A 72,089-nucleotide genomic window follows, 5' to 3' on the forward strand; every position below is an offset into this window, starting at 1 on the left:
TTGTTGTTGTGTATGGTATTAGATTTGTGCCAAAATGTTTAAACAACACTTTTTCAAATTCAAACCAAAAAAAATGTATGTAATTGCAAAAGAAATCTGTCTTTAAGTTTTTGAATAACTGTTTTTTTGTTTGTTTGCTGCTGGTTTTGCTTTTGTGATTCTGTCTTTGTGTTTGCGATGCCAGCCTTTTTGCTTGCGGTTGTAGCACAAATTTCACGTGTGGGCGGGTTTCTCTGGGTGCATTCCTATTGGCTAATGTGTTTTGACTGACAGCTGAGCTGCCACTGCCACTGCTCTCTGCTTGTTTCAAAACGGACTGGGGAACTCATAAAAGTGTAAGTATTGGCCGTGTTTATTGTCTTGACCTTTTGCGATTCTTTTTGGAGTAATACCTCCGGGAGGTAGGCTGCTCATTCACAAAATGCTACAAAGAGTAAGATAAAATAAGTTCATAATGGCCTGTTGGAATGTTATGTTCAACATTGACATATATATTACAGGGCTGTAAGTTAACTTAACTAACAAATCTAACTCCATAGTTGTGAGTATATGCGAATAATAGAGGTAACTAAACTATCAAGGTTAAATTATGCAAAACCGTTATGCCAAATTGCAATAAATAAATGTCTTAATGTTATTGCCTTTTGCATTATGGTGTAAATAAACCAACCCAGTCACCAGAACAAATACAGACATTTTACGTTTCTGAAAAACAAAATGTGAGGTTTGTGCAGTCGCTTTTTTTTACGAGTCATATTTATATTTGTAGTTAGCTGAGCCTTTTACTGGCTGTAGTAATTATAAAGGACGCCAGGGCATAACCGACGTTGTGAATGCCACGGGAGAAGTGAAGAAAAACATGAGGAAGTCTTTTCAGGACCTGAATGCCAGTCTTCCCTGGTATTTGTTTGATCCATCAGACCACCTCTAAATTAAAAAAACTGAACTAAATGCTGCTGAACACATATCATACCAGCATATCTGTAGTTTGCAGTTTTTTACAATACCAAAATTTATTTTCTGGTAACTGAGCTGTGTCTGCCACCGTGAGTTTTATATACCACCACAAGAGGGGGCCAAAGTCAGAAATGTACTAATTCCACAGATTGTTAATAAAAACATGCATACGACATTTATTTTTGTATATATTTAATGGAGCCATTTTGCCCAATATATAATAATATATTGGGCAAAAAATATAAATAAATAAAATAATAAAAATAAAAAAAATAAAAATATAATATATTGTAAAAAATCAACATGCTTGTGCTGTTTTACAGTAGCAGTGGCTGATTATAGGTTTTAATGGCCATGCAAACATCAGACAGACTATGCTATGTGCCTCCACAGCAAGCTTTCATTAAACCTCTGTTTTATCTGAGTCTCCATGACACAATCGTTTTAAACAAACTTTCTCCAGAGCCAGGATGTTGAATGAACCTCTAAACTCCACCGGTTATCAGCCCCATGTCAGGATTCGAGCCACTGGGCCCCTACAGTAGCCAGCAGTGATAGTGATCCTGCTTTGTGTTTGCATTTATGTTAGTGCGATATCCATCTCAGGGGGGTTCCTATGGGATCAGTGGAGGGGGTGCTGTTCTGGTGGCTTTTAGCACAGGACAGTTTACTGGGCAAGGTTATAATAGTTTTGTTTTTTTCATTGTTTTAGTTTTAATTTCGTTGTCAATTTTTGTTTTCAAATTTCAAGTTTTAATGACTTTTTAGAGTGAGTTTGCTAGTTTTAATTAGTTTTAATTCAATAAAGTCACAATAAATGTTGCCTTTATTTCCTTTGTCTGATCCATCTCAGCCCCAATAAGTTTATTAAGTCATAAAACCAGATAGATAAAATAGATTTCATATCAACCAAAAAGGTTTACGTATGAAAAAAGTTGACAAAGATGAAAACGAGGGACAGTTTCACTATAATTTTAGTTAGTTTTAATTAGTTTTGTAACCAAAAATATACAGTTTCAGTTCGTTATTGGTTTTTTTAAAAACTCTAATTTTTATTTTTATTTCAGTTAACTAAAATGTTTTTTCAATTCTAGTTTTTGTTATTTTGTTATTTCTAGTTAACTATAATAACCTTGTTACTCGGTTATCTGATGTAAAGTCTGAGAAACATACATGGAGCAGGAGCACCTATCACAAAGCAGCTAGGACTGGAAAACTGCCTTTTAACTTCTTGTGATTTTGACCTACTTACTCATTTAAAAAAAACAAAAGGTTATTTCCATTTATAACAGAAGAAGTTCAAGGTCTAATCAGCTGACGGTAAATGCATTTGAACGGCCCTGATTTAGCTGACAGTGATGGATTTGGTAAAGGTAGAAGAAAGATGAAGAAAATAAGAAAATAAGTTAAAAAGTGTATTAAGAAAATGCATAGCCTATGAAAATCAGCGCTAAAGTGCCCTCTAGAGTGGTGAAAACAATGTGCAAAAAATGTGGGTGCACTCTAGGGTGCCCCTTCATATAATACATTATGATGATGTGCCCTCTAGTGCAAAAAAATTGATAATGTGCCTTAATGAGTGCCCTTCTGGTGCCATGGTGTCTCTCCTTGGTAGCCGCCGACTAACGGGACTGTGTAAGAGGTGTTTCTTTCATGCATCGTATGATGAACAGCTACATCGAGTGGCACTAAAATGCGCCACAAAGCAAAAAGCGGATTAATAGTATGCCTGTACCCGTGGTAGAAAAGCTATAATAACATATTAATAATAATATATAATAATACAGTATTACCGAACTGTGAAAAATGTTATGTGAGGTTTTTGCTCTCATTTAGCTCTCAAAGTGCGCAAGATTGATGCATTTTACTTAAAAATGTACAAATTTTTGTCCCGGGGGCAGAATGCCCCGGACCTCCCTACATGGTTTGGTTCGATGGTTTTTATTGTCAGCACCATATCAATGATTACTTTGTTCTGCATCTCCTTTTATCTTAATGCTAATTGTAATCAAGGATGAGGACTATTTCATCATAGATCATACATGATGCATCATAGCTTTTTGCATGCTGGTGGGGCTCCATGTTGTACAGAATGTGCCCTCTTTATTTTTTCGCCCCTGCCCTTCAAACAGTCTGAGTCTGCCACTCACCATGGACATTCTTGGCTTCCATAGCATTGGCGTGATGAGATGGTTTGTGATTCAAAGAACCATACCTCTCGACCACAATAAAATAGCTTCAGGCTTTTTGACTGTCAGCCTCCTCCAGATGGGGTCTTTGTGGTCAATGGGGAAAGGTATACCTGCCAGCACTGTGCAAACTCAAATGCAAGCTAAATGCACATGACATTGTGTTTATGAAAAGGTTTTTAGGTAGCCCTGATAAAATGTTGCAAATAATTGAATGTGATTTCTTTGGAAAAGACTATTACACAGAAGGAGAAGTGAAAAATGCCATGCATCAAGGACCACCCGTGACCATCTTTGAGAGATTGCATGTAATTTAGGCAACTAATGCTTGTGAAACTGTGCTGCAACACACAAAGGAGTCCTTTTCTGATGCTTATTGGCTTTAAATGGATCCAGATTATTGTCTTGCCAAGATGACAGTCACCCTGTTGTCACTGAATGGACCTTGAGTGAATAGTCGACTGCAGATATTGCCAGTGACAACATACAATCTCCTACATGGTGGCGTGCAGAGTGGAAAGTCACTTAAAACCACAAACTGAGTCTTTAAAGAGGTTTTGTGTCAGCGCTGTTCATGTGTCTTTGAATATGACTACTTTGATGACAAAAGTTTCCCCAGTTTTTTATTTTTTATTTGAATGTTTGTGTGCTGTTTTACTGTGTTGCTCAAAGTGAAAGGGCAATGAAATTGTGTTTGAAGGGCAGCTCTTACCCTGGGTGTAAAGTCAAGATTTGAACACTGAGGCCATTCCAGGGCAACACCATGGTTGCTTCATCTGAAAACAAGCATTTCTGTGGTATGACCATGAAATCTAGGTTGCTTTAGTTCACTACATGTTTTGCTTTCACTTCCCCCTAATATTCCTACACATCACTCAGAGTGCAAACTTGGCAAGAGTATCAACTTATTCTCCTGGGCTGTAGGACTAATCTGGAATTTCATTTTCATACACTGCAGATGTATTGCTCACTAAATAAGTCTGTGTGTGTGTGTGTGTGTGTGTGTGTGTGTGTGTATACTTGTACGTCCTACATAATGAGGACCGGGAACAGTTTTTAACCAACAGAGCAGGACATGTTTGGAAAGTGGGGACATTATTGCTGTCCTCACATCTTTTGGGCCTGTTTGAGGGTTAGGACTTGGTGTCAAAGTATTACTGGAAGAAAACAGAAAGTCTCCTTAATTTTATATTCAGTTTTCGAATGTGATTTTAACACAGTCGAGATCAAGCACTTTTTAAAGACTTTTCCAGGTGCATTTTCAAGATTTTTTCCAGGTGCATTTTCAAGACCTTTCCAGGTGCATTTTCAAGAATTTACCAGGTGCATCTTTGAGACTTTTCCAGGTGCATCTTTGAGACTTTTCCAGGTGCATTTTCAAGACTTTTCCAGGTGCATCTTTGAGACTTTTCCAGGTGCATTTTCAAGACTTTTCCAGGTGCATCTTTGAGACTTTTCCAGGTGCATTTTCAAGACCTTTCCAGGTGCATTTTCAAGACTTTTCCAGGTGCATCTTTGAGACTTTTCCAGGTGCATTTTCAAGACTTTTCTAGGTGCTTTTTCAAGACATTTCCAGGTGCTTTTACAAGACTTTTCCAGGTGCATTTTGAAGACTTTCCAGATGCATTTTAAAGATTTTTCCAGGTGCATTCTGAAGACTTTTCCAGGTGCATTTTCAAGACCTTTCCAGGTGCATTTTCAAGACTTTCCTGGTACATTTTGAAGACTTTTCCAGGTCCATTTTCAAGATCTTTCCAGGTTCATCTTCAAGACTTTTACAGGTGCAATTTAAAGACCTTTCCAGGTACATTTTGAAGACTTTTCCAGGGGCATTTTGACGCCTTTTCCAGTTAAGGTTATAATAAGGTTTAGGTTAGGGTTGTTGTGATGGTTAATGTTACGGTAAGGGGCTAGGAAATGCATTACATCAATGAAGGGTCCTCACAAAGAGAGAAGAACAAGAATGTGTGTGTGTGTGTGTGTGTGTGTGTGTGTGTGTAAGAGAGGCGTGAACATGCTGTTTATGAGGAACAATTTTGGTTCTGCTTAGTTGAAATTTACCAGTCCACCGGTCCTCGAGGGACGGAGCCTCGTCCAGCCCCCCAAGCTCCCCACCGGGCATCGATCCCTGCCCACGGGCACCCAGCCAGAGCCAGACAGCGCCAAGAACTGTGGGGAAACTCACCTCAGAGAATATGTGTCACGTCCTTCTTAGTCATTCCTGCTGTGCTCCAGGACCAAGTCTCAGCCTCAGTGGAGGGTAACACAAACAGGCGGACAGCAGGAGCCGACGGTGGCCAAGTCAAACAAAAGAGGGAGCATGTATGCACAGTGATGCACATGTACACGAATGAGGAAATATAGTGATTTAAATACCAAATTAAGTTTCCCAAAAAAAATGTAAATAAAACAGAATGTGATAATGTGCTAATCCTTTTTGACATGGATTTTTGTAAATATATGCTTATTGTGAATCTGATGCCATACATCTATCTATAAAAGCAAGAAGTGCTAAAGCATTACTATGTAATTCAAGGATGACATTCATGTTGCTTAGCGTAATGCACATAATCATTTGATATGAGATACTTACATGCAATATAGTATATCAGCTAATTGGGTTCATGTTGATGTACTTTTAGTGCAGCATACTGCCTAATGTGCTATACTCGCATTATTCACATCCATCTGTTTGTGCTGCATGTAAATTTCTTCCCTCCTATATCTGTGTCTGTATATATGTCTAACCACGTTGAATGATTACGTTTCTTTTTCTTAAAATAACTATTTATGTGTCTCTTTATATCTCAATGTACATCCATGGATTACCCAATATACACTTTGTGTACATCCCACTTTGACACACTGATTTGGCCATTATTGAAAAATCTACTTAATCTCCCACTATACGAATACATACTTCCTAAGGGCACTGCACTAGCTTTTAAAAAATAAAAAATAAATAAAAACAAAGACCATAAAGTTGTGGAACGCTCAAAGACAACTGTTTGGAACTATCCACAGGTAAAATAAGTTAATTGGTAACAGGTGAGAGTATCATGATTGGTACTGAAAGGGGAATCCTCGACAGGCTCAATTCTTTTCAAGTAGAATGGGGGGAGGTTCAACACTTTGTGGGCAAAAAATCCAATATAATATGAACGTTTGTCAATGCATAGTTGCAAGGACTTTAAGGATTTTACCATCTGCAGTTTATAACATCATTAAAAGATTAAGAAAGTCTGGAAAAGTCTCTTCATAGAAGGGGGAATTCAGGAAACCAACAGTGGACGCCTGTGACCTTTGACCTCTCAGACGGCTCTGTATTAAAAACAAACATGATTGTATAAAGGGCATTACTACATTGGCTCAGAAATACTTCAGAAAGCTGTTGTCAGTCAACACAGTTTGTTGCTGCTTCTATGAATACAAGTTAAGACTCTACCATGCAAAGAGAAAGCCTTTTATCAACAACATCCAGAAACAACGCCAACTTCTCTGGGCTCATCTGAGATGGACTGACACAAAGTGGAAAAGTGTGCTGTGGTTTGAAGAGTATTTCAAACTGTTTCTGTATGTCTTGTCCACCGGGCTAAAGAGGAAAAGGATCATCCACACCAGCACAAAGTTCAAAAGCTGTTAATGTTAATGCATCATGGGTAATTTGCACATCTATGAAGGCCCCGTTCATGCTGAAAGGTACATTCAGGTTTTGAGCTTGTTGCAGGTATCAAATTGATGGGTGTATATCTATAACAAACAATTGAAATTATCAGTTGGAAGCAAGGTTATAATGGTTTTGGATTTTTCATTAATTTTAGTTTTAATTTCAATGTCAATTTTTGTTTTCAAATTCAGTTAGTTTTAATTCATTTTTAGAGTGTGTTTGCTAGTTTTAATTTGTTTTTATTTTTTGGAAAATGCTTAGTTTTAGTTTTTATTAGTTTTAGTGTTTGTTTTAGTTTTTTTGTAATGGGGTATTTGTTGGGTGCAAGATTCAATAAGGTCACAATAAATGTTGCCTTTATTTCCTTTGTCTGATCCATCTCAGCCCCAATAAGTTTATTTAGTCATAAAACCAAATAGATGAAATAGATTTTATATCAACCAAAAAGGTTTACGTATGAAAAAAGTTGACAAAGACGAAAACGAAGGAAAATTTCACTATAATTTTAGTTAGTTTTGTAACCACAAAATACTGTTTCAGTTAGTTATCGTTTTTTAAAAACTCTCGTTTTTATTTTTATTTCAGTAAACGAAAATGTTTTTCAGTCCTAGTTTTTGTTATTTCGTTAGCTTTCGTTAACTATAATAACCTTGGTTTGAAGTTTACACAACGATATTTCATAGTCACAGAGCAAATGTGGGTGAGAGCAAAAAAACTGTATGAAGTATGCACATTACAACTGGTAATGTCAGTATGAGGGTGCTTTGAATGAAGCCATAAGCAGGAACATGAATCATTAAAATGCACACATAAAACCCTCATCTGCATCATTGCCAGCGTCAGTGCAGCTGTTCGTTTCATGGAAGGAAAAGGGAGTCTTCATAGCATAGCGTCATGTAAACGGCTGTTGAAATGTCAGTGACTGAGTGTGTTGCTCTGCTGTGCCCCACTGGCCTGCTTCAGCACAACACAGACACAGCTTTGTCGGCTTGGCAGAGGAGACCGGGCTCTGCTCAGAATCCATATTTGTATGTGATGATGGAGCAACTCAGGCTTAAATACAAACTGCAACCAGAGCTCTTTCATATTGCTGTTTTTGTTGTTTATTCTTAGTCAAATACCTGAATAATTCAGATCTCTCTGGTTTGGTTGCAGTTGTAACCTGTCACTTATAACAAGTAAAATAAGAAATTTAGATGGAGGATGTATTTGCATTATAACTAGAATTATGGTACATTAAAGAGCCAATTTGTAATTACTGGCCGCATGCTCACAAAAAATGGGGAGCAGCATTTCTCTTTGTGCAAGTAATGCATGATTTACTTTTATTTTCTTATGGGTCCTTCTGCATTTTTCCTCTCTGGTATCACCATGATGGTTGCTAATCTGCTGTTTTATGTCACTCAGCTGGTTGACCAGATTCAGTATTGGCGAGAAAGATGCTGTACAGCAGGTTTATGCAAGCTAGCTGGTTAGCATGCTAATTTCCGTAGATATCTCGGCAACAATGCATAGCTGCATACCTGTCAAGTTTTGGATTTGAAAATAAGGGAGCAGTCCCACCACCCCAACCAAGCTCCAGTACCCCTTACATTTTAAGACAGGTGTAGAAGAACGCTAAAATCACCACTTGTCAACCACTTAAAAAATACATTTGGCTTTATGCACAGCTGCACTTCTTCCTGAACTTCAGCCAGCTCCTTTGTTTCCTGTCTGCCATTATTGGACAAACTGATTCATCCAGGTGTGCCTAACCTCAGTTGTCACGACAACAATAATCAGACACACCTGGGTTAATCAGTTAGTCAGAACCCTATGGGTGACGTCACGGTGACTACGTCCATTATTTATTTAAAATATATTTTTTGGGCATTTTATAGCTTTATTGATAAAGAGATATTTAGAGTGAAAGTACCTGGGCCGTCTGCTCACAAGGACTGAGCCTCTATTTATATACACTCTACCAGGTGTGCCGCACCATGTTCATTATTTATACTGTCTATGGTTGTCACTCATATGACGTCACACACTAACCTCGCAACAACTGCCACCTACAGTACCTGTAGTAGCTGCTGCTGGTGGCAGTTATCGCGAGGCTAGTGACAGAGCTCAGATTGGGAATGTTTTTTGTTTTTTTTACTCAGCCTGGGCCCGGTTAAAATACGGGAGATTTCCGGAAAATCCTAATATGGGAGGACATCGGGAAAGAAGGGTAAAATACGGGACTTTCCCAGCCAAAACAGGATACTTGACAGGTATGCATAGCTGTCTTTGACATAACCTCAACATTTTAATCTCTTTACATTCTGTTGATAATGTTCTTTGTCTTACATCATGCACCTTTAACTGACCCAAAGAATGTTACAAATAAAAAAAATCCTAACATTTTTAAACCTGGTCCAACTTGGTTGGCATGCACACCTTTATGCAAGCATGTGTGTTACAAGTCATCTTACCCTGTGCACAGGCACAAGCACACACATACATGCTGATAAGAGTGAAGACTGTACTAACCCTCCATCATATGGTCTGGAGCACAGTTTTCACCTGCTGGCTCTGAACTCATTACAAAGAGCTCTTTGTATGCGGGTGGATTCCACTGTTAGTCCTGGGTGAGATTATGGGGCTTTGGCACACACACACACATATATGCATGCATTCTCCTCTAACATGCTTTCACACCAACATCCACACTGATGAGCATACAGAGTCACAGTTGCATGAAGCAAGTCATGTGGAGGGACTCACATACATACTGTTGTCCAGGGAATCTCAGTGAAGCTGCCACATGGGCACGTTGAGCAGGACTCTCTTACACCTTCAACATGCAAACACACACAGCAGCAGAGAGAGGGATGGTGGTGTGTAAACCAATGTTAATTACACTAGTATTCAATACTAATTGTGTCTTTGATGAGGGTTTGGTTAATAATACAAAACAGCAACAAAACCTAGATGCTTTACTGTAAAGGAGTTCAGATACACAACAGAACTTTGCTCAGTAAGAGAGCCACAGGCTGATATTCTCATAGTTTCACTAAAAATCATAGACCAATACCACCATCTGCTGGAGAAAGATCACACCTCTCTTATTAGTAGCTCTGGTGGTTTCTAAACATTAAAATATACAGACATTCGTTTGTCTTATTTTAGTTTTTTGTCTTTGTTGACTTCTGTTTAATTTGTCTGCACATTTGTCTGTAAATTATTTAATTTAATTTCCTGCAAATATTTAATTTCACAGTAATGTCCAATTTCTCTGCAAATGTTTACATATAAATTCAGATTTATCATAGGTTAATTATTTATCCTCCTCTACCTCCTCCAGCCTCTCCTCCTGTATCTCTTTCTGCATCTCTACTATCTGTCACCTGACAAAAATATATTGATCCATGGCATGAACAGTGTGACAATTTGCGGTGTAAAACTCATCAATTTTGATGATACGGTTATAGACAAAAAAAACTTAGTCTCACAAATATCATGAGTATGGATGTATAAAATCACATTTGTAATCTGAGCTTTTATTGTATTTTTCCCAGTTGCTGCCTTTCAACACACACACAATTAAAAGTGTATCTCATTGGCATTACATATAAGCTTTTTTTTTTTTTTTTGAATCTCTGCATTGTTGAGGTTCTACAGTTATAATAATAATAATAATAATAATACATTTTATTTATCAGCACTTTAAAACTCAAAGACACTTTACAAGATTATTGAGAGCTTTATAATTGATGAGGAGGATCTCGAAGTGGATGCTGCTTTATTGGGAGCCAGTGAAGGTGTTGCAGGATGGCTGTAACTTACACTTTGACTGTTAAATAAGTCTCTAATGTCCACTTTCCTTCTTTAGGATATCTTGGCTGCACCTTATTACCAAACAAACACACATACACACACAGGCACACACGCACATATCACATGGACACCGATTCAAACGTTAATGTAAATAGTAATAGAGTCTTTATTGTCATTGCACGGTAGTATAAAACTAGAAAATTTCCTCTGGGGAAATTCTGAAAGGGCCACGGGGGCTACTGCCGGTGTGTGTTTATTATTATTTTTAGAATCGGATGTGTTAATGTGGAGGAGTCTGTGGAGGGAAATGTGTGGTTTTCCTTCGGTAGCAACTTGTCAGCAGGGGTCGCTATATTACAGGGAAAACTTAAAGGCAACATTATCAATCACTTTTCAGATACTAATGGTAGATGGATAATGCTTCTTGTAGATATTGACCATTCTCATTTTGTTATTATGAATATACATTCCTCCAATAATAAACAAAATAATGCAGCATTATCTTCAACAATAGAAAACAAAGTTAACCAGGTCTTACTAACATTCCCTATGGCCAAAGTATTATGGGGAGGAGACTTGAATACAGTTCTGGATGAAAGCCTGGACAGATATAATCAGGACAGAATAATCAATGAATTAGGGAATAGTTGTGTCAGGATGGGCCTTATTTACATCTGGAGGCACAGAAACCCAAACCAAGAATTATATACATGGAGTAATAAGGACAGACCTCAACAATCGTGCATGGATTTCTGGTTGATCTCTTCAAATATAGAAGATAAAGTGGAGTCCATACTAATTGAACCTACAGTTTTGACGGATCATCAGGCTGTCACAATTAAGGTCAATATGGCAGCAACTAGATACACTTCTAACAGAGAGTACTGGAAACTTAATGGAACATTATTACAAAACAAGCAATTTATAAATGACACCGGAAAAATAATTACAAAATATTGGAGACGTGCACATTCACTAAATAGTTTGGGGAAATGTTGGGAACTTATGAAATATGACATTAGAAAGATAGCTACGGCATCTGAGGAAAAAATCGCCAAAATGAGTAGAGAAAGAGAACACCACATAATTATAAAAATTATAAGACTATCAGAGATATTTAGCCCGTCTGGAGAAGAACTGAGTGAATTGTCAGATTTACAACTTGAATTGGACAAAATGTATGAGGAAAAGGCCAGAGGAGCCTTTGTCAGGTCTCAAAGGAAATGGCTGGAACAGGGGGAAAGTGCACCAAATACTTTTTTAATCTGGAAAAAAAGGAGCTTCGAGCTGGCATCTTTATGTAAACTCAATATTAATAACCAGGTATCAAAATCAAATCAAAATGACTTTATTTTTCCCCAAGGATAATTCAGTTAGTCTGGTAGAATCTCTGTTAGAATGAGACAGCCTGGTGGCTGTAGGAGAGAAGGATCTTTTGAATCTCTCCGTCCTGCAACAGAGAGAGAGGAGCCGTCCACTGCTGTTTTTTTGGTCCATAAAGGTTTTGTGTATTGGATGAAACGAGGTATGTGAAGATGAAAAATATATCTCCCACTATGTAGCTGATTTCTACCAAAAATTATATGCTGCTGATATGGAAAATGAAGGCAACATTGACTTATTTCTTCAAGATAATAAAAAGGACATTAAAGGTATTGATGACAGCTTTAAAACGGTGTGTGACATGAGGGTTAACTTGACAGGGGTACAGAAATGTGTTGACTCTCTAAAGCATAGGTGTCAAACTCTGGCCCGCGGGCCAAATATGGTTTGCAGTGTAATTATATTTGGCCTGCGAGACAATACCAAATGACTACTAGAGCTGGCCCGCCGGTATTATACAGCGCATAACCGATAATACTACATATTCCAGAATGCCCTGCTCGTGTTTTAGCGCGTCAATCAGTACAGGACCCATAAACACGCTCTGTTGACAGTAGTCATAGCGACCTCTTGCTGCTACTGGCACCGTGCTACCCATCCCATAACCATATCTCTTTACATATGTAAAAGACAGACCTGTTTGTCTTGTATGTGGAGCCAACGTGGCTTAAAACAAGATAAATTAAAGCTGAAAGCAGCGATGAACTGGCCCGAGCAGAGTGCATTGCAAATTATTTGTTTCTTACCAAGATAAAAAAAAAACTTAAGATTTAGAAGTGTTAGATAATTTATCTTGTCTTAAGAGTTAATTTCTTATTTTAAGCGTCCAACATGCTTATTTCTAGATTTAATAATCTTAATTTAAGAAATCTTGTCAAGTGAAATTTTTTGTCCATGCAGCAAGATAATGTCCCTCAGATTTAGTGTTTCATCTTGTTTTTAAACACACCTTTTTTGCAGTGCACTAAAGAATTGTGATCAATTTGAAGTGAATGGTATCCCTGTGAAGAATACGGTCACATAGTTAGGTGTTGTCATTGATAAAAATGAAAAACTGCGCAGTAACTTAAATTTTGACCCTATAGAAGAACAAATAACAAAAAAATGCAATATGTGGTTGATGAGAGACTTGTCATTGAATGGTAGAGTTTTACTCTCTAAAGCGTAGAGAGAGGGGATATCTTGAGCTGTATACGTGTCCTTATCACTGGATAAGGACAGATAAAACTTTATTCAACTTCATGTGGAGGAACCGATCCCATTATTTAAGGAAATATATATTATGTAACATAAGAAGGGATGGTGGTCTTGAGGTATTAACTTTTGAAACATTAAATAATACTTTCAAAATAAAATGGTTCACTCATTTGATCACTGTAAATTAAGGAGTTGTATGAGTTGTATTAAAATCATTGTTTAAAATCACCTCATGGCTGATAACACTGACGGGCTCTAAACAAGCAGTCCGAGATAGATGTGATTGTCATCCTCACTGAAATTTAAAATTGTAAATATTGAAAAACTTGATATAAAAAACAAGTCATTGAAAGAAGCAAACAAAAACTTCATCATCTCTTCCTGTTCAAACATTAATGAGACAGTCACATATAGTGACCTCTCTGATGTTGTTCATTGGCTGAGATAAGCAAACATTTACCAGAAAAAAAAGTTAGAGGAGAGATAAAAAACACTTCCTCTTGTTGCTTCCTCAATAAATCCATCACGGTAATAAAGTCAGACTTCTGAAGAACAACAACACAAAGTTACAAAAACATTCACTAGCAGGCAGCAGCAAACTGACATGAACACATTGGTACCAAAGTCATAATATGACAAAATGTAGAGCTTCTCCACTGAAAACAGATCAGCTCAACTGATCAACTTGATCACATTATAATTAGTCACTGTGTGGAGAAGAAGTACAGTTAATACTTATTAGTGGGTTTAATTATTCCTAACCCATAAAATACTTTTGTTGAATGTAATAGTCTTTTATTGTGAAATTTGATTTGTCAATATTTTTTCATTTTTAAACATTTTTTCCACGTGATGAAGAAAAGTCCACAGGTAATACTGCAGTGATATTTTAATAATTTTATTCAAATTAGCAGAACATAAAAAAATCAGTACATTACATAAGTACAAACATGTCATAATCTTTATCATTAAGCTTTCATACACAGAGTAAATACATTTAATTTGCTGCTACTGATACAGTTCTCCTGTATGTCTAGATTTTTATTCTGACAAATAAAACCAGATTTTCCCTCTCACATTAACAGCACAAGACCATTCAAGTTTCTACAAAGTAGAAACAGTCAGACAGTAAAGTGACGTGGTTTAGTTGGATGCTTGGTCCAACGAGTGAGTAAGTCGTTTCTGGTGATTTTGTTTAGTGTTTCTTTAAGTAAAATGATTTTTAAATATTTACACAATTTTGTCATGAGTTTCATGCACATAATGTTAAAAAAACATTTATCACAAGTATTCCCACACTGTATTTCACTTTGAATTTTGATGTGAATTCAGACAGAGACACAGATTAAAAATCCACAAATCTTTCCGTATTCAAACATTTTGTTGTCGTGCAGCATTGTCAATCAACTTTCATATGAAGAAAAACATTTTTATCAATAGTAGTGACACTCTGCTGCAGTGTGCACGGCTGTCATATAACTGAAGAAAAAGAAGTCCTGCTTCCCTTTCACATGGTGAAAAGCAGATGGCCACTGAAGGTGCTGTGATGATTTCCATTGTCATGCACTATTGAGTTCATCCACAGACGCAAATACACAACATCTCCGACCTCGAGTAGCAGCGTGGCACCATTAGAAGATTTCACAAAACCAGACGTCTGATGCTCATATGCAATGGAAATATGCTGTCCATTCTTGACCAACACAGCACCTGAAGAATGAGAAGCATGTCCATGTGCAGCTATGTAGAACTCAAAGTGGTAGGCTCCTCTCACTGGGGCAATGAAAAAACCTGTGGGACAGTTTTTGTCAGCCAACGTTATCAGATAATCATCTAAAGCAGGTTCAAGTCTACATAGATCAATCAAAATTCAATGTTAGTATTTCAATTTGAGAATTCCAGTACCAGTATATGGGTTGTAGGCATTTCCAATGTTTGTGATGATGTGTCTGAAGACCAGAAGTGTGTGTGCGTTAATTGGTCCAAAAGTTTCTGGGTCTGAAGCCACCAGAGAGGCTGAGAAAGCCACCTGTTTGACTGAGAGAGAGAGAGAGAGAGAGAGAGAGAGAGAGAGAGAGAGAGAGAGAGAGAGAGCAATGTCATTATTCTAAACATAGTGTGGGTACAACAATGGGAACAAAACTTCCTTCATTTTTCTGCTATCAATCTTTATTTTTTAAAGTGCTGTAATATTAAATGGTGCTGACCCTCACCTTCTCCATCTCTCTTTAGAGACTCCATCTGGTTTTCTGTCACATTTGACCTGGCCTTCACAGTGACCAGCTCTGCTGCTAGTACTGGAAAAATAAAAACATTATCACATATCCGAGTGTGATGAAAACAATGTTGCATGTGTTTCACCATCAACGTCTTTATCGTTCCCATTGTCCTTGGGCCAAATTTGACCGCAATCATGTTCTGTTTACAATACCTTGAAGTTGTTGCCTTTGCATTTCCAGCTGAGATTTCTGTGCCTCCAGTTCTCTCAGCTTAGCTGCATGTGCTGAAATAGATAGTCTGTTAAATGTCTGTTAGATTTTCTTTTACTGCACGGTTAGTTTCTTTGGAAATTATCTTTGACTCATGTTATTGGAGCTGAGGAACATTATCACTATTTGCAAGTAATATGGTAAATACTTCAGTGTGACAACATTTTACAGAAACCTCCCTTAACAAAGCATTGGTTCCTATTGCTATCACTTCCTATCCACCACTATACCTTCATTCTCTCTCTGTAAGTGCCTCATCTCCACCCTCTGCTCAGCCAACGAGGCGCTCATCTCTCTCAGCACAGCATGGATGTCTTGTGTGCAGGTCTGTCGATGGTCAGAGCCATTCGTTGGTTCACTTCTCTGGAGGTCACTTTGATTTTCTGGAATAATTTCGTTTCGAGCCGTGGAGAGAGAGCAGATCAGCAGCAGCAGAGGAAAACACATCGTCATCTCCATTCTCGCAGTGGCAGTCTATCCAGTTCTCCTTTGCTGTTTCTGTCTTAATCCCAGCTTTATATAGTGTCTGCTGCTGATCAATCATTACCAGAAAGAGATTCCCTTGATAACAATTATAACTTCAAGCATGCCACATGGAAACAACACTGCTTCCTCAATAAATCCAGCACGGTAATAAAGTCAGACTTCTGAAGAACAACAACACAAAGTTACAAAAACATTCACTAGCAGGCAGCAGCCGTGTGCACTGTACGTGATCATAGCCACAGCCATACTTTTCCAAACTGACATGAACACATTGGTACCAAACCAAATACAAGTGCTCAGTCATAAAGTCATAATATGACAAAGTGTAGAGCTTCTCCACTGAAAACAGATCAGTGACTGTGTTCACTGAGCTTGTCGTCTCATCAACACCTGTGACAACAGCAATTTAAAATGTGAATGAAGAGACAGAAAGAAATATTAAAGGAACGTTATAGTTAAAAAAGCAGAGATGAAAATACAAGTACTGTACTGTATGTACTGAATAATGTTCACTATTATCTCACTGATGAGCACAACTTAATCACATTGTAATTACTCACTGTGTGGAGAAGAACTACAAATAATTGTTTAATTAGTTGATTTAATTATTGCTAAACCATTAAATACATTTTTGAAAGTAATAGTTTGTTATTGTCGAATAGATATGAAGCAGGCTGAGCAGCAGCTGGACAGTCATCATATCCAGTGGAAGGAGGAGAAGTTTTCCCTCCTTCAGACCACAGAGGAACTAGAGCAGACGCTGCAGGAAAAGGAGCAGGAGTGGCAGCAGAACAAGAGCTTGATGAGAACCCAGCTTGAAGATCTAGTCTTTCAGACACAAACCTGCAGCCACATGGCCCATGAAAGTCACTACCATTATGCTACAAACGATCTCCAACAAGCCAATAAATTGTTTATTAACCTAATCTACAAGAGTTTGCAAGAGTACTAAAGGGCATGACTAGGGCTGTAAGACGGACTAATGAGAGAGTTACCGTCTATGTCCTTCATGATGACATTTAATGTCCCAGACAACCACTCTAGTCTCATTTAGTCTCCTTTTGTAAGGAGACGTCAAAACTTCAAAATTCACAATCTTGTGTTAACTACAGACCTTATTTCAGGCATCTAACCAAAAACCCATTCAAAATCCTCATTGGATTTGAGAGGAAAGACCCCAGGGTGCTAAAATACTAACTTACTTCCTGGTTTAAGATGTCATTCCTGTGGCGCCCAATAAAGGATCATAGCATTGTACTCTGGTTGCCTGATTTCAAACACCATTAAAATTTTGTTGCATTGACCACTCACACATACAAATACCACTTCCAACATGAAAGATCAGATGTGAGGAGCCTCCATGGACAATGAAAAGATGAAGCAGCATGTCCAAAGAGCACTAGAGTTACCACCAACTTTCTCTTCAGGCTAAAGCCGTTCCACTAACGCAGCTCAGCCGAGTCTAGTTAACACTAACTCAACTCAGGCTAGACAAGCCGGCATTGTGCGCGAGCACTGAGTATATAATTAGCCAGTATAAATCGCGTGGAACAGCCGGGAGCAGCCAATAAGATGGTGCAAAAAGTGGTGAAAATCAGCGCTGAAGGAGCTTTATGAATAATATCAAGTGACGGTTACAAAAAGAGATTTGAACTCGGATTGCTGGATTCAGAGTCCAACCAACAAAGTTGATTCTCTGACAATAGACTCATCCTATGCAAAAAACGAAACAAAACATATGCCCCGTGTGAGGCTCGAACTCGCGACCTTCAGATTATGAGACGCATTAAATGAGTTTTTGTTTTGTCTTTACAGTCCTAACACACTTAAATTATACATCTTTAGCTTTCAAATAAAGGGTTCACTCCAAAACAAAAGTTGCATGAATTCAACAACAGATTGACTGAAATAGATATATAAATTCATGCCTCGTCAAATTGTGAGAAAAAAGGTCTAAACCAGACTGTAACACTAGCGAGGCTTATCATAATAAACCAGGCTTTTCCTTAATACACGTTGATGGAACACGCCTCTGTACACCAGTTATTCAACTTGCTAACATTGTTGGCACTAACCCTAATCCTCTTAAACGAGATGACGGTGGTACGGTTAACGCCTCAAACCTACATAAGTTTCAGGTCCCACCGATATTTGAACTCAGATCGCTGGATTCAGTATAGCCAACAAAGACTCATCCTATATGAAAAACGAAACAAAACACATGCCCCGTGTGAGGCTCGAACTCACGACCTTCAGATTATGAGACTGACGCGCTGCCTACTGCGCCAACGAGGCCCGAAATTCCTATATTCAGTAAAGTAAACGTGCAGTCACGTGATCCTCATGCACCAATCCATATCTTCCATTCAATCCAACTCCACCTGTTTTCTTCAATAATCAACCTTTGATTTACATTATACATGATGCAAAAATCCCACCATAAGGGCCCGAAATTAGAATGTTGATTTTAAAAATGTACATTGGGTCAAGTAACCCTGCCCTATATTCATTATTCTGTTACATCTCAACAGGAGAAAATCTGAACAGCCAAAAAGGACTTGAACAGTTACTCTTTGACACGTTTTCTTTTTCAGGATGTTGGCGCGATCTGCAAGCGCTTATGGGAACTGAAAACCAAAAACTCGATATGGAGACAAAAAGCTAAAAATTGAATAATTAAATTGGGGATAACGTAACTAGATAATGATGTAAGTATACGTTTTACCACAGCAGAAGGTCCTGGTTTAGAATGCAAATAAAGGACTAGGCCTACTAAAAACTTTTACACACTTTTCTTAAATTATACATCTTTAGCTTTCAAATAAAGGGTTCACTCCAAAACAAAAGTTGCATGAATTAAACAACAGATTGAATGAAATGGATATATAAATTCAGACCTCGTCAAATTGTCAGAGAAAAGGTCTAAACCAGACTGTAACATTAGCGAGGCTTATCATAATAAACCAGGCTTTTCCTTAATTCACCTTGATGGAACACCCCTCTGTACACCAGTTATTCAACTTGCTAACATTGTTGGCACCAACCCTAATCCTTTTAAACGAGATGAAGGTGGTGGTTAGCGCCTCAAACCTACATAAGTTTCAGGTCCGACCGAGATTTGAACTCTGATCGCTGGATTCGGAGTCCAGCAAACAAAGTTGATTCTCTACCACAGAGGCATTGTCCTCGTTAGGGCGGCCGGGTTCGAATCCGACTCGGATCCCTTTCCCGCATGTCTTCCCCTCTGTCTCCCCCTTCACTCTGCACTATCAATAAAGCCCAAAAATCGCCAAAAAAAAAACCTAAAAAAACAAAAACAAAACATATGCCCCGTGTGAGGCTCGAACTCACGACCTTCAGATTATGAGACTGACGCGCTGCCTACTGCGCCAACGAGGCCTGAAACTCGTAATTCCTACATTCAGTGAAGTAAACGTGCAGTCACGTGCTCTTCATGTACCAATCCATATCTTCCGTTCAATCCACCTGTTTTCTTCAATTATCAACCTTTCATTTACATTATACATGACACAAAAGTCCCACCATAAGAGCCCGAAATCAGAATGTTGATTTTAAATATGTACATTTTGCAATTTAGTGGTCGGGTTGTCAGGATGCTTTGACCCCGAGGTTCTGGCCGGGGCCGTGACCTCCTTCATTAGCTCCATGCGTCTCCATGCAAGACGCAGCAGCGTCTGCTCTCTGGACATTTAAGGTTGGAGGACATGTTAAATTGATCTGTTATTCTGTCTCTGTTGTCTGTCTCCGTGGATGGGAGTCACTATCTGTTGAAGTAGGTCACTATCTATGCGTGCGCAACTCACAATCGGTATATGCAACCTCTCTGTGCATTGATAGATTAGCTGTGTTGCTATAATGCTTATGTACTAATATTGTTGTTAAACTATGATTAAACTAAATAATCTATTTAGAATAAGATTGTATTATCACAAAAATATATATTTTATGTGGATGTTTGTTGCAAAATCTGTCATTATCATTGCAGGTCATATCAAGGCAGGAGTTTGTGATTTGAAAGTTCGTTGCAGGTCAGATCACAGACGTAATGTTCTGAGCAGAAAGATAACTGTCTTCTCTGCTTGGTGACATGACGTGTACATATATTGATTAAACTGACCGAGAGACTCTATAATTGCACATATATTGACGTATTGTAATAAAATTAAGTTAAACTGAGAACTCGGACGTCTCCTGCTCATCCTATCCCCATCAAACGATCGGCGCAGAGAACATGTCAACTGGTCTTTCCTGCCGTCTGGTGAATGTTGTCAGTGTATTGAGATAAAACAAACAAGGTGAGTGACACATACAACTGGGATAAAAACGTGTTTTAAGAGTGAGTTGCAGTTCTAATGAAAATAAAGTTATGTCAGAAGTGGGATTCGAACCCACGCCTCCAGGGGAGACTGCGACCTGAACGCAGCGCCTTAGACCGCTCGGCCATCCTGACTGTGAGGCATTCAAGAGTCCAAGAGGCTACTTAACCTTCACAAAGGACCTTGAACAGCGCAATATGATTGAATTTTCTCTCACGCCTCTTTAGAACATACAGCGATGTTTCTGTAGTGGTATGCAGCCGTTTCTGTGCATTTGCTGCAAAAGAATCCTTGTCCACTGGTCTTTGCTGCCCTCTGGTGGCTGAACCAACATTCACAATGGGTACATCCCATTTACCTTATTTCGCATCCCTGCTTCCTCTCTTGCGTCTTAGTCCCGCCCACCGGGGATGCATGGAGAGACGCAAGTGAGGGAAGCGAGGAGAGGGGAAACGATTTAAGAGAAATGGGACGTCCTTCCCTACGAAGCGTCACGTGAAGCGACGTAAATTAATGATAATAATAATAATAATAATCAGCTGTCCGTCGTCTTTAACAGCTGTAGACATGCACTAATAATAATAATAATCAGCTGTCCGTCGGCTTTAACAGCTGTAGACATGCACTAATAATAATAAGTGTTTTCTCTGTTTAACAAACACCTGCACATGAATAACAACCTGCATTGTGTATTTATACTGTGAACTGTGTCCAGCTCAGGGGCACATTTATTTATTTTTTCATACATGGCCCTAATACGCCGTCGTAGTAGACGATCCTGGTGATAAATTAATTATTTGATATCGAAGAACATGATTGTGTCCGCTGAACACCGGCCAATATTTTATTAGGTTGGATGATTAAGGTAAAATGTAAATTATGTCACTCAGATCAAAGCTACACTCAGCAATGATCAGCCTCACGTGGGACTGACGAAAATGACAAACAATGTAAAAGTGTTTCTTGCTGATGGACAGACTCTAATACTCTCTACTGTTTTAAAAAAAAACTTTAATAATATCCATACTAAATCTGTATGGTGGAAAAAACAGATCACGAAAAGGAAAAAAGCTTCCTCAGCGATCTTTCTCTTAATTTATTATAAATGTAGAAATATGTTTGTGGTGTTTTGGTTGTTCAGAGTCACAATAAAACAGATTTTAACTACATGGTGAATCATATAAATAAAACATAAAACTTGTGGTGACACACTTTAGTTTAATCTGTAATCTGTCTTCACTCCGGTTTGAAACTACAGCGATGTTGCGATCTGTCTATCCCGTGAAAGAACTTCCAGTTCAAGCGAGGATAGAGGATCGAGGAGGCGAAAATTAAGGAACATGGAACGCACCCAATGTTCACAATGTTGGACCCATGAGAGCCAATCAGATTCGAGGGTCCAACATTCAACGACCAATCGTTTCGCCGGATTCTTCCAGGTCCAACATTTGACGAATCACAGAGCGGAAATGTTGGAAGAGGACTCTGGTCCGCCTCCGGTCATTAAGGTCGACAGGGGGCGTTCACAGTGAGTAGTGAATACGGCGACGAGACGTTTTATTCAAAACGAATGACAAGATTTATTCAATCGAGATATACATATAACAACAATATCAGCACATGATACAGTCTATGGTTGCGATGTATAACATCAGTCCGATCAGCATTCATATCGTTTGAATGACTTGTCTATGTTGTGCCGTTGTGCTTTTTACAGTAGCTCACATGGACCCATGAGAGCCAATCAGATTCGAGGGTCCAACATTCAACGACCAATCGTTTCGCCAGATTCTTCCAACATTTGATAAATCACAGAGCGGAAATGTTGGAAGAGGACTCACAGTGAGCAGTGAATACGGCGACGAGACGTTTTATTCAAAACGAATGACAAAATTTATTCAATCGATATTATATAGATATATAATCGAGTATTTACATATTTAATACAGTTAGGTTCAGGTTATAAGACGTTATTTTAAGCCTAGAAGTGATTTGTGTTCAAGAGTGTGTGAGAAATTAGTGTGTTTCATATCGTTTGAATGTATTTAGTTTACCAATAGTTTAACAACAATATCAGCACATGATACAGTCTATGGTGGCGATGTATAACATCATTCCGATCAGCATTCATATCGTTTGAATGACTTGTCTACGTTGTGCCGTTGTGCTTTTTACAGTAGCTCACATCGATAACGTGATATAGGCTACGCTCGTTTTTACTGAGTGTTGAGAAATGCATTGAGGAAACCTTTAACATTTTCTCTCCACACCGATCGTTTGATGGGTAATGATGAGCAGGAGACGTCCAAGTTCTCAGTTTAACTTCATTTTTTTACAAAACGTCAAGAAATGTGCAGTTACAGAGTCTCTGGGTTCAATCTACCGGCCCTGACATCACATTGGGCTGGTCAATTCATGAGGTCTGAACCAAGTCCACTTTCCCTTGAACCTTTTTTATAACCTAACAGAGGTTTAATAAAAAAAATGTAGGTTGATCTCTCCAGAAGTCGCCTCCTTGATCCGCTGATTTGTCAGTTTATTCAATACGTGGACACGTCATGTCACCAAGCAGAGAACACAGTTATCTTTCTGCTCAGCACATCATGTCCGTGACCTGACCTGTTAACAAAACTTTCAAAACACAAACTCATGCCTTGGTAGGACATGCAGAGATATAATTGGAGACACAGATATGGCATCAAAACAATCAAATATCAAATATGTATTTTTCTGATGATAGAATCTTAGTCTAAGTAGGGCAGAGAAAGTTTAAGCAGATGGAGTAAATGTATTTAGTTTACCAATAGTTTAACAACAATATCAGCACATGAGTATTATAGCAAAGCTTCTTGCATGATGAATCTATAAATGCACAGAGAGGGCACACACACACACACACACACACACGTGAATTAAGCATGCGTAGATAGTGCTTTAGATAGGTGTAGTCAAACAGGTCAGACTGGCCACAGCTTATGTGGTCAGACTGTCATAGCTGAATGGAGTGGTCAGTGTGTTGTCAGCATATCAATATCTTACTCAAATGTACAGTAGAGACACAAAGTCTGGTCCTCAAAATACACACATACCATAAGTATCAGGTGTGCTGAGTTTACTAACGCATGCTGTGGAGAATTATTAAGAAAACCATGCTAACAGTTTTCATGGCTGTTAGAGATATGTATTAATTCATTCATTCATTCATTCATTCATTCATTCATTCATGCATGCATGTATTCATGAAGGGAGGGAGGGAGGGAGCTGGCCTGGACCTGATGGCAGCTAGCTTGATGAAGAGGTACCAGCAGGCTTTAGTGCAGGGATGGGCAACTGGAGGCCCGGGGGCCACATATGGCCCGCACCCTCACTTGAAGTGGCCCTCAGTACAACTAGCCTACATGCATTTGAGCATGAAATCTTATAAAGTGCAGTGTAAAAATGCACAAAATTTAAATTGTAAAATAGTAAAAATTTTTACTTCTTGCAATTAATGTTGGTCTGCTGTTCTTGCACTGAAAAAAAACAAATCATAGTAAGTGGTTATTTTTAATTTGCTTCAAACCTTTTGTATTCCTATTTATACTGTATATAACTGTACTGTATATATCATAAATATGTTAAGTTACTGCACTGTAAACATATTTAAAATTGCAGTTTCATCATATCTGGTTAAGTGCACGGCCCTGCATGTGGCCCTGTGGTAGTGTCCATGAAAAATTGTGGCCCCCTCCAGCATTTAATTTGCCCATCCCTGCTCTAGTGGATCCTCCGTAGTTCCGGACTGCTGACTCTGTCTGATCCTCTTCCTAAAGAGCAGTGGCTGGAGCAAATGAGGAAAAAGTTTAATATATAATTATGTATGTATTGTAAATAGTAAATAGGTGTAAATAGTAGTTGTATATAGTGTAGTTGTATTGTATATAGTTAATCATTCTAATTAATGGTTGTTTTGTAAATAGTTGAAGATATTGTCTGTCTAAATATTGATATATGTAGTGTGTTTCTACTGTTAGAAAAATTGCATGAGGAAACCTTGAAAATTGATAATCTGTCACCAACAGAAAAACCCTCACCATTTTTCTGTGCAGATCTTTGATGGGGAAATGAAGAGCTGGAGACGTCCAAGTTTCTCAGTTTAACATAGTTTTATTACAATACGTCAAAAAATGTGCACTTTACAGAGAATCTCCGGGTTCAAAAACTCATGTCCCTGAATACAAACAGACGTGTTCGTTCAGTTCGTGAAGTCTGAACCATGACCCTGAACCCATTAAAATACTAACATTTGTTTACAAAACATGCTGGTCGAATTCCTCCAGGAAGTTCCGCCTTCTTGATCGCTGATTCGCCAGTTTTAATTAATACACGTCATGCCACCTGGTTGCTTGCTGCCCCGGACAAGGCCATCCTGCCCTGGCCTCTTCTCCAGAACATTCAACAAAAACCTCCTGCCTTGTTGTGTATAACAAAGATATCATGTCTTACAGAGCCAAAGGATTTTCACTGTCTCACATAGATTCTAAAAGTCTAAAAAATATGAAACAGACAATGAAATATATGTAGTCCAAGTTTCTAAACCAAAATGAACACACAAACATAATCATTGTATCAAAATCATATTGTCTGACTTAATATAAATGCATAGAGATATTTACCAAGGCTGACCTGATAGTCATGCACAGAGACAGACACAGAGTCAGACAACAGAGACAGACACAGGGACAGACACCAGGGAGTCAAACAACAGAGAAGCAGAACTCAAGCATAAAATCATTTACCAATATAGAAAATAATCAATTATTTTAACACTACTTTTCTTCTACTTACTCATCTTTTTTCATTTTTTTTCTTAACTTAATTTCTTTGTTTCCTTTTTCTCTGAATAAACAAAACTGGTGTACAGCAAAGTGTCATAATATCAATAATAACAATAATGATACTAAGAATAATGACAAAAATAACAGCAACATAGTATTTTATTAACAACAGAGGGTTCAGATGCTAGTCCCACCTATGGTGAGTCCAAAGTGTCAAAAATTTGCTCTTTGCTTTCAGGCAGCAGGAAATGCATTCAACAAATACATATGGACACAAAAGTCCTCATTTTTCCTCTTTTTCTCCCTTTTTCCCTCCCCTCTTCTTCCCCTCCTTTAGGGACGAGTGTTCATGAAAGAGCTTGAACAGCGCCAGATGTCCTCTCTGTCTCCTCCCACCTCTTCCCAACATACAGCTGTACTTTTGTGCTGGAATGCAGCTGTTTCTGTGCGATGGTGGTATAGTGGTGAGCATAGCTGCCTTCCAAGCAGTTGACCCGGGTTCGATTCCCGGCCATCGCAAACTGGATCTTTTTTGGTTTCTACTTGTCCACTTTAGCTTATTTTAGTCTAATATGTGCTTATTACCAACAATGTAGTAGTAGTTTATTAGAGGAGTGTACCTCTACGACATCAGTGTCGTACGTAAAACGTTATTGATCAATAGACAATATGAGTCAATAGATAACACAGTATGTGTGTTTCCACAGGGATGGATATATCCCCTAACTTTATTGGCTTGTTTAAAGATTTAAAGAATTTGCGATGGCCGGGAATCGAACCCGGGTCAACTGCTTGGAAGGCAGCTATGCTCACCACTATACCACCATCGCAGTGGTGTGAGGACATCTTGCTCCACTAGTTTCGCTAAAGTTGTATAATGTGTATATGAAACTTTTGCAAAAACTTCAGAAAACTGAGTGTACTTCAAGAGCCCCGTTTCTTTTCCTCTATTTTTAGAGCTCCATTTTTTCCAAACTTACTGTTAACTTACACATGATGCTTTAAAAAAAATGGAGAGTAGGTTTGATCATTGGCATTTCATTTTGGTTTCACTGTTGAATGACTAGATGACCTTGGCCTGGGCCCTACTGGAAGCCTTCATGTGCCCCAAAGCAGACTTAAAGGATTTGTTTTACAATGGGTTTAAGTAGATTTGACCTTAGATTTAACTGGAATATAAAAATACCTGTGTATACTTTAGTGTGAACTGTCCCAATGCACTATTGTGTATAATATATTGTGTATATTATGTCCAAGCCATTCTATCTTAAAGCTATTGAGAATATAAAAAAATAACTCAATAAAAGTCACTGAATTTACCATTGTTCACACTACTAAGAGATTTATTTTATGTTGATGAATACCCAACTGATGTTAATGCTTTTCTGTGACAATACTTCTATTGACCAAAAGAGGGCAGCAAGCTCACATTTTCTGTCTGTTTCAATGAAACTAAACAGCTCAGCATAATTTATTTCTATTTATGGAACATTTCATACAAAGACACACACATACACTATCATATACATATAAACTTAAAAAAAGAAATCAATTTTTAAAAAATGCAAAGTGTAAGCAACTCTCTGACATGAGACTACTCATACTATTATCTAAAAGTCTGTGCTGTGATTAATTATTGTTTAGGCTATTTATTAATTTAAAAGGCTAAAAAACAAGTGCTAAGTTAATTTATTATATATAACAGATTAGGATTGTTAATCAGCAGTCCTTCTTACCAAGATAAAAAAAAAAACACCTTTTAGATTTAGAAATATTAGATAATTAATCTTGTTTTAAGCGTTTATTTCTCATTTTAAGTGTTCAAAATGCTTATTCTAAATTCAATAATCTTAATTCAAGAAATCTTTTCAAGTGAAATTATCAGTCCATGCAGCAAGATCATTTTCCTCAGATTTAGTGATTTCATCTTGTTTTTAGACACACCTTTTTTGCAGTGTAGATTGTACTGATATTAATCATAAGTGTGGATGAGTTGTTGAGACACAGAAAAGCAACCAATACAGCTTCTGATCAAACTCACCATCAATATTTTATGTCAACACATCCATGTGGACTGCTGTGTAAAATCTAAGTGCAGAACTAATTGTGCTTCAGTGCAAAGCTCCACAACAACAAAGCTCCAGCTCCATGTTGAGCATCTCGCTCTTCAAAGCAGTGACTCATCTTCTGATGCACTCAAAGCATTGGAACGCAGCCAGGGGTCACGGAAAATCCTGTCATCTGTCTTCTGAAGGCTCTATGACTTGAATCATCGTTTGTTTTGCAAACCCTATTATGTATATGGATTCATTTATCCTGTTATTTGATGTACAGCATGATGGATTTTCATTCTTTTTACTGAGGTCGGTCACGAAAAAGTGGATTTTATGACTTATGATATTGTTGCTCCACAGACAGGAAGTAGTGCTTGATTCTTTTTATGGGCATAGTACAAATATGCATAACTGTTCTCTCCCTTAACCCTTTGATGCACTACATGGTCTAAAGTGACCCGATTAAGTTATTATATTCTATATCTTTGCAATAAATTAATTACATCATTCAGTATTGCAGGTTTTCCTCAAATAACTTGTTTTTGATCATTATGCATACTAGTTTTTTGTTTTAATTTCTTACTTTTTGAATAAAAACCTTTTTTATCACTACGCTTCTAATGCACAAGATCATTTTTGACCCATGTTGTGCATTAGAAGGTGTTTATATGTTTTGCATCAAAGGGTCATCAATTCACCAATGACCAATTTAAAACCTGACAAAGAAGACACAAATATTAACTATCCTATTTTGTTACATTGGTACATACATCCAATGGAAATTATCATTTGGTGGCTCTAATAAGTCTCAAATGTTAAAATATGCTATTTTCCAATGTAATCTGGTGGTTCTAACAACTCTTTTAATTTTAAAAATAAGACAAACATTTGATCAAATTGTTAATTCAGTGTATGACTTTTTTTTTTATCATTACGCATCTAATGCACAAGGTCATTTTGACCCATGTGTGTAAACTTGATGTAATAATGCAAAAACTATTTTTCTTCATAAAGTATGAAAGGAAAAATGGATGTAATGATCTGTTGTAATTAAAAAAACATATTCAAACACACAACCAGCATGAAATAACATGGGAAATGAATGTGGCTCATTTTTGACCCATGTTGTGCATTGGAAGGTGTTTATATGTTGTGCATCAAAGGGTTAAAAGAACCATTCTGTTGCCTCACCTCAAGGACCCACCTGTTGTAGTTCCTTATTTTTCCCTGTTATTATCTAATACATGAATAAATGTCCAAACTTTCCCATTGCATCCACTAATGTATAATATTCATGTAACAAAATCAGAGACAAAATGTTTCATGCAAAGACTTTTATTTATGAATAGTCTGCAGTACTGTACAATAGCACACACTTGTCTCTATTTCTGATCATCACTCTCATGATCATTTCAAATATAGACAAATATTGTGCCTTCAAAAACAGTTCCCTTTTCACAATAATCTAAAAATACCTTGTTCTGTTTTTAAATATGTAGCATAACTTTTTGAAAATAAAATATACATTATATGAAATATAACTGTTGTTTATTGGATAGACTATATAGTACCAAATGCAATTATATGCAAATACACCTTCTCTCTGTGACGCATTTCATGCACAAAAAAAAGAGGGGAAAAAAAGATGCCGCGCATACAAAAGAAGCTGTACATACTTCTGTATGAAAATAGAAAATATCAAAGCAAGATGTGCACCAATAGTCTATATCATGTTACAAAGAACTTGCAGTACAAAAAGACCTACGAGAATGACCAGATAACACATTACCTGGAACACAGAGGTACGGGTACTGGGTTGGTAACAGGACAAAGACAAAACCTCACACTGATGAACTCCAGTCAAAGCCACTTCTAAGCAAGTCTACAACCAGATCCAACAGGTTCAACATCAAATACTGGATCAAAAAGTGACAGGGTCAAACAAGCAAACCAGAAGTTGCAGTTTTAGCTTTGAATTTTGGTATTAAACCCAGTAAATGTAAGATGTCCAATGCATAGCATAAAGTTCGGTTTGGTATGTTTTTAAATTTCTTGTATTGCTACCCCGTAAGTGAAGTGAGTGTAAACCAATTGCCAGTTATGCCCACAACACACAACAACACTGATATGTCAACATTAAATTCTTCAACATGTTCAGATACTGTGATTAGTATTCCAACAGCAAAGTTCTGTACAGCATCAATATTAAGCTTATTCAGCTAAATATTATTATTATTATTGCCATAACAACTCCAAATGTTTTCATTAAAGTAAAATTAATTAGTGAAGTGCATTTTATAAAACAGCCCTGATTCCAGAAAAGTTGGGACGCTGATCAAAAACGTAAATAAAAGTTAAAGAGCGTGATCATTTGCAAATCCTTTTTGATATATATTCAATCGAAAGTGTATAAACACAATATATTTAATGTTCACACTGATAATCTTTGTTTATTGTAAATATACACTTGTTCTGAATTTGATGACTGCAACACATTCCCCCAAAATGTTGGCACAGGGGCATGTCTACCACTGTTACATCACCTTTTCTTTTAACAACACGTAACAATTGCTGCCTGAGGGGTCAAAGGTCACAGACATCCAGCGTTTGATTTCAGCCTTGCCTCTCACGTGTAAAGATGTTCTGAATCTTTAAATGGTGTTATGGATTGTAGATGGTGAAATCCCTAAATTCCTTGCAATAGTGCATTAAGAAACAGTGTTGTATGAGCCTTTTGATGAGGTTATGAGCTGAAATATGTGCCACCAGAAACTGAATTTGAATTATTTATGTTTGAATTTGAATTGCTTAACTTGAATAATTGCATCAAAAAAATGAATTTGAATCACATAATTAGAATTTTCTATTGTTCAACATGAATCATTGCATTGAAAAACTGAATGTGAACTATAATTTGAAATTGAATTTATTAGTTTGGAACTGAACATTCAGTTCTCACAATTCAAATTCAGTTCGAAAATCTGCGACGAACATCCGGGTAGTTGAGGCAGAGCAATCGAGCGCAGATACACAGAGCGCCTCTTCGGCCAATCAGCACATCAGTTTTCTTTTGTAACATTTGTTGCCACCCGGTTGCCATAGCACCTCTTCAGCCAATCAATGGTCAAGCCAGTCTAACTTCTTCTCTGTTTCATGGCAAGTGGCAACCGGGTGGCAACAAATGTTACAAAAAAAACTGAAGGTGCTGATTGGCCGAAGTGGCGCTCTGTATCTGTGCTTGATTTGCTCTGCCTCAACTAACCGGATGTTCGTCGCAGAAAATTCAAATTGAATTTTGCGAACTGTTCAGTTCCAAACTAATAAATTAAATTTCAAATTACAATTCAGATTCAGTTTTTCAATGCAATGATTCAAATTGAACAATACAAATTCAAATTATGTGATTTAAATTCAGTTCTGGTGGCACATATTTCAGCCCATAGGAGGCTCCTTTCATACCCAATCATGATCCTGTTACCTGTAACCAGTTAACCTGTTTACTTGTGGAATGTTCCAAACTGGCGGTTTTTGAGCATTCCAAATCTTCCCCAGTCTTTTGTTGCCCCTTTTCCAACTTGTTATAAATGTGTTGCTGGCATCAAATTCAGAGAAAGCATACATTCACAAAATTTTGATAACATTAAATATACTGTCTTTGATTAGCTTTCCATTGATATAAAGTCAAAAAGGATTAGCACATTCTGTTCTGTTTCCATTTTATACAGTGTCCCCCTTTTTTTGCAATCAAGGTTGTAGAATTTATCAATACTGGATGTGTTACACACAAATGAAGTTCTCCACAGAAACAGTGTGTACAAGGCACACTGCGATCAATATAGCTACATCTATCATTTCCTGCAAAAAAAGCACTTCTGAAATCACACATAAACAAAGATGTGAACAAAAGGAAACCTCCACGGTTAAATATAGACTTCTGTTAATGCCACAAAATATAGATTTTCTTCTTCAACAGTATGAGGATGAACAAAAATAACACTTAAGTCAGATGTGTCTGATACACGTTGAAATTGCTGATGCTGAGACCGACGGCACCGGAGAACGGGGAGGGTGCTGACAGGAATCCCTCCGAGTTTAATCTCTGAGTATTTGAAGAGATTATCAGGTGCTCACTGGTAACATAAAGCCAATAATCTCAGCAGTGCAAACCTAACACTTGTACCAAAAGGTAGAGCTTTAAAGCAGACGTTTAAATGAGATCAGCTCCTTGAAATGGAGACTTACTACTCAAATCACAAATGTCCCGTATACGACGACTATATTGCTCTTAGTGAAACTATTCAAGGACCACAGTGTTTCTCATTGCAATCCAGGCTCTCTGAGTACATTCTCTATCACACAAGTATAAGAATAAAGAACAGAGGGTTTCATTATTAGTAATACACCCAAAGACTACACTTCCAAAAATCTAGTCTTTTCTTAACATAGATAAGAAAATATACATTTCTTCAGCAATTAAATGACAATTAAATTGTTTTTTTTAATATTCTTAATAAAATCTTATAACTCTTTCTTATTTACATTTGGTGTAGGTTAATACTGATTGTAATGCAATACTGTTGCCTTCCTGTTGTTTTTTTTCTGTTACATTTCTTTTGTTTGTTGAGCAGAAGCACTTTTACATTCATATTTCAACACCCAAGCTCGAGAAGGAGCCCGAGCGCAGACGGGAATAATGACATGCATTTTTCCAAAAGCAAAATAAGACGACTTCAAAAGGAGGAAGTGCGCTTGCTTGAGCAAATAAACTTTTGGAGAGGTGGAGAGAATGGAAGGACGAGGACGTCGAGGTTGAAAAGGCCTGGAGAATTGGCACCAGCGGCGCCTTTATTTGGCTGTAAAAATGCTCTCGCAGCACCAGGACAGTCAGTTCCGTGAGAAGTAATGCGTAACAATATTGGAGGGGGTCATGGCTGACTAAGCCGCGAGGTGAGATGAAAGCCTTTGTTGTTGGAAAAAGCTGTTAACTTGAGAAAGACAGATTTCCACAGTGGTGAAGGCAGTGTTAGAGGTTACACTCTCTCCACTCGACTGGGGTCGTAGGAGTCTGATGAGAAAAGAGAGGAAATAAAAGATAAGACAACACAATCAACAGGATATTATTTGGCTTTTAAAAGGTGGAAATTAAAGGCACCCTGTGGAGTTTTTGACTGAGTTCAAGGATTCACACAAGGCCTGCTGGTAAACAGTAACTTTTTTTTTTTACAAGAAACTTCACAGGGCACCATTAAAAGCATAGATCAAAAAATTCAGGCTTTGCTTTATTTCTGAGATGAGAAGATTGATATCAGTCATACAAGGTTAGCCTAGCTTAGCATAAAGGCTGGAAGCACAGGGAAACTGCTCGCCTGACCTAGTCCGCATATGAATGCTGAATTGGAAGGCAACAGGACAAGATCAGGGGCCTGGGAAGTGTTCTAGATTCCATTTATAGTTCAAGTAGTATTGACAAATCATGTTTAAGCAGGCGTTGGTTAAATTTAGGTAAATAGTCTGTGTGGACCTACAACAACTCCAAAAAAAGACTTTCAAGGATGACCAGGGAACAGAAGTGGAAGTCTTGGCCCTGATATCTGTTATCTAGATATCAACTGGTTACAACAGAACCCCAGAAAAATTGTCTGCTTCCCCAGAGGCTAAATCATCATCACAGCAAAAGCCAATGGGTTCAGAGTGTAAAGACCTCCAATCTATAGCTCTACTTACACCTCTAAACGTTACCAGTGGGTGAGTTTTAGGGTGAGTTACTTGTTGGAATTATTCATCAGCAAACACTAGAATTCAATGTGTATTTTCTACAAATCAGTGGTTCTCAACCAAGGGTCTATGGAGTTCCAGGGAATCTCCAATTAAATGGGGAATAACTTATGTTTACTGTTTAATTCCCTATAGAAGTGAGTCGAACGTGAGTAAGAGTCATAAGACTATTCTGATCAAAGGTGTCACTTCCTCCATGCTTATCTCCTCAACTGTAGTTGACAACTACAGAACTCTGGTCTTCATCATATCAACAAGCAGAAATCTTTTTAAATGGGGGCCCTTATGAAAATGTAGCCTCTACTTTATCTGAAACAATGTAGAAATCTGGTTTTAAACAGAATGCATTAAAATGTTGATTTAGGATTCTACGTTATGAATAAAGCTTTGAATCTTTAAACTATTTGGTACAGCCCTATTTTGTACCCACCTGAGACAGAGAGCATCTCCTCATCCTCCATATTTGAGGGGCCACAGGTCCCAGTGCTGAAGCTGACAGGCAGCGTTATTTCTCTCTTGGGAACACTGCGAGGTTTAGGAAGCAGAGGGGGCTTCTGCAGCTTGGTGCGCTGCTTCGGTTTGGGCACCTTTCCTCCCTTAGTATTTTGTGTTGCCTCAGCTCTACTGATCTTTGTACTGTGTCCATCTTTCACTTCCTCCAAAGGCTTTTCTTTGTCATCCTCTACAATTTTCAGCTCCACCTCTCCTTCTGACTCTTCTGTTTTTAATTCAACTTCTACTTCTTTACTCCCTTCATTCTCTGCTTTTAGTGCAATCTCAACATTCATCTGTTCTGTCTCCTCTTCTTGTCTTTGCTCTTCCCCACATATCTCTTCATTCACTTCTTCTTTAGGTTTACAATCTTCTTCAGGATCTCCCAACTTATCATGTGTTTCATGTGCATTCTCATGTTCATCTGGGTTCTCCTCCTTTTGCACTCCTTCTCCCTCCAATTCCTTCTCCTCTTCCTCTTCTTGTTGCTCCACAACTTCCTCCTTTGCCACTTCCTGAACTTCACTCTCCTCCGTGTCACCAGCCTGTTCCTCAGGATCGACTTCTCCTCCAGACTCTGAACCTTTGAGGCTGAGGCGTCTTATCCGAGACACTGAGTCCAGCTCTTTCAGACGGGCCATTCTGTCTGGGGTTGACCTGCCCAAAGATGAGTTAGATGAAGAAGCAGAAGAGTTTAGCTTATCTTGCAGAGATTCGATTAGTTTGCACGCTCCACCTCGCCCCCTCCTCTCCACGCTGCATGTGCTGAGTGATAGCTTGTCATCAGGGGTGACGGGGAGGGATAGGGGGAGCTTATGAGGTGGGAACTCAGGCAGGTCCAGTACCACCAGGGACTGAATCTCAGTGTCCTCGCTGTCTTCACCATCATTGTGGTTGGTGCTGTGCTTTTGTCTATCTTCTCCTTCATGGTCAGCTCCTGATCCTGTCTCCTTATCCTCCTCTGCCTCTGCTGCCTGGACAATTAGAGACTCATCTTTGACTTGCTCACACTCTACTATAACTTGCTGTGTCTCTTCACCTTGACTTTGTCGTTCCTCAGCTCCAGTGGTATCCAGATCATCCTGGTTGTCCTCTGACTGTTTGTCAGCCACACCCAAGGCCTCCACTGGAACAGCTATACCCAGGATTCTGGCAGCCCTCTGCTCGATTGACTCATTTTCAGGGATACCTTTTGCACATTTGACCTCATATAGGTTGCTAAGGTCCTCTGCAGGTAAAGAATTAGCTTTCTCCTTAATCAGTAAGCTCTCCAGATGCCTATCTGCCATGGTTGACTCATTCTTGTACATCAGAGGCTCAGAGATGGAATATCTCGCATCGCCATCATCATCCTTTAACACAAACGAAACCTCCCTGGTCAACCTGTTGATATGTGATCTCTCTTTCTGAGGTGATCTGCTGTTTTCACTCCTGGATCTACAGATGCTTAAATTCACCTCACCCCTGAATGGTGGAACACCGATGTCTGATTTAGCCTCTCTCTCACTCTCTTCCTCAGCGTAAAGCTCTTTACTTGAATTGTGCTCAGGGCTACCACTATTTTTAACAAGTGCTGTCCTGCTTTCCCACGAGGGCTGTACTGACTGACTAAACTCCTTATGATCGAGTGGAGAAGGGACTGAGAGGGAGCGCTGCATTGGCTCCCCAGGACCACCAGGAGTCTCTGTGTAGACAGTTAACCCCACATCCCTCAGCAAGGACTCTTGAGGGACTGGGATGTCCTGTCTGTAGAGCCGGTGTGACTCATTGTGTAGGGGTAGGAGGCAACTGTCTCTGGGGACTGGGTTGTACAGCATGGGTAGCTCATTTGTTGATGGTATGTTGTTGGCCTGTGGCCTGGAGAAAGTACTCTTCATGTCCATGGAGTCTAGTTCAGCAGTAGAAGCCAAGGACTTCGATCTGACTTTCATATTGTTGGGTTTTTCTATGTGCATTGGTGGAAGACTGATTGCTTCCCTGCCTGGTTCTGGACCAGTGAAATGTGCTCCTGATTTAAACCAGTCTAATTTCTTATTCGCCCCATCTAGATCGTCAATGCACTGACCCACATTGGGTCTCTTGCTGATTGTGTCTTCCATCTCCTTATTAATGGTCTCCAGTTCACCAATGGCATCAAAAGGTCGTCGGTTCACTGGTTTTAAGAGAAACTGACCAAAGGTAACTTGCTCTTCACTTTCCGGGGGACTGGAGTTGCTCTTCCTCGGGGAAGTTGGCTGCTCTCCCTGATCCCGCACCTTTGCTGGGGAGATTGGGTCTTTTGGTGAGGATTGAAGGGGCGTTGGTTCTGTTGGACTGAGACTAAGACGAGAGAAGGCGCTGTTGCTTGAAGGATGAAGGTTTTTCTGGCCTGCCATTGGGTAACCATAGGAGGAGTTACTGTCTGTCCCCACACCGCTGTCTGTGGTTGTGTCTGAGACAGACTGAACAGGCTCTCTTCCCTTAGGAGGACTCTGGGGTTCTGGACTTTTCACCACCGTCAAAGGTGAGCCAGTCTGGGTTTCCTGGTTACGGTACTGGTTTCCAGGCCAGGACCCAGCATAGCACAACTCTTTGTCTTCACTGGCTTGAAGTGCCCAGGCATCTATTATCTCCTTCCTTAGAGGAGCCCTCTTGTAGTTCCTCATTGAGGATGTGCTGCTGGTGTGAAAGTGAGAGTAGTAGGGTTTGATGGGCATCTCATTCACCGATTTGCTCCTCACGTTGTGGCTCTCTTTGAGGCCTACAGCGAAAGTTTCCGTTTTGTTAACAGTCAGGCTTGGTATTGTCTCATTGTTGTTCTGATCTGCCGCTAGGTCTTTGCTGATGTTAGTCGGTGTGTGAACGGGGACAGACACAAGGCAGAAGATGGTCTCACTCACTCTTCTCTTAGTGTTCTCTGGCCCTGAATCTGGGGCAATTTTCTTCACTTGGGTGATGGTTTCTGCAAAGACCTGATCTGAACTTGACCCCTGTCGAGAAGAACTTCTTGTTAATGGGATCTGGAAGGCTGAAGAGGGCGACGAAGGAGGACGTTGGTTTTTGGGAAATCTGCTGTTGCAGTTTTGGTCAGTTGCTGGGAAGTTATCGACAGCCTCTTTGTGCAAATCACTGTGCCACCTGTTATTGTCATTGTCGAAGTCGCTCGAAGACGTCTGGTTAGCATCATCGGCCAGTCTGGCAGAGATGAAAGGCCCCAATGGCGGGGGCAAAAAGGCACTGTCGTTGGATGGAGGCTCCGACACGGTGACGCTGGGAAGCTCGTTACGGATGTGCCGGATCTTGTCAGCATCTGTCAGGGAGTTGCCACCCAGGGCTGAGGAAATATGGCGGATGCGGGGGTCATCAAAGGGGATGTATTGGATCCCTCCACCAGGACGCTCTTGGGTCGTATACACAGGGTAAAGCTGCTTCTGGCTGGACATGCTCCTTTCTCTCTGGGGATCAGGCCAGGAACCAACTGGATGTCTGGTGAACCAGTGAGATCCATCTGGAGCCACTTGTATCTGCTGGTACACATCCCCTCTGTACCTAGGAGTAAAAACAGCACAGTTGGACTTAATCTAAACAACAATGACTCCATCAAGACAAATGGGAATAACAAAAGGGTGAAAAGATGGTGTAAATTTAATTATATTGCTCTCTTGGCATGTGTTAAGCGAGATAATGATTACTTTTGCAGTAGACCCAAGGGAAATAGAACCCAGTTCCAGAACACATTAAAAAAAATATTTAAAACCGTTTAGACCATGCTGGAAGAACTCATTACAACATTCTGCTACTGCAGCAGCATTTCCAGTAGCTCCACAAGATGTTCATTTTAGTAGCCTGACAAAAAATGTAATAGCTTTTGCATGTTTTCTAGCAGATGTCTTACACCACTTTAATGGAAGGAAACATTTCTCTGGATAAACTACCTTATATTCATTTTACAATGGAGAAAATTTGCTTTTAAACAAGAGGCTATGCTCAGAAATGTTATGCTATATGGCATCATTTTTGTAACTGCTAATTTATAACTTATTCTGATTGTTATTGTTATTATTTCTTCATTTATTGTCTTTTTCAATTGTATTTATTATATTTTATGTTCTGTGTCTCATGATTTTCATCATACTTAACTTTATTAGACATGTAAGTTCTTAAAGAATAAATTCTGTTTGAATACAAAAGCTACAGTAAATGTATAATAGCGATGGGGCTCTGTTGGAGCAAAATATGGGGTGGATACATTGTGTCTGTCAAACTGGATCAATAACTGTATCTTATTACCGTTTGTATAACTTTAAAAATGTGTATTAAATATGTGAAATATCTCTACTTTTGCCAACTCTGAGCTATATCTTTCTTTCGCTAAATTGAAGCTTTATTTAGTCTCATGTTTACATTACAGAACATCACAACCTCTGGAAGAAGTCCAATCACATAATAATATTGTAAAACCAATAATCAGCTTTGGTGAAAGCGCAGCCAAGTAATGTGAAAGTGAAACATTTATAGTTCTCCCCCTAGCATTTCTCAGACAAGGAAAATAAAGACTTATTTACCTGTAGTCAACAGTAATTTCACCGTATCCCCGCCTCCCTGCCATTATAGGAGCTCTTTTATATGATGGGGGAGGGATGTATCCTGGAGGTCCAGAGTCCTGTGCAAAATAGTCCAGTTGAGGGTCACCTGTCCTTGATATTGGAAGTGGGGTTCTGTCCCTGGCCTGTGGAATCACTGAGTCTCTCCCAGACAATATCTCACAGCTTCCCCTGATCTGCTGGTGCATCTCATAAGAGGGAGGTCTGGGGGGTCGGGTGAAGCGGGGCTTTGGTGTCATTGAGAGTTGGTTGGCGCTAGCCGGCCTGCCATTTTCCGGCCAGCGGGGTGCCCTATAAAAGTCGTGCTGTGACAGCGGGTGGCCATTGACCCGCCTGTACAGTTCCAGACCGGACGAGTCTATGTCCACAAACTGCAGGCTCTCAGGCTGCAGCATCCTGGGCAGGGACTGGGATTTGGCTTTGGTCCTTGGATGGACTACCATACCCTCTGGTGTCCTGGCATGGAGCCGCTGCTGCTCCTGTGCCCAACGCTCACCCTCACTCTGTGACAGCTGGCGGCTAAAGCTCACGGCTGGACGCCACTCCTCTGTCCCTAGGCTCTGGCACTTCCTCTCACTCGCCATCCTCCACTGGTGGAGAGCAGCTTCCCTCTCTCGAGAGCGGGTCTGAGCTTGGACCTGGGCCTGAGCCTGCACCTGAGCCTGGGCCTGGGCTGCCCAGCGTTGTCTCTCCTGAGCTAGCCTCTGACGCTCCTCTGCAGATAACTCTTGGCCTCTTGCTTGTTGAGACCCCTCTGGCCTACAGTAACCCCCCGGGCCTCCTCCATGGGGGTCTCTGAGGTCAGCATAGTCCAGCAACACAGTGAAGTCCTGGCCTCTCCTCCTCCAGTAGGACACATCCTTGGACTGTGGTTGACCTCTGGTGCCATCACAGAACCTATGAGGTAACACAAATAAAAGCCTTGTTATGCTTCAAACAAAGTGCATGTCTGAAAACCTCCTAAAACCCAATGGTCCCCCTAAACCTTTCCCACATCAGAATTGGGTCTTTGTAACAATCAGACAAGCAAGACCAGTTTATACAACACTTTGCCAGGTGTGCAGAGGTAGACTGGGTTTGAAGTCGTTGCTCAAGGTGAATTTTTTTTTTCTTTTTTTTTTTTTTTGCAATGACTTCTGTCCCCTTTTGTGTTCAACACTATATATTCCTTCCACAAAAGACTGACCTAAAGTGTATCCTTTTATCCACATATTTGATCGATGAAGGTAGGCTGTTCTAAACAGAGTAAAGACACATTTTCTGCTAGTAAACATGAGAATACTTTCTTGTGGTTGGAGCTTCGGTGAACTCATTAGTTAATGTTGACTGGCAAGTTCTGTTTTCTTGTTTTTTTAACAGTGGCTGAAAAAAATAGTTTTCTCTGAATATGTATGATCACTCACTCTAGATTGGCCTCAGTCCAATGTTATTGTCTTGTTAATGTGAGCCTGCAGTTTGTGTTTAATGATAGTTGTCTGCACAGTGGCACATTTAAACTTCTGGCACCCAACAACAAAGCAAGAGGACATTTTCAGTAGAACATGTGTCCTACTCTTATGCATTGATTTCTGATTGCTTCCAGTTTTTCTTAGTTTTGCCTCCAGCTGTGACGTACCGTGACGTAATCATGATGTCGACATTGAAAGGGTCTGCAGCTTTTAAAAAAGCTATAAACATTTTTGCCTTCAGACATTGTCAGATTATGTGTTGTACAAACTAGTTGACATTCCAAACATTAACAGACCTTTGAGATCCTTTGAGTTACATCTGATGTAGAGATGAGCCAAAGGAATGTGCATTGTAAAAAAGGTGTGTCTAAAAACAAGATAAAAACACTAAATCTGAGGGAAATGATCTTGCTGCATGGACAGATAATTTCACTTGACAAGATTTCTTAAATTAAGATTGTTAAATCTAGAAATAAGCATGTTGAACGCTTAAAATAAGAAATAACTCTTAAAACAAGATCAATTATGTCACACTTCTAAATCTTAAGTTTTTTAAAAATCTTGGTAAGAAACAAATAATTTGCAGTGCACTCTGCTCCGGCCAGTTCATCGCTGCTTGCAGTTTTAATTGATCTTCTTTTAAGAGTTAATTTCTTATTTAAAGCGTTCAACATGCTAATTTCTAGATTTAATAATCTAATTTAAGAAATCTTGTCAAGTGAAATTATCTGTCCATGCAGCAAGATCATTTCCCTCAGATTTAGTGTTTTTATCTTGTTTTTTGACACATCTTTTTTGCAGTGTGATGAGCTACTCACTGTAATCATTGAGCAAAACTTATGCATGTCTACATTAAAGCAATCAAAGAATCAAAACACTAAAACGCAATAGTTCAGGGCCATCAAAAGCCAACAAATAGATAATGTTTAAATGATAAGAAGCACATAACCACTGACAGTCTACAATGTGGACACACTAGAAAAAAGAAAGCATCTCCCACTAGATGGAGACAGAAGACCATGAGTAGTGTTGCAGCGTCTGGTAATTGTGATTTCTGTGGGGCATAATGAATACATTACACAATGATACACTGTGGCTGTTAGTCCCGGATGACCTCCAAGACAGATCAACAATTTAGAGGACGTTTCATTGACAATCTGCGTATTGCACTGTTCTTTAGCTTCTAATGTGAGAAAAAAAACAGCATTTTCTGAATCCAGTGTAAGGAAAGCTAGTATATCTCTGAGGGGATGTTTGATGGCAGACTTGATGGGCTACAACAAGATGCAGTGGGTCTCTGCATACAGTCTGATCATTTCAGTCTATTTGTGGAGTGACTGACTGACTGACTGACAACGCAAATAAGACGCAAGCACATGTGCACAGCCCCTCGAGGCCGAGGCCACTGAGCGTCCTTGACATTTCCATCCATGATCATCACTGGCCAGAGATGTTTGCTGGGGGAAGGGGGCCAAGCCATGCCAATCTAGTGAATTTGAGGGCATCTTATGTAAGATGAGTTACCATCATTAGCCTAATTGGGTCTAAGTAGCACTGCCTAATGGGAGTGCCAAGATAGGCCTGTTCCTTATCTAAACTAAAGCTGCCAGGCAAAACGGATTTGGAAGAGAGGGGGGAAAAAAAGGAGGATGAACAAATAACAGACTGAAATCGCAGAACATATGTCTTAGCAATTCCCACATTCCCAATAGAATGCTCTGATAGCACTGGCGGAGCAGCGACATGAAAATGCGGATTACTCGTCTCAAAGAATAAAACCGAAAAGTGAAAAAACACCAACACAAGCACTGACATTATTCAAGGTCATTTGACTATTTTCAGATGCTCTGTCACTGGCTGGTGGCAAAAAGAGATTAGGGGGAAAAAAAGAAAGTCAGTCAAACAAAATGTAAGGAAAAAGGGGGGGAAAATCTGACAAGCCTGCCTAATTGTGTGGACATGGGAACAGCTGTATTGACTTTGTCTCAGTTACAGCACACCAAGCCCCAGAACTGGTGCAAATAGGCAAATTAAACAATCCTGTTTTCAGGAAAAAACAGATTGGCTGCAGCCGGGCGATATCTCTGGAAATATCATACGTTCTAACAGTTCCTACCCAAGAGGGTTTCAATTACATAACGCCAGACTAAGCTAAATATAGCCTTTCCTCCATATACATATTTAAATACACCCTATATGGATCCTGTATTATTGATGATGTATGCATTATATAAGTAGTGCTTGTGAAACAGCGGGAGCCGGTTGGGCTTATTGGCTATGTTTGGGGACAAACCTGGCAACCTGTGTGTGTAGGATTGGGTATGCTCAAATGGGGCACACAGGTTTGCCCAAAAGCTGTTTTGATTACAACTCCAAGGTCCCATGTGGCAGATTAAGACTCCAGCACACACTATCCCTCCTCCCCCTGCCCAAGACTTGATTGGAAAGAGAGAGGGGAATAGAGATGAAGTGAGAGGAAGTTACACACCAGGGGAAAGAAGAGAGAGATGGCAGCAGGGACTGAGCAGCAGTTCCATTTAAGATGCCATGCAAAGTCCCCATGCAAAACTCCATGATGAGGTATTTATTTTCGTTAATCTGCTCCATCGAAGCACCATAACAATGAAGGATTGTGTCATTTATCAATAGATATTGAGGACAACCATAACCAGGACAGGGCATGCAAAAGGGTCCATCAGACAGGAGCACCTCTGGTCTCAAGGTACAGGACAGTTTGTCTTACCCGCTGTCTGAGGTCAGCGACTCTCCCAAGGAGTGGGTGTCAATTTGGCACCGGCCCTCGCCCTCCCTCTTGGACAGACTCCTGTCCCTGGGGTCGTTGTTGTTGTTGGGACAGCCGCTGCCATAGGCTTGGGGCTGCCTGGATCCGCCTCCATTACCATAAGGCATCCCGGGCCCTCTTTCATAGCCGTTCACTGTCCTGGGACCGGGCCTGTTCTCCAGGATGTCATGGTGTTTGCTGTAGGACGGCGGTGAGGACGAGGGAGCCTGGCGGGACGAGGACGCGGGGGCTGGGGTAGGGGTGGAGGAGGAGGTGGCATGCTTGGGCAGCTTGTATCCATGAGAAATGAGGAGGTCCTCCACGCTGTACATGGTCGCATTTGTTTATGCTGGTGTGTTTTCTTTTTTTCCTCTCTCTGCCTTTTTTTTTGTTTTCTTTTTTCGAGAGAGGAAGGTAGGTCGGTTGTCAAGGCGTCTCTGCTTCTTCCCTACGTGCAGCGGCAGGATCACCGGCACAGCTGCGCAGCTGAGGCCATCACTGGGAAAAAAAGAGAGAGGGGGACGACATGAGGAGACAAGAAGAGAGACAGAGAAAAGAAGGTGACGCTAAAACCATTATGCCCGCTACCCGTGTCCAGTTTTTGTCAAGGGTCCCAAACCATATGAACAATTGAGGGGACGAAACAAAAAAAGACCCCCGAACCCAAATTGTGAGCCGCCACGACAAAACCGAGATCACCCGCCTTCCCAGCAGCCTGTCCCTCCCTCCTCTATTCTCCAGTCCTCCTAGCAACAACCCTCTTTCCATCTAACTCGGAGATCACCGGCACCAAACCCATCCATGTCCAGAACAGGAGGACGGGGAGGTAAACAAACACCCTCAAAAACAGCCCTGAATAACATGGTGATCAGCGGCAGCAAGAGTTTCAGAAGGCTGCTGGTGCTGCAGTGAAATGTCACTGTTTACAGTGGTTCCCTGTAGACTTCTATATAGTGTCTGTAAGGTAGCTGTTAGCAGCCAACCACTGCTACTGTTTTGAATCTGTGAGGCAACTGGGGGATTGTATTCCTCTCTGCTCACTTCCGTATCCTCTTTCTCCACTTTTTCTTCTTCATCTCAAAGGTATTTTCTGCTCCTAGTCTAAAAGGATGAGGAAATTTTTTCAGCTATATGCCCTGAAAAAATTTCAGTCTTGGATAAGGGTTTGCATATTTCAAAACTACTACAATTTCTGAGTGCTTGAGAAAAGTACAGAATTGAAATCAGTATAAAAAATAGAATATATGAACAGAAATGAACTGAACAAATAATTCCACATGCTCCATACCCTCTCTTCTGTATGTAGAGCTCAAATGATTAGACAATTAATTGATCAGTTGATCAAAAAAATCATAGTTGTTGCTGTTTAAATGTGAATTTTGGTGGTTTTCTTCGTCCTCTATGATACTCGGTTGAATATATATGAAGGTGTGTGACTAGTTGGACAACACAAGCCATGTGATGATGCACCTGACCCATATATTGTTCTGCCAGTATTTTCGGCCGGTATTGGGCTATTACAGATATGCCGCATTAACATGGAATCAGACAAACGGTAGTAGGCAAACCGCATATAATTTTAGTGGATGAGAGCAGGACGGTAACATTTGAGAAGAAGTTTTCCCATGCCTTCCAGGAGGTTTTGTCAGTCTGCCTGATTTTACAATATATTAGTATCATCGTAAATGATGTCTGATATGCGCTGATATGAAACGTTGTAATATAGAAATGGTGTTACCGCCAAGTTCATCCAGCAGAGCATGCTGCGGTTTACAATCCAGTCCCAGGAAGCATGAGAGACAAAAAGCTGCTCTCAGTGATGTCAACCCTATAATGTCATTCAACACAGAGGATGAGTACAGTTGGCGGTAGGGTTGCACAATTAATTGAATTTTTATCGTGATCACGATTTTGGCCGCCACGATTTAATTGACCTGATCGTTGGCGATATTTCCATTTTAAAATGCGGCTCTCCTGCATATTTAGCGACTTTTCAGACCCCCTTAGTGACTATTTTAAAAAAAAAATGACTGGCGAAAAATGCAGCGACTTTTTCTGGTGTTATTGGAGACTCGTTCTTACTCTTTTTAATGACCGCTCGTTAAGAAGAGTAAGAACGAGTCGAATCGGCACAGTCCTCCTGCAGCAGTCTCTCCCAGCTGCAGAGCCGGAGGGGATGTTAACCTCTTTGCGTCCAGTCTGCAAATTGCTAATAGGCTAACAGTTAGCTCTGTAGGACTACAGTGTGTATGTGCTGCTGCTGCAGGAGGTGTTCACTTAGCAATCTCTGTTTGTTTACAACAAACACCGGACACTCTGTACACACTATAAAAACTGTTCCTATTGTTTGTTTAAAAGTAGTGCAATAAAAATACAGATGTTTTCCCTAACATGATGAATAATTGTGATTAATAATCGTGATTACAATATTGATCAAAATAATCGTGATTATCATTTTGGCCATAATCGTGCAGCCCTAGTTGGCGGCAAGAACAGTAACATTCAGCTAATATATGGATAAGGGAATTTTTTACTCCCTAATGCCGGTATGGAGCCCAAAATTCCGTATTGTTAGGATATTTTAAATAGATTTTAATGGACTACAAAACAATGTCAGCTAATGAACAAAATATAAATAATCAACAAACTAATCAAGAATGAAAATAATAGAAAGTTGCAGCCCTATGTCAATGCTCTAAGTGTTTTAATTAAGCTTGAAGATGGAATAGGAACCGGATAACCTACAAAGATTGTAAAGGCAAGATGGCATTTTGACTTTTGCTTTCTGCCCCAAAAAATTCAAGTAAAGAAGAAAGTATCAAGAACTGATGAAGAAATTGAATTGATGATACCCAGGGTGCATCTGCTCATGATGTAACGCCCTTGATGAAGTCATGCATGCTGCCTTGTCAACAGGACAGATGCTGCTGCAGCCCACTCATTCAATACTCTCCACTGGAGCAGACTGCCAACAACCTGGCTGTCCTTAATAAGAAATGGCATTCAGGAACAGCAGTGTGAGTCTCGTTGCCAGAATCAAATGCTGTTCAGACAGTTTAAAAGCCAATCACACTATGATCATTTAATGGCACAGCCAAATTGCTTGTTTTCAGTTCAGAGATAGAGACGACCAACACAGCCTCAACGAAATGTATTCAGCTGCAAACAGATTAGCATTTGTTTTGCTTCTTAGCATTTGTTTAGCCATGATAGTCCCATAGAGATGACAAAATCCATCTATGAAAGGAGCCCTGACTCAGAGGGCAGCATCACTACCCCGCTCTATTTCCTCCAACTCCCTCCCTCCCTCCTCCTTGTACCTGAACCCTAGGATAGCCTACTAGGTGATTAACAGGATCCAAGACCGTGAAATGCGGCTCTCTTTGTACGTCTGGCTCTCTAATACGATTATCTTTTTCATTTAAAACCTTAAACCTGTTAGTTTTGGAGGATTGACTCTTGGCGCTTACCCAGTTAATACTTTTGTTGAGTTTAACTCTTTCCATTTGAGTAATCTCCTCAAAGAGAGGCCAGTTCTGAGTTTGGTCGGGAGGTTCTTTTGAAAAATGTAGATGCAAATATTGGGTTTTGTTTTCCTTCGTTTTCTACCAGAAGGCCATGGGACATACGGTTTTTCATTGACTGTTATTTCATGAACTGTGGTTGAACTTACTGGGCAACAGGCCAGTAACTTTGTTCAATACGTCACAGTGTCCCTGAGACACTGTGAATGCCAGTAAAACTGAAGCCAAGATGTTAGTGTTTGTGGTCATTTATCACTACAGATTATTCAAACTCATTTGATGAAAACAAATGTTTCTCCAAAATGTAACTCAACATCTGCTTTAAATTAAGAACCAACTAGGGATGTTAATTATGAACAGTTCAATTGTTACTACAAAAAAATGTCAGCCTTGGATAAGGGTTTGCATATTTCAAAACTACTACAATTTCTGAGTGCTTGAGAAAAGTACAGAATTGAAATCAATATTAAAAAAAATAGAATATAAGAAAAGAAATGAACTGAACAAATAATTCCACATACCCTCTCAAATCCTTCTCTGTGTAGAGCTCAAATGATTAGACAATTAATTGATCAGTGGATCAAAAAATTCATGGTTGTTGCTGTTTAAATGTGAATCTTGGTGGTTTTCTTGGTCCTCTATGATACTCAGTTAAATGTATATTAAGGTGTGTGACTAGTTGGACAACACAAACCATGTAATGATTTGTGCACCTGACCAATATATTGTTCTGCCAGTATTTTCGGCAGGTATTGGGCTATTACAGATATGCTGCATTAACATGGAATCAGACAGATAGTAGTAGGCAAACCCAATATAATTTTAGTGGATGAGAGCAGGACGGTAACATTTGGAATACCGGCAACAGTAACGGTAGACCGTCCAAAGTTAACATATTCCTTGTCGTCTTCTTGTTGTCCTTGAATCTCGGCGATCTGGAATAATAATTTTACAATCTATTATTAGATGAATAATTACAGTTTTCCCATGCCTTCCAGGAGGTTTTGTCCGTCTGCCTGATTTCACATGAACGCAACAATATATTGGTATCATCGCAAATGTTGTCCCATATGCGCTGATATGAAATGTCGTAATATAGAAATGGTGTCATCGCAAAGTTCATCCAGCAGAGCATGCTACGGTACAATAAGAATTTTTACCCAATTAATACGATCAGTCAAAACAGTTAAAAAATATCTATTTTTAAAAAGGTAAATGAAAAAGTTTGATGCAAGATAAAACAGCCTCTGATTGGTTGACAGACTCAACCGAAAGGATTATGGATGGCAAAGCTTTATCTTCAACAAAAAATATTAGAGGTGAGGGAACAAATCAATACAGCATAGTATCGCAATATTATATCAATTCATTGCTGCCAAGTATCGATATTTAGCGTTCCGACGGCCTGCCCTTTTCCCCGTATTTATTGGAAATATTGGTATCATCAAGACTAGAAGATCTAAGGAATCTATAGCCATCACTATGTGTATGGAAAGATATCGTGTCGGGAAGTTGGCTTTTTTATGTTTCATGGTGATTTTCAAAGCGGTCATGTGACTTCTGACATCACAACTGAGAATTTTCTCTTATTTGACAAAAACAAATTGTAATTTAATTTAATTTTGTGGACACAAACTTCCGTTAAACAATCAAATCGCAATATTTTGTTTCACAATACTCACCGTATCGCAAAATGCTTAAAAAGTACAGGGATAAATTTGAATCATGGGGCCTCTGGTGATTCACGCCTCTAGATAGTATCATATAATGAATTACTTTGTCATTACAGAATTATTTTACAAGTCTCCAAAAAGACACAGCAGCTCAAACTCGGATAACAAAGCTTCTGAAAGGGATACGATCTCTCTGGAGCATTCATTTGAACAGCACAAAAGTGAGCTTGGAGCTTCCAGAGATATTTAACGTTATTATTATTGTTTTTTTGGAAACCATTCACTTGGTCCAGTGTGCAGTGTGTCCGATTCATCTGAGAAAGACTCAGACAAGCAGCTCTGCTGGAAAAGCTCCAATACAGATACAGTACGGAGTTTATTTTCAGACATTACATTAACATCACATTTATTTTTCACTTGCCCCAGAAAACGCAGTTGGCTTGACCCTTGGGCAAGCATTTGGTTATCGTTTCCAGCATTTCAACCACAGTGCCTCTGCATGTAAGGCACTAATATGTCGGTTAGCAGTTAATGATTGGTGAACAAAGGTCAGCTATAAATATACAACATAAATATATAAGTAGCATCCATAGAACCAACTCCAGGTCTCCCTACACTAGAGAAAACCATGTCAGACGCAGAGACCAGTCATATTGTGTTTGAAGCATATCCCTCCACCCAGGCAAGGTTTAATTAAGTGAGCCTTAGGTCAAAGGCTGTGTTCATTAATATGATAATTCACTTTTGTTATGATCGCTGCACATTAACCTGTTTTAACTGCACATCCATATGCTGTCTAATCTCAGTAAATCCTTAATCTGAGGCAATTGCTCTCGGTGTCATCACTAAATGAGGATTATCTCCATCATCAGTAAAAGTGAGGATTTCCTCCTGTAAAGTGACCTGCCTGCATTCAGTCCCCCACCACCACCCCGCCCCCAGTCCTTCCTTCCCATGACAAGCTCCGTTTAAATACTGCTAATGCTGTTACGCAATGGAATTACCCATTTTATATCAAATAAAACCTCGGATTCAAGCAACGGTATGCAACAATGGTCGGCTTTCATCCCCCTAAACACAACAACATTGTGTTTCGCTACAATGCCTTCTTCTGTGAGAAAGACTGGCATTACAGGCTCTTGAATTTGGCAACTGGGGGAAAAAAGGGGCAGATCTGCTGTATTTTAATGACACGGCTCACTCAAAGAGAGAAATTAATGATACAGTTTATGGATAACATGTGCTGCAAAGTAAGCTAAAAATAAAAAGAACCACATGGGGGCTGCCGTTTCCCTGCAGACGACCCTCACACCAGCCTCCACATTTTCTCTAATCAGCCACTGTCCACTACTACTGTAACATCATTTACATTTACTACACAGTTAAAGATGTAAGACTGCCGCTTTTGAGGTCAGGTGAACTTTTGTCAAGGCCACGGCTTGTTTATTAAAAACAGATACAAGCATTTTTAGCTGTGTAAGGGGGGTGGGGCTGTGCCCTTACTGGTGGCTACACCAGCGGCAGGCTGCAGGGGCATGACGGCTTGCAGGTTGACAGTTTGGTGTCAGCTCCTTATTCATGGCCCAACAGAGATGAGGGCATACTGTGGAGGTGTGGAGGAAGGGAAGCAGAGGGGCAGCATGGGTGGCAGACAATGCAGGACAGAGATCTAGATCAGGCCTCGGGGAGGACACACAGAGTTAGTGGGTGTTAGTATCCTGATTGCAGGCATAGGTTACAGCCAGGGTGCATAAACTTTATAGACGTTGCTACTAGAGATAAACCGATATATCGGCCGGCGGATATATCGGGCTGATATTTGCGTTTTTTACTTGTATCGGCATCGGCCGATACGTGCTTGCGTTCGCCGATCAATTAGCCGATTTCACTGAGCCAACAGCAGGCAAGGCTCGGTGCAACATCTACCATTCTCTGGTGAGCTGCTGCTGATACCGGAAAAAAGAAAAACACATCAAATATGTGGATCATCTGAGGCGCCACCACCTCGAGGCCTAGAAAAACATACACATTGTTTGCTATCCAACTGTTACTATGTTTTGTTTGTTTTGTTAATTAATGTTTCTTTTTTTGTTTAAATTGAGACTTGTGTAACATTTGTTATCTTTGTGTCATTTTTATCGTGTAAATGGAGGGAGAAACGGCAATATCGGCTTCAAGAATCGGCACAAAAAAATTGGCAGCACATATCGGGGATCGGTTAAGACTGATGTCAAAATAATCGGTATCGGCCTTTAAAAACCCGTATGGGTCGACCACTAGTTGCTACTTCAACATCTCTGCTGGAAAATTCTTTGTGAAAAACTGACTGGTAACCAAGTGCCAAGGAAGATCGGCAGGCTTTGAAACCAATGACATAGTGGCTTAACGTAGGAATTATAATCACCAGGTCAATCATATGACGCCATTCGGCCCATAAGACTTTTTCCCATTGACTTACATTGGGAAGAGATGTCTGTAAATCAGTGGATACATCTTGTCCAATGTCACAAACCCCGCAAAATGACTCGTTTTATACTCAGAATCAGTAACATTTGAAAAGTCTAGAAGAGGCAGACAATTAAGGCATTTGTTTTTCCATTTTAGTTAGCAGAGCGCTAAATCATAAGTAGCTGGCTTGGTCAGCAAACGTCAAATTATATAACGTGAAAATATGACCCTGTGGGCCTTATTTTACCAAGAAAAGAGAATTAACACAACTTGTGCTGATATGAACACATTTGTTTGAAGGTTGGGTGAAATTATAAGTTGGTGTCACAATTCTCCGAATCCATGATTCAAATAGATTTTCAATAGTTCACGATTTGATTCCATTTTTTATTTCAATATTTTTTTTCAGCAATGACAGGTACGCCACTGTTACACTATCGTGTCTAAATTGGTAAGGATAAACAGTTCATTGATGTTATGCACTGACAACTGTTATTCACTTTTTTCAATCCTTCTTTGAAAAAACAGGCTACAAACTATCAAGTGTGTAAGACTGCCATATTTCCCTAAATGCCACACTAAGGCCTTATGGTCAGATTTCCTATTTCACTGATGCTGCTTTTCATTTGGATAGATGATAGTGAAAGCTAATTTTGATATTTTTTTAATTTAGAATTGAAATCGTCACCCCTGTGTATAAGAACTATAAAGTAGCCTGTGCTGTGGTCAAAACAAATAGCAGTAACAGTGATGTATGTTTTCCTGTAGAAGGCACAGAGATGTGTTAAAATAGCACATCCCTCCTAAAAGTGACGAACTACTGACAAAAACAAATCTGGATTGAACAGGCTCCTGCATGAAAAACACCACAACAAAAGAAATCTCATACGCCAGGGCCTGGAACCAAAAAGACGATTAGCCTGCTTCCTAAAATATTCCACAAGAGCCGCACCTCTCCACACATTGTTCCCAGTCTCCTTGGATCTATAACAACTGACCCGAGTGGGTGTGTACTTGGCTAGTCTCTGGCCTGCATCTGTTAGGACTGTGCACGCACAGGGATTTCTCAGGGATGACAGCCCATCACATTCAGCAAACAGCAGCGGTCCACAGATTGTTTATCTATGTGACATCACTGTGTCCAGCGGAGGGGCCGTCTCTCTTCCTGAGGAAGTGCGTCGTCGTGGGGACGGAGGAGAGCCGACGGTGTCGCAAATGTTTCCAATCAGGCTCTCTGCGGGCTCCTGTTTGTCCCGGGGAAAGAAGTTGGAGGCCTGTTTTTGGCCGGGGCTGGAGGAATAAACAGCCAAACAACCCCAGGCCATATTTTACCCACGCTGACCTCTAGAAAGCACAATGTTCTCCACTTCAGGTAGACTGTAACTCAGCAACATAAAGTCTGGGCATATTATCTGGGGAGCTATCTGCCCTCTAGACACTCGCCATACATCAGAAAATCCCACTGGGCTCAGGCGTCATGCACCTATAGTTTAGGGCGATTATGACATTACAACAATGAAAAATGAACCCATTTAGAACCTAATAAATACTGAAATGGTTTTCTGGCCTAAATAAATAAATCATTTTCAATAACAAAATTATTAGAATACTTTATTGTGAGTTAAATTTTCAAGAAGAGAATTTCCATGCCAACAAAGAGTGAAAATGAGAATAAATAACCTGTTTTTTAAACAGAAACATGAGCTATCCATTTTTAATGAATGGCAGTTAAAAGGCTTCTTTTTTTTTTGCTGCTGTCTAATTTTTAATCACTGTGAACTAATTTTCTACTGCAATATACAAGTCCTATAAATCATTCACATGATGTTTTGATGTTTGAAAGTTAAATAAACACAAAAGATGTAGTTTAACAATATGATCAAATTATTAAAATGTGCCTTCCTCCTTACCTCATGGTCGGCCATGCTTGCGAAAAAGGAGGTACTGCTCTCCTGCACTCCACTTTAGATGATGTGAAACACATTGATTGGCTTAAAGACAGACAATCCAATACGCTTTTGCATTTGGGTGGAGTTAGATGACAGTAATCTACATCTAGACATCTAAGAAAAGTTGGGTTTATTGGAATGAATATGAACGGGTTAAAGGCTGATCTCTGGAACAGGGTGGTAAATTATCGCCTAAACATTGGTGTAAAAGATGAGCAACAACAGAACGATTTCACTATCCATCACCACGTTTCAGCCCATGTGCTTTCTCTCGCATCCACACCCTCCTAGTAGACAGAATAGAAACAGGCAGGGCCTGTGCATTGTGAGTCAATTAGCTCATGCGAAAAGGTTTAGCCAAAAAACTCCCACTTACATTATTTTGTTGTGCATATCCCATGGTAACAGTTGTTTTGCTTTTGTGAATGGCAGCTCACAGACAATAGCATGTGGGCTGCTAAAATATTCCCGCTGCATTGCTTCAGTCCAAAACTTATTACAGTCAGACTCCACTGGCAGCAGAATCAAAGGCAGGATGGGATGAGGAGTGGGAGGGGAGGGGGGTGTTGTTTTTATTCCACCATATTCCAACACATCACAGTCTAAAACAGTATGGTCTGCTTCTGATTCATTTCAGACTGTCAAAAAGTAGTGCAGCCAAACATTTGTCTAGTGCAGTATCAGTGTTTCAATCCAAAGAAAATTTAAAACAACTGCACAAGAACGAAGAAAGGAAGCCCACACAGAGAACAGTACAGCTAATAGCTCATTAATGCACAAGGCAAAGCTGTGCAGCAACCAGCAACACACTGACGATGGACTCATTCTTCATTGTAGCGCAGGCTTAGCTCAGTTCAGCTCAAATGTGGCGATTTGACGTCATGAGATTTCCTTCAAGTGAATGCACCCAGCACTCATATGCAGAGAGATATTCAGGGCTCCAAAACACCACAGCTCATGCCAACATTTGAAAATTATCATTTCATATGAGGAACAAAAACAAAGCATAAAGGGGAGGTTATTAGGCACACTAATCCACCATGGCACTGTACTGCAGCACAGTAGGCTTCACCTGCACTGAACTATTCCCAACCCATGCTGTTTCTGAGCATGCCAAACTGGCTTCATGGTAATTAGTGTCTGTCAAGGTCCGGGGCTTGCTAGAGATGACAGTGGCATGGTTTATCAGCCAGAAACACAGTGATCAAAGGGTTAGCACACTCGGGCTTCCTGCTAATCAGATGGACTCTGCATGCCTCTTGCACAGTGTTATAGAAGAAAAGGTAATAAACAATCCAACATAAATATATTTTACCAGTCCGAGATACATAATGCCTCATCGGAGCCTGTTAAACACATCAACAGAATGATGTTTAAAGACAGCTAATACGACGTGGCAACAGAATGATGTTGACAGATGACTGTGACGCAGATTACAGGTGGGATGAAAAGGCTCTCCCACGTTATGTAAGTATTGCAAGTGTTGTCATGATGGATGGCCTGGTTATTGTAATAGTGCTATGCAAACCAGAGCCAGACCGGTCGGCCGATATTCGCTTTTCAGAGATATATTGTTGTAGGGCTGGGCGATATGGACCAAAAGTCATATCCCGATATCCCATATTTACATCCTATATTTAGGATGAATATCGATATACGATATATATCCCAATATTTTTATCACAAAGTGAGAGCAAATGTTCAGTTAAAGTCATATATGACATGTCACAAGTAGTTTTATTGAAACTATACAACTATACTGAATATTTAAATGAACATAAATACTGTATAACAACAGGAGTACCTTTTTTTTAAAAAAACAACGATCCATAAAGTGCAAATTTACATAAAAAATTGCTTATTAAATAAAATAGGCCAATCTTTTTCTAAAATAAATATATTTATATGAGAAAAGAATAATGAAATTACAAAATAACTAAATATGACAAACCCTAGTAAGGGCAGCATGTATATATAAAGACAAATGTTTTTTTGAACTATATCGATGTATCTGATATGGTCTAATTCCATATCACATTTAAATATATATCAGTATATTTTTATATCAATATATCGCCCAGCCCTATATTGTTGATAAATCGGTATCAGCATACTTGTTTCCAATATGCACCAATATGACAGCTTTTTTTTTCAGAATATAATGGAAGAAATGATACTTTGGTATTTTAAAAGGGTGTCATATCACCAGCAGAGTCCGCTCTGACAGCTCTCAGTGATGTCAACCCTATAGTGTCATTCAACACTGGGGTAAGAACTAAACACACAAAATGACAATGACCAACATAACTTGCCATTCTAAACTGACACATTACAAAGACCTCAAAAAAGTGTATTTTGGAACATCAAACAGTAAACCATCGCAAACAAACTGTAATCTATATATATTGGGGATGGGCATGAGTACTCAAGTACTAGAATACTTGATTAAGACGCAGTATTCGCTCAACATAGAGATCATAGAGAGAGACATAGAGAACTCGCATTGTTTTTTTTTGCTTTGTAACTGCCAATCTTACTACAATGTGCTACTATAACAGGTGGTGACAGTAATGGCATCACTGCAATAGAGAGCAAATGAAATGACGAATTATGTCGGCCAACCTGGAAATAGCATCTCCATGGAGTCCACTGAGAAATAGCCTATGGGAATTTTTGCATTGGATTTTGGATTATTGCAGAAAATAAGCTCTGTGGCAAACACACACTTCTGATGCTTACGTGTTTTGTTCCGCAGGATATTCTTCACAATTGAACACCAATTTTATGACATTTGAAGCGTTAATGCGGCCGACAAAAGTGAAAAGCTAGCGTTATGCAGTAGCGAACGACACCACGGTCACATGACTTGAACGTCACTATCGCTATGCTTCAGACGGTCTCTGACAAGCTAACCAGTGGTTTTGACAAGCTAGCAAATCAATCTACAAGAGCACTGAAACACATGACTAGAGGCTGTAAGGCTGACTAGTGAGAGTTACCGTCCGGGTCCGGTGTGATGACGTTTAATGTGTAGTCTCAATTAGCCACTTGTTAGCAACCGCCTTTTTAAGGACACGTAAAAACTCCAAAATTCACAAGTTGGAGTATTCAGTAACATATTTTATGTCGTACAACATAAAATACGAACATCCCTTAAGCTTGTGTTAACCACAGACCCTATTTCAGGCATCTAACCAAAAAAAAATTCAAAATCCTCATTGAGTTTGAGAGACTCCATGGCACTAAAAGGCTAACTTACTTTTGGGTTTAAAAACTCATTCCTCTAGCGCCCTATACCAAAACAATAAAAGTTTGCGGTGCAACACAGTTGACAGGGTTGCAGTAAACCACTGAGGTGCGTTACTTTTTCACCGCAATCACAAAAATTCTGTATCATCACAGCCCTAATGGTACCATTATAACATTTCAACAACTTTCCTCATGCAGATTTACTATGATCGTTTTAACAATGGATAACAGCACTGGGTTACCCCTGGTTACCCCATGACTGAATTTGCCACAATTGAGTTGCAACTCAAAAAACCATGACTCCAAAAAAGTTGAGACACTGTAAAACATAAAACCAGAATGCATCAAATTCAGAATTCAGTGCATATTTAAAAACAAAAGTTATCAGTTTTAACAATAAATATATTGTCTTTGCACAGTTTTCAATATAGTATATGTAAAAAAAAAGGATTATGCAAATATTGCCACTGTTTTATTTACATTTTAGACAATGTCCCAACGTTTTTTGGAATCAAGTGTTGTCATTCGAGTTGTAATTCTACACCTTCATCTTAATCCTAATTAGGGCTGCAACTAACGATTATTTTCATTATCGATTAATCTGTCGATCATTTAAACGATTAACCGATTAGTTGTTTGGTCAATAAAATGTTGAAAAATATCAATCAGTGTTTCCCAAACCACAAGATGACGTCCTTAAATCTCTTGTTTTGTCCACAAACTAAAGACATATTCAGTTTATTGTCATAAAGGAACAAAGAAACCAGAAATATTCACATTGAAGAAGCTGAAATCAGAGAATTTGGACTTATTGTCTTTAAAAAACTGCTCAAACCAATTATTCAATTATCAAAACAGTTGACGGTTAATTTAATAATCGATTATTGTTCGATTAATCGAATAATTGTTGCAGCTCTAATCCTAATATGAAAATCCACCAGTATATAATTATTGGATTTTTGTTCTAGCTATTATCAGTATCCAGTATTGGTCTGGCTCTAATGTAAACACATTAAAGTCAATGGTCAGGGTTATCTCAAGGGCTTAATCATCTCACTGGCATAAAACTGACAAACAGAAATCACAAAGCAGACCACCTGCCAAACATATGAACATCACCTGGCCATCATCCAGCCAGGACACAACATTATATAGAGTGAACGTGAATGGCATTAGCTGCCTCTCTTTCTCTGCTCTGCGCTCTCACTGCGAGAGGCACACTGGCAGATGTCAGTAGCTTTCACACGTTTCTGGCTGGCTTCATCCACCAGCCTCCTTCCTCCTGCCTGCGTCACCTCCCCTCTGACATCACATGTGACATCAGGCAGGACCTCCGAGGGGATCCCTGTAGCCGGGCAAACATCAGATGACTTTCAAAGGCTTTGGCTAAAGCTACCCAATGGCAGAAAAACTCATTTTCTTGATGGCCTAGAAATAAAACTGAAGACAGACAGAGAGAGCGGAGAGAGGAAAATAGTCTGTCAAAGCAGCTACTGCACATATAAATGCTGGAAAGGGACCGTCTAGCCCTGGGATAATCACACTGCCTCCTGCAACACCAGGAAGTTGTCCCAGTCCACACTTATCGCTGGCTGTTTGGACCACTCCTGAAAGTTGAACTGGTATGACTCATTTCATAGCCGTGGAGGGCCCCTCCAGTTTCGCTGACCAACCCTTTCCTCCGCTGCTGGAAGGAATTAATGAGCTGCTTCCCTTCTTAATACGCTCCCCGTCCCACCATACCTCACCCCCCTCAGGGCATCTAGCAGGGCCTTGTGTTCACACACCATCCCAGTCTCAGGGATGTGTGAAAGACCTACCACATAACACACATGCGCCTACGCACGATCACATTTAAGATTCTTCTTGCACTGTTCTGTGAAAATGCACATTAGCTGGTGCTGGTCTGGGCTGTGTTTTGCAGGATTTTGTCTTCTCTTTTCATCAGCTGCTGTACACATACTGCAAAAAGGGGTGTCTAAAAACAAGATGAAATCATTAAATCTGAGGGAAATGATCTTGCTGCATGGACAGATCATTTCACTTGACAAGATTTCTAAAATTAAGATTATTAAATCTAGAAATAAGCATGTTGAATGCTTAAAATAAGAAATTAACTCTTAAAACAAGATAAATTATGTAACACTTCTAAATCTAAAGTTTGTTTTATCTTGGTAAGAAACAAAAAATTGTCAGTGCACTCTGCTCGGGCCAGTTCATCACTGCTTGCAGCTTTAATTGATCTTGTTTTAAGAGTTAATTTCTTATTTTATTTTAGATTTAATCATCTTAATTTAAGAAATCTTGTCAAGTGAAATTATTTGTCCATGCAGCAATATAATTTCCCTCAGATTTACTGTTTTTATCTTGTTTTTAGAAACACCTTTTTTGCAGTGCACACACTGTCAGGAAAATGATTCTTTACTGACATTTACTAACGGCTTTTCATGAAAGCTCACTGAGCTATAAAGATCTTGGCAAGAAGGAAAAGATCACTCCCAGGCAATGTTAATAGTACTTCCATAAATACTATAAGCAGAAATAATCAGACCTAAGGCCACGACACACCAGCCCAAATAAGAAGTGGGGATAAAATAGGGAAAACTACACCTACGTCTACTTAAGTACTTGATGGTTCTGAATTAGTTCAGCAACGTTGAAATAACTCAACTTCAACACATCAGGAGAAATCTTGGCTATGACAATGTGGCCTCTAGAGGTCCCTACGTGACAGTAACAATTTATGTGCAAGACCTTCTAAAATTAAAGCCATTAAGCAATTGCAAAAGCTGTGACATAATTCGAGGTGTGAGTAAAGAGCAGAGCAGTGTTTTATCCATCCAATCTTGTAGCCTATTAAATATTACTGTGCTGTAAAAACCTTTTAAGTGCAGTGTTCAATATTAAAACGTAAATCTTAAGCATTATTTACCAATTTGAGCACAGTGGCACAGCAGGATGGCTGTTTTGACAGTTTATTCATGCAAGGCTGTGAGGCGGCGGTGCGTGCAGGAGGCTGCATGGGGGGAAGGAGAAGAGAGGTCAAGCAGCAGCCATCATCATGCAAACAGCAGGTGTGACAAAGTGACAACATGCAAACATCAAAGCAACCAAACTTGGCATACCATTTGTCAAGGGCAGTTTGCAGCTAATTCCCATCGCCATTTGGTGTTCCTAAGCATCGGAGCGGAGCCGAGAGCTACACGGTACTGGACCTAGTGTTGTCATCATGTCGTTACGAAATGATTGACAGGCTTGGCATGACGCGAGCCGCGCTGGTTCCGTTGCAGGTTGCTGCCGTAGCATACTAGCCTAGCCCCGATGCGCGCACTTCACAGACGCAGGGAGAAACCAAACGAAATCCCCTTAAAACATCTGTCTGTTGAAGGTTGCGTCACTTTAAGGGATATATTGACACCTTTATAACAAGAGTTAAGTCCTTATACCAGTCACATTAGGTCCATGGTTACATTCGGCGGATATATGACCCACTATGCAGACTGTATTTCAATGATAGCTCTGTTTTATAACTCCAGCTGCTTATTGCACACTGTGAATGGACTCCCACTGAGGAGATTTAAGGCAAAGCAATTCTACAAGTTAAAATGTATATAGATGTTAGGAGTAAGACCAAATGTCTTCCGAATACAAGCCCTGGCCCCAAGTATTTCACTTAAGTCCTTAATTAGTGTTCTTCTCGATATAAATCTCTCCTCGATAATACAGGACATATAAAACTGCGTGATGTGGACGGAGTTTGGCCTCTCTGCCACAGCGGAGCGACTAACGGGGCTAGCGCTAGCCCGGCTAGCTCCATCAGCAATCTTTAACCTTCAGCTGATAGAAGCGCGTCCGCAAATAGTGGCAGTCGCCCCCGCACACGCTTCAAGTTAAAGAAGAAACACCGCCATCCTCCCACACCTTCACCTTCTAATACGGCGTCCTGAAAGTAGGAAAGGAAACGTCTTAAATCCTCTAATCCCGGTAGGTAGAGGAGGCAGGGACAGCCGGACAGGAGAGCCGAGGTAGAGGCTGCTGGCTCGGCTGCAAGTTGAGGGACCGCTGGAAATGTTGATGCGACTCTCAACCTCTGGGTACTCCTCACAGCAGCGGCTCCTCCTCAGCCGATAGTATGGGAACGTGACATTTAAAAGATGGAATAGAGTCCCAACGAAAGGCTGAATTAGACACGGCGTGTCGCCAGACCTGGAGCCAAGTCTTACCTGTGAAATGCGTCGTCGCGTTGCCGCCTAGTCCCCAGCGCTCATCCCCGCCGCTGCTCTGGACGGACTGAGCTGGATCTGCTGAGGGAACAGCCCCTCTACACCACAGCACAGCTCTGAGGAGGAAACATCCCTCTGCTCCAGCGGGGAGGCAGCTGGATGCTGCTCAGCGATAAGGTCACTTCACACTCAGCATTTCAAGCCAAAGTGATCAAACTCATGCTGTCTGTCTGTCTGTCTGTCTGTCTGGTCCTGTAGGCAGAGCAGAATGCCATTATTATATAATTTACATACTGTAATTATGGCTGCAATCAAAATGATTGATGTCCACTTATAAAGGTTGATTACTTGGAAATAATAGTGTGTGTGTGTGAGTGTGTGTGTGTGTGTGTGTGTGTCACCTACACACATATCTAATCTTTCTTTATGTTGTATTGTGTATGCCTCTATATCGCATGTCAACAGGCTAAATATTGTGGAGCTGCAACAATTATTCAATTAATCGAGCAATAAACGATTATTAAACTAATTGTCAACTATTTTGATAATCATATAATAGGTAGCAGATTTTTTTAAAGACAATAAGTCCAAATTCTCTGATTTCAGCTTCTTCAATGTGAATATTTCTGGTTTCTTTGTTCCTTTATGACAATAAACTGAATATCTCTTTGGTTTGTGGACAAAACAAGAGATTTGAGGACGTCATCTTGATATTTTTAAACATTTTATTGACCAAACAAGTAATTGATTAAAATAATCAACAGATTAATCGATAATGAAAATAATCGTTAGTTGCAGCCCTAAAATATTGTATGTTTATTTTCAACTATAACAATAAACATGATGTTCTTCATTCTTGGACTTGCTTTCTTTCTGTCAACATATGCACAGTTTCAAGAATTAGTGGATTAAATTATTAGTTAATTTAAATAAAATTAATCAGCACCAATTGCAATAAACAATTAATCAAAATTAAAAAAATATCCAGGTTCCAAGTTAGGTTTGGTTGGGCAAATCACTCTGGCTTTAGTTAATTTCATTGAACATTATCTGCTGTTTTCAAATGTTTAATAAAACAAACTATGAAAATGGGATGTTAAAGGGGACATATGTTCATTTTTATAGGTTCAAATCTGTATTTTAGGGTTTCTTCTAGAATATGTTTCCATGCTCAAATGTTAAAAAAACACATTATTTTTCTCATACTGTCACTCTGAATACACCTGTATTCTAACTCCATCTGAAACACTCTGTTTAAGGGCCTGTCTCTTTAAGTCCCCCTTCTGAAAAACCCCAGTCAGCACTGTGCTCTGTGTTTCACCATCATTGCAGCCGGGGAATGATTGTAACAAAACTGTAGCAGCACTCTCTACAAATATAAAGTTGTGACCTAATAGAATTACTGATGGCTCGTTTTAAGGCACAGATTCTGAATACAGCCAGTGATTTTTTTCTCTGTGGCTTGATTGTTTGATTCTTTCACACTATTTATATAGCACCTAGACCTGCTTCATAATCAAAAAAGACATGGAAACTTCACTTTTCACAATATGGGCCTTTAAGTGAAAATGAATTCTCCATATGTATCTGCTAGAATGTGTTTCATTGGGTCTATATTGCATAACATAAATCATTCTTTGTGTATAGCATCATTATTATAGAAAGTTATGTACAACCGTTTATCAAACTTTGGTCTGCTTTTGTTTTGTTTTTTTGCTTCTTCTGTAAGGTTTGCCAAAAACCTGCCTTGCACACGTCTGGCTCCGGGCCATCAGAGCTTAAAGCTGTACTCCCTTTCCACCTCTTAAAAAGAACAGAGGACCCTAAAACCTCCATAATATTGACACAGATGTTGCATACAACTAAATTCCCCTGAAACTAAAGGGAGGCTGGTAGGCTTCTGTCGGCCCTGGCCTGTGTATTCCCACAGTGGGAATCATTTCAGTGGACTGACTTGTATCTGACCATTGAAATATAAATCAGCTGTTAATGTGACCCTTTGGCAAAAGCTGCAACAATAATGATATTTACTTTAAGTCAGCTTCATTTTGAATTACCTACTTGATGATTATCTCCTTTCCTGTAAAGCTAGCCATTGTCCCAGTTGTTGACTTTACAGTACATATCCTGTGGCCACTTAGTCTAGGTATACCCATGCTGCCTTGCATGCTCGTTTCGAACTGCAAGGCAGCATGGTGTCCATGGCCGATTCTTAGCCCTGCTTTTGGTATCCAATCACAGAATGGAGAGGGACGGCAAGATGATGATGCGTACTATTTGACAGACGGAAGCTTGTAGTTTGCTTACAGATCCAACATGGCTGCAGCAGACGCCAAGCTCTCTTTGGATCTAGCTGTAGACAGTGTTCCAGATAGTTTAGAGCGAAAGTTTATTTTGAAAGAAGATGTACGTTTGGCTTTACACTCTTATCACCACAAAAAGGATGTTTTAGCTTTGCTTCCAACAGGATTTGGCAAAAGCCTAATCTACCAACTAGCCCCGTTAGTGGCTAAGTTAATGGAGTTTAGCGAGACCCCGGTCGTTGTCGTCTCTACTTACGTCATCTGGTATAATTGATATGATTGGCTACGTACAGGCGCTTATGATAGACATTCGTAGCGCCCAATAAACAGCTCTGGATGATCGTAAACCATGCCTCCTCTATGGAAAAATGAATAGGTGGTCTTCAGACTATATCTCATTTGTTATATAGTCTGGTATTAGCCAGGCTAGTGGCCACTAGTATATGGTGAAAAACATCCATAAGGACCTAATAGAATAGAGACAGTGGTGTTTGTTCCCTATGGCACTTGTTTGTCCAATAGAATAACACATTCAGATGTACAGGTTATGATAGCATGACATGTTGAGACATGAGAGGAAGGTGAGAGGGACCTGACAAGAACAACAGGAGTGATATGAGATACTGTAACTGTTGTGATGCAGTAGTTTGGATAAAGGGGCATATCATTTGATTTGGCCTGTGACGTTCTGGCATCTGCTCAGTATCACTGAAGGTCAACACCTCTGCTGCTCCCTGTGTTCCAGTGTGCATGCTGCCTGTACTGCCCTGCACCCAACAGTCTGTCCGTGTCTGTTTTCAATTGTGCCGTACATATGCAGCTCATATGCAATGCACTGAAATGTGGTGCAGAGACGCTGATGTCACCGCTCCGTTTGCCAGTTGTGGTTTTGAGTCTGAGCGTTTCTGAGCTTGGTGAGCAGCTCTGCCCGCTGTGGGCTGCCGCTCCCCAATTCCCCAGAACTCTGGGCTAACATCTTGACTCTGTAGGTGTGTGTGTGTGTATGGGGGGTTGGGGGGGGGCTGCTCCTCTAGCTAGTGAGCAATACCAACCTGGGAAAACTCAAACATGAATTCATGAATCTTAAGAGTGGCACTACAGGGCGGTAGCTGCATTTCTGACTGAGCAGGAAATTGGAAGAGTCTGGGCAATTGAAAAAAAAAAGTGAAATATAATAAATCTTCAGCATTTTTGGAAATACTCTTGTTTTTTTCTTCCTGAAAACTAGATGAAAAGATTCATAACACTCGTATTTCATATGAAGCTACAGCCACGTGACAATTACGTAGCTTAGCAAATAAGCTAATAATAACAAATATGTTAATCAACAGAGTAGTGTTCTTACATAAGTTTAAAATTTTAAGTTACCGTAGTGTACAAATGTAATAACATTTTGTTTTGTTCACTACAATTGTGCTCCAAATGTTTGACATTAAGTAAATTTACTAAACACTGGATAATAATAACAGCTACAGCGCTAACTGTTAGCCTTTTAGCAATTTGCAGACTGGACGCTAAGGGGTTAACATCCCCTCCGGCTCTGCAGCTGGGAGAGACTGCTACAGGACTTTGCCACTTCTACTCCTTCTTACTCTTCTTAACGAGCCGCCGACCCCGCGGCTCGTAAGAAGGAGTCTCCAATAACACCAGAAAAAGTCACTGGATTTGTCTCCAGTCGCTTTCTTGAAAAACAATCACTAAGGGGGTCTGAAAAGTCGTGAAATATAGCAGCAAAGTAGCTAAGTTGGCAACACTGCTTTGCCTGCTTTTACAAATGGCGTGTGTTGTTGTTGTGTAGAGTACTACTTAGCGTTCTATCCAATCAGTAACAAGGCTTTTTTCAGGGAAGAAAAATGGCCCTCCTCTTCGACAGGGATGAAAAAAGTCTCGTCAAAAGACCTCTCAGGACGACTGGTATTCAAATTAGGGGAGTTAGACCCGCCTCATTCCGGGTATTGGGTTGTAGTGGAAACACCCTTATTGTTTCAGTGTTCCACATTTACATACTTCCAGTACCTGCAACAACTGGGAGCAAAAGCCTCTCCCTGATCTTCTCCCTGATCTTCTCCCTGATTTGTCACATTCATAGCGCCAATTAGCATCATACTATAGCTAAGCTAATGTTAGCACTTATCAGACACCTGGAACAACCAGAGGCATATATATTCCACAGCACATAACTTTTTATATATTCAATTGACATTTACATTTTACGTTTAAATGAGATTTAGAGACACTTGTAGGTAATGATTTGTAAACTTTGGAAAGAGTAAGCTATTTACAGTCTTTATGCTAAAATAAGCTAAATATCCCCAACTGCAGCTTCATATTTAACAGATACCAGAGAAATCTTCTCATCTAACCCCTGGCAAGAAAATAAACACTCTTTTAGTGAAATAAATGTAAGATTTACACAAAATGTTTATTTTCTGAAACAGGTTCATAGGATTTTGTTAATATCTAGATCATAAGTTACCCGTTGAAAAATAAAAAATATAGAGTTAGTTTTGATTTTTGTCTGTGTTGCTCTCATCTTATGTTTTTTATATTTTATGTCCCTACCCAATGGCCCATTTTATTTAAATATCCTGCTCCATAGTGCCAGAAATAGAATGGAAAATATATCTTACTCTGTAGATATAATATTAAGCAGTCTGCTAAAATAAAAAAATATATAGGAAAAAGGGAAATAGAGAACAGAGGATACAGCCCTGTCTGAAACGACTACACGTCCCTATTATTATGTTCAATCAGCGTACACGGTGTATAGTATAGGTTACTTCTACTGAGGTGAGGCTCAAATCAAAGGCGGCTGTGGAGAGAGGCTTGCTACAGTAGCTTTAAATAGATCAGCAGGTAATGGGCTTTGGAAGGCTGTAATTGTAGCGGTCCTAATGTAGCGAGTGTGGCCACCTTTTAAAGCTTGGCATTGGCCAGACAGATTACCATCAGGGGGCTATGATGCCACCTGGCAAACACCGTCCTTTCTGTGATCGGTCTAATTTACAGCCACCGGTCAGTCCAGGAGCTGGCTCGCAGGCTCTTGTCTCAGCATTTGTTTTTAGTTCTCCTCTGACAAATAACTGATGATGATTTAACCTTTCTTCTTGGCAACAAAGAAGAAAACTTGCCAAGCCATTTTTAAAAGATGCAGGGGTTGTGAAACCATTTCCAGACGGACTTTATTTTACCTTGCTGGCTCGCCCTCAAAGACAATGCCAAAAAATGATTTTATGCTGCTTCTAGTCTATCTGGCCGATTTCAAAAGCTGGATGCGTTTTCATACAGAAAGAATGTGCTAAACTTGGCTCGGCTATAATAACTGCGCATTTGTGGGCCGTGTGGACCAAAATTGTTCATTTCCCATCAGAATCCATCTGCAGACCTATAATTAGGATTATTTTAGGAACACCAGAGTATCCAGTGGTCAATGCATCCTCTGAATCTATCTCTCGGAGCCACAGGAGCTGCCCTGAACCCAAACAATCGCACCACAGTGTAACATAAACACAAAACTGATTCTGTGTGACATTCCTCAATCCATCACCACCGCCTCCGATCAAATTGTGAACCAACAGCAGGAAACCATTGTCAACATTTGGGGGTATTGTCGGACAGTGATTGTGAACATGTGCTCCTTGTTTACTGCTCAGTAAAACTGCTGTCTGTCTGCAGCAAAATGTCTGGATACGAAAGTCATTTGAAAACAAAATGTGTTATTCAGCAATCACATGCTACGAGATGATTGCTTTTCAAATACACTGAGAGAGAGAGTGAGCTCACTACACCATATCCCAACACTGGTTATCTAATCTACTCAGTTTCTTCCTCCGGAGAGCTTTTATTTTCCTAGGCTGTGATCCCACGGCAACTGGTCAGCAACTAGCTGAAACAGCAGAGAGAAAGCAATGATATCCAAGGCATTAACAAACACATACACAAGTACTGAACCTCCTCAAATATGATTTTAAGGCCTTTTCCCACAGCTGTGATCAAACCAGCTCCACACCAACTGAGCAAATCCCTAAACAGCTGGGTTTTGACGGAGTAAAGTGCCTACCGTAACTCAGGACAGATGTGGAGAGGGCCGGACTCTATGAGGTCTGAGCCTCCCTAGCGGTATCACACCACCCACAGGCATCTGCTCAGGAGATCTGAAGGACCGACCGGGGATTTTTTTGTGTTTTTGGTCCAGCCGTGGATTGTGGTTATTGTTGTAAGGTAAGAGATCTGTGGGGAAGAGGGCACACGGGCCACTCTCAACACATGAGGATCATGTAAAGCCCCCTCACCTCTGAACCTGTGGTGTGAACAGCTGCCTCGTGTTGATGCAGAGATTCACTTTGATCCACCTTGATCCAGATTCATGCAGACAACTGTGTTCATATTGTGCAGGGGAGTTGCTTTTGGAAATGCACTGATGTTCATCTACCTGTTTTTATGATCTACCTGTTTTGAAGAAATATTTTCCCACCAGGACCGGATCAACCTGCTGACTGGCCATGGGGCAAAAAGTAGGTTGTGGACCCCTAATAAGCCGCCTTGTGCCCAAATTCAGTTTGGTTATCAATTACTTAAGCACCTGAACCTCAAGAACATTCTTAGGGAGCTTTTTGCTCCTGTCACATTTTCCTCACTGAGTCCTTGTTTGTCACTGCAATATACAAGTCCTGCATCTCTACGGAATCAGCAAAATCATGGCAAGAAGTAGGAACAACTATAAAATGTCTTTTGTGTAGAATAACACAGTTATAATGACATAAATCATTTTTAAAAATCAATCTAATCTAATCGATATATACAACACTTTTACCACTGCCCACAAATAGCGCAACTTCTGTACTTACTATTGACTTTCCACAATAACTACTTGACTAAGGTTGGGGTAAAAGAACAGTGTTGGGCTTACTTGATTACTGTTGGACTGAATTGAGAGGCGTGTTTCTGATGATATGGTCCACTTTAATACCTGTGTGTTGGTCGCACAAATCATGTATGTCATGTATTTTTGTCTTGCAGACTCCGCCGGTTCATATTGATCCCATCTGGAACAGTCTTGCCTCCCTCCGGGGGCGGTAGAGAGCCAGGTTTACTTGGTCCCCCCATATGCCTTTCGGACATTAATGCTGTTTCCACTACAGGGCAATACCCAGAATGAGGCGGGTCTCACTCGACGAAACGCCCCTAATTTTAATACGAGCAGACGGAGTGGACTTTTGTCTGGACTTTTGCCGTCCCTATAGAAGAGCAGGGTCTTTTTTCTCCCCTGAAAAAAGCCTGGTTGCTGATTGGATAGATCGCTAAGCAGAATGTGACGTAGTACTCGACGCCACAACAACATGCGTCATTCGTAAAAGCTATTTGTTATTAATTAATAATTAGCAACTTTTCAGCTCTTCTTAACCAGCTGCGGGGGCCGGCGGCTTGTTAAGAGGAGTAAGAACGAGTCGAAGCGGCACAGTCCTCCAGCAGCAGTCTCTCCCAGCTACAGTCACAGAGCCGGCTAACAGTTAGCTCTGTAGCAGTACAGTGTGTATGTGCTGCTGCTGCAGGAGGTGTTCACTTAGCGATCTCTGTTTGTTTACAACAAGCACCTGACACTCAGTTAGCGATGCTGGTGAATTCACAATCATTATGTGATCACTATCAGCGGAGACGCTGTGCTTAATTAGCGATGCTACTTTGTTTATGATCAGCTGCACAGTTAGCAACGGCGGACACAGTTGCGTCTCCCGTGTTTAATCCGTTGCGACGATGGAAAACCATACGTCATCTCCAGAGTCTCTAAATCCCTCTGGGGGCCTTTTTGTAATGGAGACATGCAGCATGAGTGGACTTTCGAGAGGGCGTGGAGACTTTCCCGGTGGCCACTCTTCCCCCTAAAGGAAACACGTCTATTCAGATTGAAGGCGAAGCATCACAGAGGCGTAAATATTGCGGCTTGAAATGGTAGTCTGAACGGGGCTATCCAGATGCTTTGTAAGTGTTGGTGTCTGATAAGTTGGGAATGAGACTGGGTGGCAGAACACGGGAGTCGCTGGTCTACCATGGCCTTGAATGGTTAGTTTTGTTTGTGTTATTGTGTGACATTGGTGTTTTAAAGGGTTAACTTAGATTCACCAGAGTATGCCAAGAATGCAAAGTTTTGTCAGCAATAGCTGTATTTAACATTTGTTACTATGTTTGTCTTAAGGAATTCCATCAACCAGCTCTCTGTTAATGAATGAGCATTGCTTGGGGGAAAAAGAGACTGCAGTGCACTGAGGAAGCAGTTTGCATCAATACAATCCTTGTAGTTAATTGCTTGTTTCAGTGGATCTCAGATATTTAGCCAAGTACTGCAAAATAGTGAGCCATCTGGCTGCGGACCTCATCAGCTTCCCCTCTTTGCTTTGCTAAGATTTCATTTAATCTGCTTTAAGCTGCTTGTTTAAGAGTGGTGAAATAATTGGTAGGAGTGGAACCAATGAAGTAATGATACACCCATTCTCTCCTCGCGCTAATTGGTAAATGAAATTAATCCACTCCTCATTCTGCTGTTGCCAGCCTGAGTGGAGTCTGCAAGGTCACTAGACCCCACTTGGAGAAAACTTTTCATTAGGCCTTTTGCTGAGAATTGACAATTTTCTTTCGCTGATAGGCAGAACTAACAGAACCAAGACCTCAGATCAGACTTGTAACCCACAGAGGACTGACAAAGCACAGGTCACTTGTCCGCTGCTCTCTGTGACACGTCACTTTGTTTGAATGCAGAAGTATGTCTTCCATTATCTGAATTAGATAAGATATAGATGCTCTGTGAAGGCAGGACATGAGGTGCCCATAGGCGAGATATTTGACCTCCGTTTGGTATATGAGTCATACAGATAAGTGCTTTCATGCAGACATCATGGCTAATTTGATATGTCCACATCAGGGCCGCTCATGCCAGAGATGACATCAGTACACTTCGCAGAGGGACGACGCATGAGAAAGTCAGACTGACGGATGGCTGTCGTCCTCTGCGCTTTTACAGATGAGATATCAAGGGGTAATGGAGGAATCATGATGATCCAATTCGCATTAACCGTCTGCAGCCAGGATACTGAATCCCACTGCACACAACAGTCTTTCATAAATCATTAGGTCTAATTCATATCACCACACGTATCATTTGGATGACAGATCAGAGTGTGCACTCACATGGATCACTCTTGCTACATGCTTGCTACACTGCAAAAAAGGTGCGTCTAAAAACAAGATAAAAACACTAAATCTGAGGGAAATGATCTTGCTGCATGGACAGATAATTTCACTTGACAAGATTTCTTAAATTAAGATTGTTTAATCTAGAAATAAGCATGTTGAACGCTTAAAATAAGGAATAACTCTTAAAACAAGATAAATTATCTAACACTTTTAAATCTAAAGTTTTTTTTTATCTTGGTAAGAAACAAATAATTTGCAGTGCACTCTGCTTGGGCCAGTTCATCGCTGCTTGCAGCTTTAATTTATCCTGTTTGTAAAAAAAACTTTAGATTTAGTGTTAGATAATTTATCTTGTTTTAAGAGTTATTTCTTATTTTAAGCATTCAACATACTTATTTCTAGATTTAAACATCTTAATTCAAGAAATCTTATCAAGTGAAATTATCTGTCCATGCAGCAAAATCATTTCCCTCAGATTTTGTGTTTTTATCTTGTTTTTAGACACCCTTTTTTGCAGTGTAGACTCGGTAAGTGAATCACGGTGTGTGTATTTTGCCATCCCAGTGTGTTGTTTGCACTCCTCCTCAACCCCCTTTTAGTATCACTGAGCTGTCATATGGCAAAACACACACATGGTCCGAGCAATACAGGCTGTCCTGGATTTCTCATGGGATCTGACTAGAGTGCAGTAGACACACAGACAGCCCAGTGAGCCAGACATGGAAAAGAGAGGGAAGAAGGATGGAAGAGTGCCAGAGGGAAAATACAGGCTTATCGTGTAGACAGCCCAGTGTTTCCAATCTGCAAAAAGTTTTATAAGTTAGCAGCAATGTGTAATTACACCACAGCTAGGCTAATTAGCAGTCTGACAACGCACGTGCAGTATTTCAGGACAAAGTGGTTGATGGTATAAAGGTGACAAGCTGAGAGCTGCAGAGTTTTTAAAGGGTTTGTTCAGCCACATTGCAAAAAAATGTTTTCTTGCTTAACTTTTGTGGTCTCTGGCCACGCAAATAAGTTTTGTTTTGTTCCTCTCTGTTTTTATTATTTATTTTTAAAAGAATGTTCCAGAAAACGTGTCACTGGATAATCCACAGAACACATTGTCAACAGTTTTCATTGGACACATTATCTACCAAATACAAAGTTTCTATTAAAACGGTCTGTGTGTTCCAGAGTAACCCAGACAGTTTCTGGAAAGGCACATTGCTGTAAAACTTTTGAAAGGTAATTGTTTAATGCTCTAAGCTGTTTAAGGCTCTAATCTCACAAACCAAACTCTATTTTATCTTTCATGATTTAGACTAGTGATGGGAATTTGGTCTCTTTTTAGTGATCCGGATCATTTAGTTCAGCTCATCAAGAAGATCTTTCGGCTCCCAAATGGCTCTTCATTTTACCACTTAGACCTTTTATAATTCAGACAAATTTAGCGCTGTTTTGACTTGATTTGTGATTTGTATTTGAACACATATCACTTCAATTTCAATAAATTGCTGAAGTCAGTTGCATTTACAGTTGTAAAACTCCCTTGTAACTCTCTAACTTGCTTGAAGAACCACTCTGCTGATAGAAAATACACAAATAAAGCAGATAGAAAATGGCCATAAAAACCCAAGCATAGAAACTGTTTACAAAACAGGTAAAGCACTGAAAAAATATAGAAATTAAATACAGCAATCAAGTAAATGTGCTTTGTTAATGCCAACTACTGACATCTGGACAAAAAAAACTAAATATTTTTGGTATAGAGTAAAAATAATTATAAATAAACAACATAATATTAATATTATAATAAAAATAAATATAATACACTATGCAAAACAGTTTTAGGTGTCTCTATGAACTAATCACCATCATCTATCTAACTGTAACTTTTTATTAGTTTTTTTCAGAGCAGCTTGGCATTGTGGCATTGAGAAGACCAATTATATTATATTATATTATATTATATTATATTATATTATATTATATTATATTATATTATATTATTTCTGTCATTGTCACTGTCTCAGCGCTGCTGATTTGTCATTATAAAAAGGGGTTGGGGGTCCTTGACCAGAAAATGTAGGAATTTTTCACTGCATTTCCAATACAATGCACTATAACTATATACAACCCCAATTCCATATAAAGTTGGGACTTTGTCTAAAACCTAAATAAAAACTGAATTTGCTAATCCTTTTTGACATACCTTTCACTGAAAACTGTATTTAATGTATAAACTGATTCAACTGTTGAACTGTTCCAACCTTTTCAGAATCGGGTTTGTAAAACTTTCTTGAACACAATTAAAGGTAAGAAATTACATTTAAATTAATGCATAGTATAACTGGTTAGTCTAACACTTAGCTTTGATACGTCATGAGAAGGTTTAATCAGAAACTGATACAGTACTTTTGATAAGAAAATTCAAACCTTTCATGATTTTAGCAAAGTTAAAGAATGGTTAACGTGCTAGCATTAGCTCCATTTGGTTAAATAATTATCATAGCATGCAGACTCATGCAGCCATCACAACTGTTGATTTCTCCCTCATGATGTCCTTCTAATTCTATCTTTTCGTTTGTATATGTCATATTTTGTGACTAAACACCTTAGCTGTTGTCCTGCTGTTGTTACAGGCATGTCTGAACATGCCTCTCTGTACAGCTGTGACTTTTAACCCCCAGATGTTAAGGGCTTGTGGGAAATGGTGTATCCATGGTTAATGCATGAAATATGTGAGAAAAAAACGTTTGTTTTTTAAAATTACCATCTTTATCTAGATATAAACCTGGAACCAAACAACAAAATAGCAAGCATTGACTGTTATTGAGTGGTACTGAGCAGGGTTATGTTCGTAAGGTTCGATTTTTTTTTTCTTTTTAAAAAAAAAATTAGAATTCGATTTTGTTCTTTTAACTTCTGAAAGTCTGGGATAGTTTGGGATTTTGGACATTAAGTTGCCTGTAGTGTAGTGAATGCAAAGCTATTATCTTACTTGCCGAGCTCCGGTGTCTGAGTTCTGACTGGTTCTGATCGTAAAATAAATAGTACTTGCAAACTGGCAGGGTCACTAAACTACAAGGTTTT

The 72,089-nt window shown here is 39.7% G+C and overlaps 1 protein-coding gene and 5 non-coding genes across 8 annotated transcripts; 1 reads left to right on the plus strand and 5 right to left on the minus strand.

Moving 5' to 3' along the window:
- Positions 1-18,391: 18,391 nt before the first annotated feature.
- On the minus strand, positions 18,392-18,464 carry trnam-cau (transfer RNA methionine (anticodon CAU)). The gene has a single exon. It is a non-coding gene; the product is annotated as a tRNA-Met (tRNA).
- A 1,031-nt stretch (positions 18,465-19,495) lies between these two features.
- Positions 19,496-19,568, minus strand: trnam-cau (transfer RNA methionine (anticodon CAU)). Its single transcript has one exon. It is a non-coding gene; the product is annotated as a tRNA-Met (tRNA).
- A 989-nt stretch (positions 19,569-20,557) lies between these two features.
- Positions 20,558-20,640, minus strand: trnal-cag (transfer RNA leucine (anticodon CAG)). Its single transcript has one exon. It is a non-coding gene; the product is annotated as a tRNA-Leu (tRNA).
- Positions 20,641-25,770: 5,130 nt separating this feature from the next.
- trnag-ucc (transfer RNA glycine (anticodon UCC)) lies at positions 25,771-25,842 on the plus strand. Its single transcript has one exon. It is a non-coding gene; the product is annotated as a tRNA-Gly (tRNA).
- A 239-nt stretch (positions 25,843-26,081) lies between these two features.
- On the minus strand, positions 26,082-26,153 carry trnag-ucc (transfer RNA glycine (anticodon UCC)). Its single transcript has one exon. It is a non-coding gene; the product is annotated as a tRNA-Gly (tRNA).
- Positions 26,154-30,411: 4,258 nt separating this feature from the next.
- On the minus strand, positions 30,412-59,633 carry jcada (junctional cadherin 5 associated a). Of its 3 annotated transcripts, none has more exons than XM_059326565.1 (5): positions 59,524-59,633; positions 42,419-42,955; positions 38,189-39,124; positions 33,583-37,172; positions 30,412-32,442 (listed from the first exon to the last, which is right to left on the minus strand). In XM_059326565.1, exons 2-5 carry the CDS (start codon positions 42,787-42,789, stop codon positions 32,408-32,410), a joined length of 4,932 nt encoding a protein of 1,643 aa, XP_059182548.1. In that variant the 5' UTR covers positions 42,790-42,955; positions 59,524-59,633; the 3' UTR covers positions 30,412-32,407. The 3 variants fall into 3 exon arrangements, with proteins under 3 accessions (XP_059182548.1, XP_059182549.1, XP_059182550.1); XM_059326566.1 differs by lacking the exon at positions 59,524-59,633 and adding an exon at positions 58,233-58,309; XM_059326567.1 differs by lacking the exon at positions 59,524-59,633 and adding an exon at positions 46,503-46,537.
- Positions 59,634-72,089: the final 12,456 nt, after the last annotated feature.

This window comes from Centropristis striata, chromosome 23 (genome assembly GCF_030273125.1).
Source record: "Centropristis striata isolate RG_2023a ecotype Rhode Island chromosome 23, C.striata_1.0, whole genome shotgun sequence".
NCBI classification, from domain to species: Eukaryota; Metazoa; Chordata; class Actinopteri; order Perciformes; family Serranidae; genus Centropristis; species Centropristis striata.

Coding starts and splice junctions, on each gene's coding strand:
- jcada (XM_059326565.1), bottom strand. CDS start 42,789: ATGTACAGCGTGGAGGACCTCCTCATTTCTCATGGATACAAGCTGCCC. Junction 37,173..38,188: donor GAAATTACTGTTGACTACAG/GTAAATAAGTCT, acceptor TTTTACTCCTAG/GTACAGAGGGGATGTGTACC. Junction 32,443..33,582: donor GGAGATGCTCTCTGTCTCAG/GTGGGTACAAAA, acceptor TTTTCTCATCAG/ACTCCTACGACCCCAGTCGA.